A 72,089-nucleotide genomic window follows, 5' to 3' on the forward strand; every position below is an offset into this window, starting at 1 on the left:
CTTTTGGAGAGACTACAATCGACAAGCGATCTATCACCAGATCATGAATCTTCCAACTCTGGGAAGAAACCTGAAGCTTCTCCTACCAAAACTTATCATGTTGCTGCACAACTTGATGAAGGATTTAATTGGAACAACTACGTGCAATAAGAAAACATAGCTGAGTTGATTAAAGAGGAGGTTGCTGCTGAGGTTGATGCTGATAAAGAGGTAATTGATGAGGAAATTGTTGTTGAGGAGGTAGTTGCTGATTAGGTAGCAAAAAGTGTAGAAGTGAATGTCATCATCAAGGACATTACTGATGGAACTGATGATGATGAGGATTCCTAGACAAGATCTAATGACATGATTCATTCTATTCCCTCTGGTTTCCTTCAATCTATTTTACCACCTGATATTCTTGAAAGTTTTGCAAGTTGGTTTAATGGTGAAGAGATGCCTCATGGAAAGATTGACTTCGTGGAGGAAGATGTAGATGTAGAAGCTGTCAAGGGACAAGATCAAGAACCATCTATGGAAGAAACTGAGGTGGATGCTGATTCAACTGATCATCATACATTAATGGCAAGCCATGTAAATTCTCAATCTAATGTGGTTAAGTGTGACAATTGTGAAACAGAGTGTGAAAAATGTGAGTTTAAAGATTTTGAAATTAAAACTCTTAAAACAAACTATGATAACCTATTTCATGATCTCAACAAAGTAAAAGATGCTTATGACAAACTTCAAAAGTGTGAAAAAACCTTATGATCAAGAATTTAACAAGATGAGAAAACTGTTCTCATGCTTAAAAACAAAGTTGAAGATAAACAGATTGCCATCAATCGCCATACTGATGAGAATTCCTCTCTTATAAAAGAGTTACAATCTATTACGATTGAAATTGAACGTGTTGACTTAAAGCTTATGATATACAAGGCATCATCATATGTGCTTGATCATATTATTCCCAAATAAGCTAGTGTTGATGTTGGGAATAAGCAATGTGGATTGGGGTATCATTCTGTTCCACCGCCCATTTGGAATACCTACGTTCCAAAACAACCCGATTGATTTGAAAGGCAATGAATGTGAAATAAACACTCCACATAATGTTCCCGAGATATTTTTGCCCAAGACAACTGATGTGAGTTTTGAAAAATCTGTTGATAGTTCTGAATGTGAAAGTGAGGTATGTGTGAATGTTGCTGAAAATGTTTTGTTGAAAATGTGTCTGTTCAAGCTGTTAAACCTAGTGAGCCTAAATTTGAGTCAAAGAGATTTGCCAAAAACAAGTTTTTATCACTAAAGGACAGGTTTCGGTTTTAATGGGGTTAAACAAACAGATGTATCTAAAAAGACAGTGTTTGTAAAAGGGGTAACATATGAAACTAAAAAGGAAGAAATTTTTAGAAAATAGAGTATCAAAGAGTTTTTCAAGCAAAAAGAACGTGATCAAGTCGTGAATCATGCTTCACCGGTTGACAAATTTGTTGATCAGAGAAGATGCTTTAATTGTAACGAGTTAGGGCATATGTTCTATGCATGTCATAAGTGATTCCAACATGATCATGTTCATAGGAAAATGATCAAGAAACCATTGGAGAAATATGCAAATGTGAAACTCACAACTCCACCAAGATTTGTACTTATACAAATTCTTAAAACAAATATCGATGTTGCACCAATTAAAAGAATGTTTGAAATTTGTGAGAGTACATAATTGTAAGGCCCTGGTTCCGGTGCCCTACTTGAACGTTGAATTTACTAAAAACACAGTTTTAAATATCAGAGTTAATTAAAAATTTTCACGAAAATATTTAATTCAACCATTTTCTTACAAACCATTAAATACTTGTCTCAAAACATCACAAATTATCTCAACATAAAACTTATAAATAAAACATCATGTCTTCCTTTCTTAGATGCCAACCATTCAATCCATGCCATGTGCCATACTCATGCTAGCTCTTTTAACCTATTTACTTGCGTGCATACTAAAACTCAGCAACACTGAGTGAGTTTTTGTTAATCAGGCAACATACGTTTCATTCACATACTTACTTATACATATCCAAAGATACATATTACTTACTTAACCTGTTCATCTTTCTTTCGTTCATACAAAAGTATATACCTTCATTCTTACTTTCATTCTTTCTTTCTTTCTTTCATACTTTCATGTTTTAATATTACTTTACATACATACTTATACATTTTAAAGAGCATTACGCCCTACTTCCTCGAGTACTATTAGGGCCCAGTTCTCTTTCTGCCTCATATATTATTAGGGTCTGGTTCCCTTTTTCCTCGATTATTATTAGGGCCCGGTTCCCTTCTGCCTCAGATATTATTAGGGTCCGGTTCTCTTCTTCCCCGAGTATTATTAGGGCCCGGTTCCCTTCTTTCCATACAACCACGCATACTTTTCTAAATATATATATATTCATATATTTTCATACATACTCTTAACCTTTTCTGTAGCATTCATAAAACAATCACACATATTACACTTACTACTTAAGGTAAGTGTATTAACTAATCACATCGAGTTTACACACAGCTCCGAAAACATAACAAGGAAATGGGGCTAGAAACTCACCTATGTCCTATGTTTCTCGAAGTTAACTCTAATACCCCTCTTAAGCTGTGCACGGCTAACTGTGTAATAATTATAAGTATTAATTTACTACCTCTGACTATATCAAAATTCTTGTTAAAACACCGGATCCAATTTATACATATTCATAGTATATTGATTAGATGATATATCGAGTTATATGATGTACTTTAGGTTAGGTAACAAACGATTAATATTAAGTGAAGTTATTGAGAGAGATCAATTCGACGGAGTTTCGGTATAACCTTAATCAATACTTAAATTATCAAAGGCTGAACAAGCCTTATATAGACGATGGGATGCCATTCATTACACATCCCGTAGTAAATGGCCTCCATTCGTTATCATTTACATACGTTAACATATGGTATAGCGAATGACTCATTCTCTATACCCCATTCGTCAACATTCCATGAAGAATGCATTAAATACATAACAACTGAGGTCCATTTGTTAAACATCCTTAACGAATGGACAATTACAAATGACGATTATGGTTCATTCGTTAAACTTCTTTAACGAATGAACTGTACATAATAGCGAATGGGCTCATTCGTTAAACATCCTTAACGAATAAGCCTTACATAACGAATGGGTTCATATTTTCATAAATACCCCTTTAACATTAAAATAATAGCAAATTACAAACGATAATTACAAAGACTCGAGACGATAAAAACCGTGAACTAACAAACACCCCCTTGCCTTGAGCTCTTTGTCTTTAATTACTTGAACCTCTTTGTCATCCAATCTCGACAACTATGAATCCCAAATGCATGACACACACACACGACAAGTTGGAATTGCATAGCTCGATCGTAATCTTCTCGACGTTCAATCAATATCTTGTTCTCAAAAAGCAAGTGATTGTCGGTTTCCGATAAGTTAACGAGCCACATCGGATCGATAACTCATATAAAGTTGGTCTTCAATCCTTCCCCAGCACAATGACCGCCTCGCCTGTCCGATTGTCGTAGTACCATAGATTAAATGACAGGTGAAGACTGTGGAAAAGTATTCACCGGTACACGTTTCATCGTCTTCGACGACTTAACTTTAAGTACAAGTTACCTCCAACCCGTGCGAGGATCAATTTCATCAATGTACTTATGGGTTGGGACTTGTGGCTTAAAGAATTTAAATCCATGGTTTACCTCGAAGAGCATATGTTGGTGAAACCATTCTGCTAATCGATCTCCACCATGATTTATGAACGACCGGTTTGCGAGTGTACGGACATCCCACCTTGGCAGTAAGAGAACGTCAGTGATGTATTGGAAATACTGAACACCGTTCTCCCACTTGATAATACAAACTTTCAACTCAGACTCGTACAAACAAGAAAAAATATCACCTTTCACTGTTGGCATGACTTTAAATGTAGTCTTCTGATTTTCTTTAGCTCGTGCAACCGCGTCCAGTTGTTGTTCTTGATCGACGTACTCGTAAGCTTCAATAATATTACAAGCTCGCTTGTTGCGATTCTTGAACCAACCTCGGATATCAGTTTCACAAAGGATCAGAGTCTCGTTCAGGCATCTTCTCTTTCTTCTTAGAAGTCTTTTCCAGATGATCTTCAGTAGCTTTAACGTGATCTTCAGTAAATGTAGGAACACCCTGATCGACATTTGAATGATGGTATAGATCAGGGTATTCCTCTGCTGTCACATCCTCCATCTCAATCTCCTCATATTCATAGATAAATGACGTATTCCCATGTGGAATACTCGTATCAAATAACACCTCATCATCATTAATTACTTCCACATCCTCCTCAGCCTCCAACGCGTCTAACTCTTCATCGTTCAGCCCTAATAATAGTGAAATTTGTTCACGAGTTAGGGCATGATCGAAAAATTGTTCTTCTTCAATCTCGTCCGCGTTGGCAGTGCTCATCACCACCCGTTATTATCCATATATAGTACGGTGTTGGCCTTTATTGACTCGATAGGTTGAGCATCGGTCGAGTCATGATAAACAACCAATTGTTTATCATTGCCTTCATCACCGCTAGTACCAGCACCAGAAGATGAGCCAATAGCTTGTTTCGGCTCACTTCCTCAAGTACCCAGAGCATCAGGATCATCATCATCATTCTTCAGTTTCTTCAACGCATCATACTTACAAGTTAACTGAAGAATGAGATCTTCCTGCACTTTAATCTTCTCCCCCGTGAGCCGTTACAATCTAACGAAGCTCTTTTTTTTCCTTCTTCCAGTATGAAACATACCCCATCAGACGACGTTGGTTCAACATCATTTTCTCTAGAGCCTAACGATCAGCCACCATTTGATTATCGTATAAGTGAATCAGACACAAGAGCATGTCCATCTGATGGTAGGGATGAGCTTGAGACAGTACCCGTACTTGTACCCGTATCAAAAATCAAAAAAATAGTGTTCCAATACCTGTACCAAATTTTTCGGTATGGTAAGGGTACGAGTACATGTATTGGTTCGGGTATTTCGGGTATGGTACCCGCTTATGTACCACTTTTATTTTTTATTTCCAAATCTCTAATGATCTTGAAACCGACACCGGTACGAGTAATAAACAACATGAATTAGTCCGGGTAATGATATGTTTACAAGTACATGACATGTAGAAAATTAGTATAAGTACCAAATTGCTACGGGTTCCGATATTACTAATACCACAACCAAAATATAAAGCCAAAACCAAATATAAAACAAACAATTATACCAAATAAACCAAAATATGAAAGTTATACAAAATGTAACATATTATCAAAACATAACAAATGTCCAAAAAACTGTATCATAACCAACCAAACCAAACCAAAGAAACTTAAAACACGTTTAATCTTCTTTAGCCATTTTTTTATTTTCCATTTTCCTTTTCTTTGTTTATTGCGTCCTCAATTTCTATAAAAAAACAAGAAAGAAAGTTAACACATATTATTTATTAAGAACCAAACAAATTTAATAAAAAATAAGAATTAGTATTACCTATTGCAATATCGTCATCTCTCAAGATATCTTCTATATAATCAATAATGGGGGTTTTCTCCATTTTCTGACCCAATCTTGAGTGCAAATTAAAGCTTCGACGATGTCAGTTGATAACCTTGTTCTATATGAGTCTAGTACACGACCACTTGTACTATTTAAACCTCAACTTCGGATTTTAAGTTAAATTTTTTGCAGAACGAGTTTTTTGGTGATCTTGTGCATCACGTGTTGGCAATAGAAGTATATCAAGTTTTCAAGTATTATCTCGTGTGTTTACATACTCATTTAACGTATTGCTTATCTTGCACTCGTATCGTATTACGTGGGGATTCCGGCAGCCTCGTGTTACGAGATACTCCTGTGTAGATCTGGCTGGGAACCTACAATTGGTATCAGAAGTCTTAAAGCCAGTCTAGCTGAAAAAATACAAGTAATTGATCTTAGTTATGAAGTGTTAGAAGAAAAGACCAAACTAATTGCTGAAAAAGATAAACAGATAGCTGATTACCAGTGATGGAACTAAACAGGAAAATTGAACAATTTAGAAATTCTTCAGCAATGCTAGATCACATCATAAGTGTTCAACGTTCCCCGGTTAACAAAGGAGGAATTGGATTTTCTGAAGTTCCACCGCCGTATAACAATAACTATACTTATGATCCTAGTGATCAGCAATCTGCGAATGTTGAGATTAGTCAGACAGTTCCAATCAAAGTTTCTACTAAAGAAACTGAAGTTGATAAGAGCGAAACGAGTAAGTCAAGTTCTAAAGTTGCGATTTCTGTCCCTAGCTCTATCTCATCAAATTCGGACAAGTCTTCCGATTTTGGTGAGATAAAAGAAGAGGTTGTGTTACTAAAACGTGGGGAGGAATATAAGCCCGATGAAAAGAAATCTTCCCTAAATCCGTTCGTCCCACCATATGTTTGACAAACGGGTAATAACGCAACCTCGACATCTGCAACCACTGTTGAGATGAAAGTTCAAAACAGAAGTTGTTTCAGATGCAATAAAGTAGGACACCTTATAGCTGATTGTCCTCTAAAACAGAGAAAATTTAGAGGTATGAGGCCTCCGAAAACTGAGAATAGAACGAATACTAATTATGGTGCTGTTAAGAATGAGAACACACCAAATTTCAGTCATTGGACTAATCCAAGATTTCAAAGAAATCAGTCTCGTTTTTTCCCAGTAAACTACCAAAACAACAATTATAATACAGTTAATTCACGAAGGTTTGGATGGCCTCATAGCCAGTCCTCTAGAAGGTTTCTGTTCAGAACTTACAGAAACTATCCTCAAACTGACTTTGGGCCATCAAGGTAGTGGATACCTGATAACAGGTTTACTCAACCCAAGACCAGTAGGTCTTGGGTCCTCAGATTTTAATCTATTTCTTTAATTGTGCAGGAACAGTTAAACAGGGCTGTAAACAATATGTGGGTTGTTGACAGTGGCTGTTCCCGGCACATGACTGGTAACAAGAATTTGTTACGTGACTTTGAAATCTGTTCAAGGAGGAAGGGTTAGTTTCGCTGGAGAGAGTGGAGGTAGAATCAGTGGTATTGGAACTATGACGAATGGAAGAATAAAGTTAGAGAAGGTGAATTTTGTGGAAGAGTTGAAGCATAACTTGTTGAGTGTATCTCAGATTTGTGACATAGAATACACGGTGCATTTTACTAAAAATGAGGCAATCGTTCTTTATCCTGGTTTCAAGATACCAGAGGCCTGGGTTGTGATGAAAGCTCCAAGAGAAAAGAACACGTATGTAATGGATATGAGGTCAACTAAGATGTGAACAGAAGAGTCATGTCTTCTGTCAAAGGCAACTGAGTCTGAGTCAGAGTTGCGGCATCGAAGAATGGGACATATACATCTTCGCAAAATGAATTACATTGTCAAGAATGGGCTGGTACTTGGGGTTCCCTTGAAGAATTTTAACTTTGAAGATCAATGCTTGTCGTGCAAGAAAGGAAGCCACACAAAAAGCCTCATCACTCCAAGAAGGTTAACTCAATTGTCAGCACCCTAGACCTACTACACATGGATCTCTTTGGTCCTGTGAATGTAAAGAGTCTAGGTGGAACGTCATACTGCTTGGTTGTAACCGATGATTACTCTCGATACTCTTGGGTATACTTTCTGAAGGAAAAAGATGAGACAGTTCAGTTGGTAAATAACTTGATTAACAAGGTTGAAAATATTGTTGGGAGAAAGGTTAAGTACATCAAGAGTGATAATGGTACAGAGTTCAAGAACTATCAGATGGAGATTTTCTGCTTACAGAAAGGGATAGAACATCAGTACAGCACCCCGTATACTCCACAACAAAATGGAGTAGCTGAGAGGAAGAATAGAACGCTAATCGAAGGAGCCAGAACCATGCTGGCATATGCTAAACTTCCCGTGGTGTTCCGGGGTGAGGCTGTTGCTACAGCCTGCTATATCCTTAATCGTGTTTTAACTGTTAAAAGATTAAATAAAACATGTTATGAACTTATGCATGGTAGAAAGCCAAACTTGAAGGGTCTTGAACCTTTCGGATCCCCATGTTCGATATTAAAGACTAACTCTAAATTTGTTAAGAAAGCCGACGAAGGCATCTTAGTTGGTTATGTTGTTAGGACACCCAACAGAAGAGTCTTTAATTTATCAAACAGCAAGGTTGAGGTGGTCTGTAACACTGACATTACTAGTTACAAATCACCAAGGCCTAGCATGGGACCGGCGGAGGTTTTCGACTATGATAAGCTTTTAAAATCTTTTAATGTGCCCTACTTGGACTTTAAACACATTGATGAGAAAATTGCTTCACAGATTCTGTATGACGACGAGGAGAACATTGTGCAACGTCCGCAATATGATGAAAATCAACCAACCTCTCTCAAGTGAAGTTGATACTCCTGCTGTATCGAATGAAGATGAATTCTACAATCCATTTCACTCTCAGCCTCAATCTCACACTAATGAACTCTCTTCAATTCTTGAGAATGATCTGGAAGTCGGTCCGGTTCAGACTACTAAAATTCACAAGAATCATCCTTTGGAGAATGTGATAGGTAATCCTTCTGACGGTGTTCGTACAAGAAGAAGTTTGGATGAACACACATGTGTTTACGCAATCATTAAAGACACCGGTATTATAAATGAATGCTTGTACACCTGCTTCGTCAGCCAGATTGAACCAAAGAATTATCAAATGGCTCTAAAGGATAGCTCGTGGGTTGAAGCCATGCAAGAAGACCTAGCACAGTTTGAGAAGATGGAAGTATGGTAATTAGTTGAAAAACCACAGGACATAAACGTTATCGGTACAAAGTGGGTTTTTAAATGTAAGAGAGATGAGAAAGGGATAATCATACGCAACAAGGCAAGATTGGTTGTGAAAGGGTTTAATCAGCAGGAAGGAGTCGATTACAACGAAGTGTTTGCTCCTATGGCAAGATTGGAGGCAATTCGATTATTTCTGGCATTTGCTGCACACAAAGAGATGAAAGTGTTCCAGTTAGATGTGAAAAGTGCCTTTCTTAATGGCTGCTCGTGCCTGGTGCGCAACATTGTCAGGCCACTTGCTAGAAACTGGGTTTGAAAGAGGAAAGATTGATAGTACGCTGTTTGTCAGGAGAAAAGGGGGAGAGTTTCTTCTCGTTCAGTTTTATATGGACGACATCATTTTTGCTGCATCAAAAGTCACTATGTGTCAGGAATTTGAAGCGGTCATGAAGAAGAGGTTTGAGATGAGCGCCATGGGTGAATTAACTTTCTTTTCGGGATTGCAGGTAGATCAGAAAAAGGATGGCATGTTTATTCATTAAACGAAATATGTCCATGATGTGCTCAAACGCTTCAAGATGGATGATAGTACCCCATTTGACACTCCAATCTGCGTCAACCACAAACTGGGTGCTGATTTCGACAGTGATGAAGATGTGGATCCCACTCAATATCGAGCAATCATAGGTTACTTAATGTATCTAACCGCATCTATACCTGACATTATGTTTGCAGTTTGTCTTTGTGTTCGTTTTCAGGCAAGCCCGAAGGAATCTCACATGAAGGGAGTGAAGAGAATCTTGCGGTATCTCAAAGGCAAGCCTAAGTTGGGATTGTGGTATATGAAAGGGGGAGAACTGGATTTGGTAGCTTACACAGATTCTGACTATGGAGGTTGCAATCAGAACAGGAAGTCAACAACCGGTGGATGTCAGTTTCTCGGAGGAAGACTGGTGTCGTGGCAGTGCAAGAAGCAGACCTCAGTAGCCATTTCCACCTGCGAAGCAGAGTACATGGCAGCATCAAACTGCTGCTCCCAGGTTTTATGGATACAACAGCAATTGCGCGATTATGGTCTGAATTTCACTCAAACTCCTATTTGCATTGATAACACTGCTGCAATCTCAGTAACTAACAATCCCGTTAAACACAACAAAACTAAACATATTGATATTCGTCATCATTTTATACGGGATTGTGCTGAGAAGAAATTAATTGTGCTTGAAAAGGTTGATTCATTGGATAATTTTGCCGATCTTTTACTAAAGCGTTTGACCGATCCCGTTTTCAAAATCTTGTTGAGCTTAATGGGATGATCAATCCCGAGTAACCTTGTTTTCTATAAAAAATAAAAAAAAAACCATCACTATCGCTTAAAATTATGTCGGTTGCTTAAGTTTGAAGGACATATCTTCGGATACGTTTGGTCCTTACTTCTACTTGTAGATTATAAGGATAACCATTAACCAGATGATTGAAAGTGACCGGGGCGGTTTATGATGGGTTTTTATTCTTTCGCTGAAAAATAGTTGTTCATACTTAGTTAGACGGACACATACTCGTATGTGGTCGGTCCAGCGGATCCATTGGATCTTCAGGATAGCCGTTTACCTGAAGACTTTGACTTGATCGGGGCGATAGGATTTTAATTTTTTTAGGGAGATGATATAATTTTTCAAGTCTATAACTTCGTAAGAAGTTTCAATACGATGTTTAAAAGAAAATTGATCCAACCTAGGAAAGTGATAGAAAAACTGATTCTGTGTGCTTAACTGGTGAAGTTATTAGACCTAAAAGACTCTAGAACAGTCATTGTATGTTATGGTAGCTTTCTATGGTGCGTAAAAGTAGAAGTGATACAAACTAAATCTCCTCGATTTAATGTGGAGAATCATTCTGAGTTGTGCATGTCTCCATATACATCTTTCCGAATGATAGGCAGAAAAGTGATTACCCAGTCATACGAGCCCGTGAGTGTTCTGATTCCCGCGAAGAGAGTGTCAAGTACATGCAGTGATCCAGATTCGGGACTTGCAGTTGACTACAATTTCAAGTTGTATTAATGTCTTTATTTGAAAAAAAAAAAAAAAAAAAAAACAAACGTGTATATTGGTAAGCCTTCTGAAGCTTATGTTGTTTCAAATATCATGAAAGAGGCAAGAAAGAATATTTCAAGCATAAGAAAGAACGGGAAGAAGACTCTAAAGATAGATGTGTGCACATTGTTTAATCAGACACTACGGGTCGAAGTCAGAAGGCTTACCAATATACACGTTTTTATACCTGCCTACAACTTGTTTCTTTATGTCATAATACCGCTGAACACGAATATGAGTGACAGCTGCTTAATCAGTATGATTCCTGTTCAGATCTTTTCTTCAACATGCAGGTTATCATCAAGACTGAAATTTGATCCCATTTATTCTATTACTCAAATTTTTGTGATGCGTTTCGTTTTATGGTTTACATTTGTAGAACTTGGTTACTTGGTTCTTTGATCGTCAAGTTTAAATCCTTTTGAAAATGTTTAAAAATAAAAAATAAAAAAGTAAAAAAAAAATCAGTTGCCCTTTGGTAAGATTTATATGTTTCCGTTTGAAAAATAATAAGGGCGAAGTTAACAACAAGTCGAAGTTAACTGGTAAGCTGATTAGGCGAAGTTGACCACTTGGTTGACTATAGGCGATGTTAACTATGTGCGAAGTTATCACAACTTCGCCCCTGGGGTTTCTTTAACCTATATAAGGGGTTCGGTGGTCAAACGAGTCAAAGTATCTTCAAACTCTAACCCTCGGCGATCTTATACACTTGAATCGAACCCTTTCTTATCTGTTTTCTGTCCGAGATTAAGGTTTGTAGGATCCAAATGACCCGTAATTTTTAATATATGGTGATAATCGGTGTCACGATGACTCGTTTTGTGGTCTCTCTTGCTGCAACCCTTTAAACACTGATAAACAATCTGTTTTTACGGTGCTTGTAACACATTTGGTTATCTGGATCTCAATCGAACAACCTCTTTCATGTTTTCATCCTCAAATCGGCCAAACCTAACCACACATGGATCATCATGATGCGCCGATTAAGAGGCGATGTTAGGGTTTAGGCGAAGTTGTTCATAACTTCGCCATTTGACTAACTTCGCCTGCACAGAAACTTAATACCTAAGTTTTCTGGTTTATTGATATATACTCTCTGGTGAAGTTGGTTATGTATACTGATCTATTTACTCTGGCGAAGTTGGGCTTCTGCGAAGTTAAACATAAAAGATATCATAACTTCGCTCTTGGTAATAGGCGAAGTTATGATCTGCTACGTCAATGTTCTAACTTAGACCGTTTGTTGTGCAGATATGGCTGCTGTGGCAGGTGCTGGTGGTGCTGGTGATGACGAAGGTGGTGACAACAACCGACAGTTCTTTCCGGGTCACAACATGTATATCACTTTGGATCCGGATGCTAGTGGTGTAGACGACTATCGTAAGATCATTTCATTCCTCGTTCGCTCACGTATTTTTCACGCCATCGCGACTACTCTCACCATTTCGCTACCAAGTATCGAAGACTTTTGGCGAACGGTTGAATATGACTGTAGAGTTGATCCTCCGGTTATGCGCGCTACAGTGAACAATCAGGTGGTACAGGTCTCAGCAGATCAAATAAGGGTTGCTTTACGGTTCGGGGTTGAAACTACAAATGATCCAACAGACTTTCCGGCTACATTCAGAGATGGTGCGTTTCTGCGTATGGGTTATTCGGGTCCGTTAGGTGACACTCAACGGAGAAAGGGATTTTTATTAGATCAGTGGCGGTTTCTGATGCACGTGATGATAGTGTGCATGTCTGGTCGTAAAGCTGGTACAGACGGTATGGGGGCAACGATGCAATCTGCAATGACTGCCCTGACTTACAACAAGCCCTACAGCTTTAGTCAGATGGTGTTTTATGAGATTGATCGTCAGAGACGCGCGGTTGCTAGGGAAAGATTTTTGATGTATCCGAGATTCCTACAGATGATTCTGAATCACGTAGCTCCTACGCTGCCTCAACGGCGCCTTATCCGTTATGTTGAGAGTGTGAGTAAGAGGATTTTTGCGCAATGCAGGTCATCAAGTGCTCATAGCAAACAAGAACTTCGTCCGCGGCACACTGCATTGTTTGGTTATTTGGTGAATCCTGCTTATGTTGCTCCTCCAGGAGATGAATTTCTTGATCCGGCACCGCAACAGGCTGATGTTCCTCAACCACCACCTGTGGTACAGCAAGCACCGCCTGCTGATCCTGTTTCGATCCGGAGCAACAGGTTGATCTTGAAGTTGTCTTTGGAGGGCAAGGTTTCTTTGACATGGACCGGGTTGATCCAGCTATTGAAATTCAAGCCTCTGTAGCTGAGATGTCTGGGGTAAATGTGTCCATGGTCACTACATCGGTGGCGGATTCTGAGAGAACCGATTCTGACTCCTCCACTGACGATATCATAGAACCACAACAGATTCTTGCAAGACAAGAAAGAATACATGGCAAGAGAAATAAAGATTCGGATGACAGCGAATCCGATTATGAGGAGGATTTGTATCGTTTGGTACGAAGGTCAAAGAAGGCACGGGCTGGTGAAAGTTCAAGAGTTGGTGAAAGTTCGAGGGTTGTTCGTTTTTCTCCACCCTCGTTATCCGGTATGACTATTGTTCCTGCTTCTATGACTGTAACAGTACCGATTACCTCAAGTGTTCCCGTGGTGACCACATCGTCATCCTTTGGTGTTCCTCCGACCACGTTTCAATTTACAGCACCGGAGATAGTCTCCTTGCCACCTCCTACTGTCACTTCACCGGAGGTTGTTGCAAGATTTGTTGAGTCAACGTTGGTTGCTACTGCGGGGTTTCTTGTTTCAATACTACTCGCGGTTACTTTTCAGACTACTTCTGATATTCCAGTTAGTTTGGGAATTCCTCCACCTTATGCTCAAGACATCTCACACATGCGTTTTGATTTTGATGCTTCTTTGTCCGATTCTGAGAGGATAGCGGCTCTTGAACTGGTAGTTGCTGAATAGTCGAGAATCAATCTAATCCAGACTCAAGCTATCCAGCGACTTGTAGCAGAAAATCAGATTCAATCGTCCCTCCTTGTTGAACACGGTAAACTATTTGATGCTCTAAAACAGTTCTTAGCATCTCAGGGGGGGACGAGCTGCAAGGGTGACGAGTTGAGAACCAAGAAGAGGCAAGATAGAGAAAATGATCCCAATGCATCGGAAGGTGCAGGTGGTGCGTTGCCAAGAACTGAACAAGCTCTTGTGACTTCCACATCTCAGGGGGAGTTAGCTGGTACATCAGGTGGTTCAGGTGGTGAGAATGTGGTGGTTGTGGTTGATGAGGAAGTGTTGGGTAATGATGATGAGTTAGCAGATGATGTGTTAACTATTGATGAGATTGAAAAGATAGGGGAACAAATTGAGATTGATAGTGAGTTAGAAGAAGAGGAGATTGTGGATGATGGTGTAGAACATGATATTCCTGATGTTGACAAGGTGAACGTGAGCCAAGATGCAAATGTGTCAGATGAGTCCAAGTGGGAAGAACTGCCGAGATGGAAAGAAGGCTGTGCTTAGTGGTTCTTCAAGAAAAAGAAGCCTGCAGTTCCAACAATGTTTAAGAAGAGTTACAACATCAAGGGGTACGCTGAGTCCAAGAAAGGTATCATCTGCTGGTTGTATGATGAACAGTTGAAGTTGTTTGTGATTAAGCGTTATGATGGAATTCAATATTTTTAGAAGGCATTGAGATCGCTAAACACCTTGCCTGAGTGTGAGGTGAAAGATTTGGCTCGTTTGAGATTGATTAATAGGAGTGATGATGATATTGCAAGAATAATTGGAAAGATAGTATGGAAGGAAGCTATTAAGGAGAAAACGTTTGAACTTCTAAAGCCTCAGAAAGGAAGGTTGGTTGAAGATCAGGAACGGGGAATGAGGGCTGATGGTAAGCCTTGGTTGGTGATGAAGTATAAGCCGATTCGGTGTTTAAAAGAGGTGCCGATGAAGATGATACCCAAAGACGGGTTAAAGAATCTCAAGTGGTGGTATGTTGATTTTCAGACAGCTAAAGCTATTATAGAAGATGAGGACGAACAGGAGATTCTCAGAGTGTATGATCCCATGCACTTGGTTAATTTGTCTCAAGCTGATTTGCAGGTACTGAACGATAAGAAGATATTCTACATTCCTGCGTGGAAGGATGAAGCCAAGAAGTACCAGAGGGTGGTCTCTGTCTGTGTAAGGCAGGGCGTCCATCTTTGAAGACGAGTGGTATGAATGTTTTGGGATTACATGATACGTTAATGAAGATAGAGATATGAAGCTACTGCCAAGGGGGAGTCTGTTGGTGCATGATGTCAGTAGTTCAGTATCTTGTGTTTTGTATGTGTCTGTAATTGTTTAGTTTGTTTGTTACGTGTCGAATACTGTTGATTATGTAAGTTCGTTGGTATGTATAAGCGAACTTGGGGACCAAGCGAAGTTATGACAACTTCGCCTAGCGTGTAGGTGAAGTTGTCGAGGTCTATTTAAACCTAAACTTTGGATTTTAGGTTATGTTTTTTGCAGAACGAGTTTTTTGGTGATCTTGTGCATCACGTGTTGGCAATAGAAGTATATCAAGTTTTCAAGTATTATCTCGTGTGTTTACATACTCATTTAACGTATTGCTTATCTTGCACTCGTATCGTATTACGTGGGGATTCCGCACCCTCGTGTTACGAGATACTCCTGTGTAGATCCGGCTGGGAACCTACAATTGGTATCAGAGCATTTGCTCGTGATTGTGTGGTTCGGGATTATCACACGGGTGTTAAGATCGTTCCGTTTGACCATTCCAGAACGAGTTTATGTTGAAATACCTTGTTTTTATCTTTTACCCATCTTACCCCATCAAATATACTTCTAATTGACCCTCGCGTCCCTCGCAATCAATCTAACCAAACCTGAAAAATTCAATTGTTCGTCAAGCGAAGTTGCCGTCACAAACAGTAGGGTTTAGGCGAACATATAAGTGTTTGGCGAAGTTGATTAGCTGCGAATTTAAGATACTAGAAAAAGTTAGTAATCAAGCGAAGTTAAGTGATTGGCAAAGTTAAGAAGCAGGCGAAGTTGTAGGCAAGCGAAGTTGTTCAGCGAACTTAAGTTTCAAGCGAAGTTATATCAACTTCGCTATTTGCTCACTGTTCACAGAAGGTTAATTTAAAAAAAAAAATTTGAGTCTTGTTTCTTTTAACTATGACTTCAATAAACATCACAGAACTAGTAAAGATGGAGGTTGAAGCCGGTTCAGCAACTAAAGCTCCAAAACTGCTTAAGGGTACCGATTTCGTTGAATGGAAATATCGGTTTGAACAGTATGTGAAGTATCAAGATGCTAAGATGTGGGTTTGCATTCAAGATGGGTACATTCCACCAACATCCATGTTTGAAGGTCGTGAACAGATTAAGAAGTACAGTAAGATGGAAGAGGACGAAAAGAAAATGTATGAGGCAGAGAGTAAAGCTCATGCAGCTATAACAATGGCTCTTCCATAAGAGATTCTTCATACCTTCAAAAAATACAAAACTGCTAGAGAGCTATGGGAAGCACTAGAAAATAGATATGAAGGTAATGTGGGGATACGTACTTCCAATACAAAGCTGCTAAAAACCCAATTCTTTGTATTTAAGTATTTGAAAAATGAATCACTTGATTATATCATCATCGATATTATCATTTGATGACCGAACTAAATAATTACTCCATTGAGTACAAGGAAGAAGAGGTAGTAGAGAAACTTCTTGATGCTCTTCCACCGAAATGGGAAATGTACACTGTCTGATGAGAGAAGATAAAGATTTAGACAAGATTTATTTGGAAACAGTGGTCAATAATTTACGAAATTTTGAACTTAACATGGTTCGAAAGGAGACACCAACTGATCAGGTTCAAGATTCGGGAATGTGTGGTGCTAAAGTCACTCCGAGCTCAAGTTCAAAATTAGAATCCACTGCCTACTACTCTAAGGGGGAATCAAACTCGACTCCAGATGGTCATGTGATTCTCAATATGGATGGTGACGTATGTTTAGTAGCAGGAGGGAGTAATTCCTCAAAGGCTCAAACTACAACTGGAAATTTCTCATCCAATGCTCCAAACAATAACTACTCACAGATGCCTATGAGTGTGAAATCTGCTGAACAACAGTTTGCCCTCTATGCATATTTCATTGCATCTTATGAGAACTATATCAAAGGTAAAATAGTAGACCCTGCAAATTTGGATGAAGACTATGATCAGATCGATGCTAATGATTTGGAAGAGATGGATCTGCAGTGTGTGACATTTGTGACAAAACGAGGTATACCTTATTTAATACGTAGCGAGTAAACGATAAATCGGTTAATTCGTAGTGCTTAAACGAGTAACCGACTGATACTGATAATGGCCCGTATATATACTGAGGGGTCATATACGAGTTATATATATATTATAGAGGCTAACATATTGATATTTAGGCCCCAGAACGTTTAAAACCATTTAAACGAAAAAGGTTTCGTTTATTGATACGCTATGAGTTTAAACGCAATCGTTAACATCAAAACGAGCATTTTAGCATCCGTTAAACTGAAAAAGATTTATAAAACACTTATATGACATGTTCTAAGCAATCCGTGAAAATATTTGGAATTTTTACAACGAGTCAGTACGTTTTTCTTATTTTACAAAAATATGCTGAAAAACACTCGTTTTCACGCTGTTTTCGCACTCGAACTATTTTTCTTGCGAAAAACCGAATCCGAATTAAATTTTGGACCGATATTTACACATGGCATGGAAACCGAGGCATTAAAGGGCCAAAAGGAGGCCCAATGTGCCCCTTTATGGGCGACCACAAAAAATGGGGTGGGACCCCTTGTATAAGGCTTGTTATACAATCTTGTTACTTGATATTTTCACACAAACTTCAACCTAGATAAGAAATCACAGCTGAGTTCTTCATTATCCAGCCAAAACCCTAAAGGTAATCTTCAAATTTTCATCCATTTCCTGCTTGATTAACAAAGTTTAAGCATGAAAAATTAAGTCTTGTTTAGTTTTAAACATGTTTAACCATTAAAAATCCTAAAATTCAAGTAAAATTATGTTTTGATGTTAAACATCTTTACAAACCAGGAACATATACTTTTTTGGTCAAAAACGAGGATTAGAACATGAATACAACGTTTTTCCGGTTTGAAAGTTCGGTTTGAACCCAAAACCGAAACCCTAATTATCAAGGCTGTTACATGGATTATTTATGCTTGGTTTGATGTTATATGATATGTAGATACACTGAGTTTGCAACTCGAGACCCGGAATGTCGTTTAAGCTAGCAAACCTCATCGAAAACCGACAAGGTAAACCCGTAACACTCGTTTAGAGGCTGTTTAGTATTAGGTTGTGACGTTCTTGTTGTTAGCTTGTGATAATTTGCAGGGACATTAGGGATCATTTAAATGAGTCCCTGTTTGAATTTGGTAATTTTTCGATAAACGGAGAATATTTGGCGAATTTATCACCGTTTATTGGCGTTTATTCGGGAAAAATAGGTAAACTTCATGAAACATTATGAAATTTGGTTTGGAACCCGAAATGATATATTAAGATCACTGGTAACGTTTGAGAACATTTGGAGATGTCTAAGTATTATTTGTGCAATTGTGTTTTAACCGAGTTTTTATAGCCGAAAAACGCGCAAAAAGGCATTTTGACCAAAGAGTTAGATTCTGGAGATTTTGCAGAGGATATGTACTGATATTGAGACCACTTGGAAAAAATTATCGGATTTTTCGGATGTCATTTGGTATAAACGGGCTATTTATTACTCAATTATAGCACATTAAATGAATTTTTATTAATAGATAATTAATCATAAAATTTCTGAAAATATTTTTATAAAATTCTCCATATTTTAATTTATTTTTATAAAAATTTCCATAATTTATATTTGAGTACATAATTAGTTATGATTAATCAAAGATTTAAACTATATTTGTTTTAACGAAACCGGCAGTTTCGTGTTTAACAGACTGGCTGGTATGTCAAAATGTCAAAAGTAGTCAAATATCATAGTTTCGAATGAATTTGATAAAAACAAACCTTTTACGAGAATTCCGGACAAATTAGGTGGATTGTACGTGTTTTGTATAATCAAACCCGTGTGAAAACGGAAACGGACCCTGCGATCAATTCAGATACTGAAACCTTAAAATTCTTTTATAAATTAAATCATTTTATCAATAAATATGTTTACTTAAGTTTTTATGATCTTACCTATTCCCGAAACGCGTAAACGATCAACTTGGCTAGGCTCGGAAAATGATGAAACTGAGCCAAATCTGATTTTAAGTATTTCACAGTATACAACGTCACAATCTAAGACTATGGTCATGTTTTGGGCCTAACAGCTATAACCAGACAAGTTATACAACCCAATTTGGTTTAAACACTGTACTAGTATTAACAGTACGATACCGATTATAAGATACGAGTTATAATCGAGGCATAACACTTATTGACGTATATTACCTGCTCGAACTATAATAAGGTGAGTTTCACGACCCCACTTTCTAAACTGTTTGATGAACTTTTGGGGTGGAAAGCATGTTTACATATACTTATATACTTGAAAACGAGTGATGATGTGAATTATCTAAGTACTAACACTTGAAAGTCCCCACAAACACAAGTGATTAACTTCGTGTCGGTGACGTGTGGATAGTACTATCGGTTTGACAAACCCAACTGACAGAGCCGGTGGGGTATGCCGGAACGTGTTAAACCAGTTGAACATTGTCATTTAAACTTATTACATACTGCTATGTGGTGTTAGACATAGTACATACTTGGGGCAAAGCGGCTGTTAAATGCCAACGGGAGTGCATGGGCAGGGGTGGCCATGTGTTTTAGCTCGTTTCGGTTTCACTTATGGCTTAGTATAATACATCAGACACATACATGTATACATACACACTGTAAACTTTACGAACTCGTATACTGATTTCGTTGATACTCGTGAAACTTGAAACTCACCAACTAGACATAGTTGACACGTTTTAACATGCTTTTCAGGTAAAGCAAAGGTGGAATGATTTGCTTATGTTCTTGGTGTTAGGAATGAAGTTGAATAGCAGTGAATAGATGCAGATATATAATATTGAATAAGAAGCTCGTAAACCGGTTATGTGATTCTCATCTAGTTTGTAAACATAGTACCAACCCATGTAATATGATGTAAATTAGTTTGTAAATTTCTTTATAAACAATGTTGTTGATACAAGTATTATCTGTTACATTCTCGTTTTAGGCTTCCGCAACTACCTAGTCGGGGTCTGGCAGAAGTTGGTATCAGAGCCATTGGTTATAAAGAATTAGGATGTCCCTTAGGATACCCTAATATAACCGTAGGCTCGATTAGCTCTGGGAATAAAATAATATTAAATAATATATAGTGATGATTCTCGGGATGAACTCGAATGGACAAGTGGGTTATTATGGGCCGGAACGTAATAACAGACTTGTTTGTACGAGGGAATTCGAGAAGAAATCGATAAACAATCCGATAGGTAAAAACAACAACATATGTGTGTAAAATATATTAATATATAGATATATATAAAGGATTATCTGTGCTAATGTGTACGAATACATGTATGTACTAAATCGTAATTAATATTATACAATATTAGAATTAATACTATTAAGAATCGTTATTATTATTACTAACCCTTGTGCAGAAATATGTTAAGAACTACAATATCGTCTGTCCAACAAAATACCAGTACTGCGTGATGACTAAGAGGACCCCGAAGAGGAATCAGAGGAGGAAACGAGTGAAAGCTTAGGGGATGTTGTGGTCCTGCTCGAGGTACCTACTGACCAGCCTGATTTATCGGGCTATCGTTGTGACACCAATTCCCCGAGGGAATCCTCTAGAAATGACTTAGGAGCAAGAGCCACCAATACTTACCACTCTCTTTCAAGAGCTCCTAGATCTACCACACCATTATCACACCATACCCTGGTGACTACACCCACTCATAGAACTAGTCAGACTGACCGTACGTGTGTACAATCACCTGATAATATGCCTTCCCACCCATATTGACTTATCATAGGGGAAAAACCTTCGGTATATATGTTACCAAGATACCTTTCCTTACATGGAGTATACTTGTACTTAATCCAGAATCTCCCCATTTAGCCGACCCAGCCTTATTAGTTGTATTGACTAATCAGATACTAAAGTACTTAATAGCTATAATCACCAACATATAGAGAAGACGTGAGCTAAATGATTACATGTTGGATATACAACAGGTAGTGATGAACTTACATTGATTCGATATTCATTATTGATGGCTTTTGGACATAGTGACAACCAATTTATGCGGTTGTCAAGCAATTATTGCAGCCTAAATGGTTGTTTGTGTGTGGTTATTGTATTTATATAAATATGGATAAATATAAATAAAAGTAGTATGGTTTGTTATACGTAGTCATTTGATACCCCATGCAACACTAGTAGTAGCATATTGCGCTAACATGGAGGATGTTTTTAATCTACTATTGTTACAAGCACTTACCCTTACCGGGTTAAGCCTCTATATAGTGACAAATTTTAGTATATCTATTTAAGCGCTGGCCTATATCAGGTTAAGTCCATGCGCTGGGTTTGGATTACATACGTACAGTAACAATTATGTGTAATATAAATATGTTCTTTGGCATAATTGTGTGTTTATGATTATTGTTATAGAATGGCCCCAGAGAAAACTAATACTATATTCGAGGCGGAGGTAGGCGAAATGATTGCTCGCCACCTATAAGCAGTGATACTGACTATTGTAGCGCAAGTCACTGCTGGCATATGTGCAATTACAACAGTTAACCAATTGTCGAGCACCTATATGGCTACTAATACTACTTCCCCTTTGAATACTGATAATGTCACGAATATAACTCCGCTTTCAAATACTAATACTTCTGGTAACACTTATCCCCCGCGTCGAGAATGCTCGTATGAACACTTTATGTCGTGTAGAGCTATAAATTTCAGTGGTATTGAGGGACCTAACAGATTGGTCAAATGGATTGAAAAGTCCGAGTCCATAATTAATATTAGTGAATGTCCACCAGACCGTATAGTCAAATTCACTACGAGTATGTTTCTGGATCATGCTTTGATGTGGTGGAACACAGTGGTCCAAATAAGGGGATAGGATGCTATAAACCGTATGTCATGGACCAAACTTAAAACCCTTATGCTAGAGCATTTTTGCCTGAAAAGTGAGATTCAAAGGCTGGAACATGAATTATGGAATTTGGAAATGAAAGGTGCTGACCACGTGGGTTACACAAACCATTTTAATGAACTCTCTCGCTTAGTACCATGGTTAGTTACTCCGGAAGCTAAACGTATTGAACGCTACATCTGGGGATTGACTCCTGCCGTGAGGAGTATAGTTAATTCAGTAGCCCAACCAACATTAGAAAGTGCTGTATCTCAAACGGGTGTCGTTACTTTTGATCTGATGAGAAGTGGAGTGATAAGGATGCCAGGTGAAACAACAAGTTTAAAACGAACTGATTATGGGACAAGGATGCAAGGAAACCCTCAAAACAAACGGGCCCGTCCAAATACCCGAAGTTATGCCATGACCAGTTCTAATGTAAAACAAGAGACCTATAAAGGGACGTTACTGAAGTGCAGAAGATGTAACTTTCATCATGTGGGTGATTGTAAACCGATCATTTGTCATAAGTGTGGAAGAACGGGACATTATGCCCCCAATTACAAAACCCCCACCAACAATGCAAACCCACCACAACAACCAACCCAACTACCTCGACCTCAACCAATTCGACCACAACTCAATCAACAAACCCCACCCACCATGAACCTCCGTACTTGCTACGAATGTGGTAGTACGGAACATTTTCGGAAATAGTGCCCCAAGCTGAACCAGGGTGCGGTGAGAAGGCAGAACCAACCACAATCATCAACCTCCAATGCAGCTAGGGGACGCGCGTTTGTAATAGGATCGGGTGAAACGCGTCATGATCCGAAAGTGGTAACAGGTACATTCCTAGTTTCCAGTCAGTATGTTTCAGTTTTGTTTGATATGGGCGCCGATAGAAGCTTTGTATCTGTTAACTTTTGACCTTTTGAAAATATGATTGTTAGTGAGCTACCAAAACCGTAAACCATAGAACTCGCTGACGGCAAGTCTATACTTGTTAACCGAATAGTCCAAAACTGTTCCCTTATCCTAAACGACCACCCGTTCCTTATTGATTTACTTCCAGTGGAATTAGGAAGTTTCGATGTTATAGTCGGTATGAACTGGCTGTCTAAGTTTGAAGCTGAAATTGTTTATAAGGATAAGACTGTTAGGATACCTCATTCGAATGATGAGGCGATGATTGTTCAAGGTGAGAAATCTGGTACGGTACTGCCTCTCGTATCCCAACTTAAGGCTTTAAAGTATTTGTGCCAAGGTTGTACATTATACTTGGCGAGCGTAACAGTCAAAGACCCCGATGAAAAGCGAATAGAAGACATCCCAGTGGTACACGAGTATTCAGAAGTATTTCCCGACGAGTTTCTTGGTTTACCACCGACCCGACAAGTTGAATTCCGTATTAACTTGATACCGGGAGCAGCACCCATTGCTAAGGCACCTTATCGACTTGCACCATCTGAAATGCAAGAACTGTCCAACCAGTAACAAGAATTACTGGACAGGGGTTTTATCCAACCTAGTAACTCGCCGTGGGGAGCACCAGTGTTATTTGTAAAGAAGAAAGATGGGAGTTTTCGAATGTGTATTGATTACCGGGAATTGAATAAAGTGACTATAAAGAATAGATACCCCTTACCTCGAATTGATGACTTGTTTGTTCAGCTCCAGGGTGCGAAGTATTTTTCAAAAATTGATCTTAGATCTGGTTATCATCAATTAAGAATTCAAGAAGAAGACGTACCAAAAATAGCTTTCCGAACTCGGTATGGTCACTATGAATTTTTGGTTATGCCGTTTGGGTTGACAAATGCACCTGCAGTGTTTATGGACCTCATGAACCTAGTTTGCAAACCCTACCTTGACAAGTTCGTGATAGTGTTTATCGATGACATTTTGATATATTCGAGAAGTAAGGAGGAACACGAACAACATTTGCGAGAAATCTTAGAATTATTGAGGCAAGAGAAGTTATACGCAAAGTTGTCCAAATGTGAATTTTGGCTACAAGAAGTACAGTTTTTGGGGCACATTGTGAACCATCAAGGGATACAAGTAGACCCAAGTAAAATTGAGGCCATTAAAAATTGGCAAGTGCCTAAGTCACCAAGAGAAATTCGCCAATTCTTAGGACTAGCCGGGTATTATAGAAGATTCATTGAAAACCTTTCAAGTATTGCCCAACCTCTAACCCTCCTAACTCAAAAAGATCGAGCGTATGAATGGGGAGAAGAACAAGAAATGGTCTTTCAAAAGTTAAAACAGAAGTTATGTGAGGCTCCAATATTAAGCCTTCCAGATGGAACTGATGAATTGGTGGTATATTGTGACGTGTCTCGTAAAGGTTTAGGATGCGTACTGATGCAAGGAAAGAAAGTAATAGCATATGCCTCCCGACAATTAATGATACACGAGAAGAACTATACAACCCACGATTTGGAATTGGGAGCGGTTATTCTTGCATTGAAGATCTGGAGACACTACTTGTACGGCACAAAATGTACTATCTATACTGATCACAAAAGCCTACAACACATATTTGATCAGAAAGAGCTAAACATGAGACAAAGGAGATGGGTAGAACTGTTAAATGATTATGATTGTGAGATTAAATACCATCCGGGTAAGGCCAACGAAGTAGCTGATGCTTTAAGCCGAAAAGACAGAGTCAAACCATTAAGGGTACGAGCACTCGGAATGATTGTTCAAAGTATCCTAACCGAAAAAGTTCGTGTTGCACAAGATGAGGCTTTGAAGGCAGATCAGCTAGAAAAAGAAGAACTACATGGGAATGAAAGTAATTTTGAGAAGAAAATTGATGAAGTATATTATTACAAAAACCGGGTCTGGATTCCAACACTTCATAAACTCCGAAAGTTGATTCTTGATGAAGCATATAAGTCCAAATATTCTATTCATCTAGGTACTGATAAGATGTATAAGGATGTTAAAGAATTTTACTGGTGGCCTGGCATGAAAAAGGATAGAGCCGTGTATGTAAGTAATGTTCAACGTGTGCAAGAGTTAAAGCCGAATATCAAAAACCTTCGGGAATGTTACAACAACCCGAAATCCCACAATGGAAATGGGAACAAATTACAATGGATTTTGTAACACATCTACCCAAAACCTCCCGAGGACATAATGCAATTTTGGTAATTGTGGATCGATTAACCAAATCTGCACACTTTATCCCAATCCGTAACAATTACTCTACCGAAAAACTCGCCCAAATTTACATCGATGAAATTGTATCTCGACACGGAGTACCTCTTTCGATTATTTCCGATTGAGATAGTCACTTTACTTCACATTTCTGGCAAGCAGTACAAGAATCTTTGGGAGTACCGCCTACCATCCCCAAACCGACGGCCAGTCTGATCGAACCATTCAAACCTTAGAAGATCTACTTCGTGCTTGATTTCAAAGGAAACTGGGATCAACATCTCTCGTTTATTGAGTTTTTCTATAATAATAGCTACCACAGTAGTATAAAAGCTGCACCTTATGAAGCTCTATACGGGCGAAAATGTAGATTACCAATATGTTGGACGGAAGTGGGTGATACCCAAATTTCAAGGTCAGATTTAATTCAGGAAACCACCGATAAAATTCACCAGATTAAGCAAAAATTGAAAGCTGCCCGCGACCGACAAAAGAGTTATGCCGATGTTCGCAGAAAACCGTTATCTTTTGAAATAGGTGATAAGGTGTTTTTAAAAGTATCGCCGTGGAAAGGTGTTATAAGATTTGGAAAGACTGGTAAACTAGCCCCGAGATACATCGCACCTTTCGAGATTATTGCAAAAATTGGTTCCGTAGCTTACCGATTAAAACTACCCTTAGAACTGAGCACTATTCACGACGTGTTTCATGTATCGAATCTGAAAAAGTGTTTGAATGATGAAACGACAATAGTACCACTGGAAGATGTTCAGATCAACGAAAAGCTCAACTTCGTAGAGGAACCGGTAAAAATTGTGGACGGGAAAACCAAACAGTTACGACACAACAAAATTTCATTGATAAAAGTTCGGTGGAATTCAAAACAAGGACCCGAATATACTTGGAAACGAAAGGACGAATTTCGAAAGAAATACCCACACCTGTTCCCTAAAAAGAAAACCGATGACACATTAAATTTTGAGGACGAAATTTCTTAACGGGGGGGGGGGGGGGGAATGTGACATTCGTGACAAAACGAGGTATACCTTATTTAATACGTAGCGAGTAAACGATAAATTGGTTAATTCGTAGTGCTTAAACGAGTAACCGACTGATACTGATTATGGCCCGTATATATACTGAGGGGTCATATACGAGTTATATATATATTATAGAGGCTAACATATTGATATTTAGGCCCCAGTACGTTTAAAACCATTTAAACGAAAAAGGTTTCGTTTATTGATACGCTATGAGTTTAAACGCGATCGTTAACATCAAAACGAGCATTTTAGCATCCGTTAAACTGAAAAAGATTTATAAAACACTTAATATGAAATGTTCTAAGCAATCCGTGAAAATATTTTGGATTTTTACAACGAGTCAGTACGTTTTTCTTATTTTACAAAAATATGCTTAAAAACACTCGTTTTCGCGCTATTTTTCGCACTCGAACTAGTTTTCTTGCGAAAAACTGAATCCGAATTAAATTTTGGACCGATATTTACACATGGCATGGAACCCGAGGCATTAATGGGCCAAAAGGAGGCCCAATGGGCCCCTTTATGGGCCGAGCACAAAAAATGGGGTGGGACCCCTTGTATAAGGCTTGTTATACAAGCTTGTTACTTGATATTTTCACACAAACTTCAACCTAGATAAGAAATCACAGCTGAGTTCTTCATTATCCAGCCAAAACCCTAAAGGTAATCTTCAAATTTTCATCCATTTCATGCTTGATTAACAAAGTTTAAGCATGAAAAATTAAGTCTTGTTTTGTTTTAAACATGTTTAACCATTAAAAAATCATAAAAATCAAGTAAAATTATGTTTTGATGTTAAACATCTTTACAAACCAGGAACATATACTTTTTTTGTCAAAAACGCGGATTAGAACATGAATACAACGTTTTTCCGGTTTGAAAGTTCGGTTTGAACCCAAAACCGAAACCCTAATTATCAAGGCTGTTACATGGATTATTTATGCTTGGTTTGATGTTATATGACATGTAGATACACTGAGTTTGCAACCCGAGACCCGGAAAGTCGTTTAAGCTAGCAAAACCCATCGAAAACCGACAAGGTGAGTTTAATGACCCCACTTTCTAAACTGTTTGATGAACTTTTGGGGTGGAAAGCATGTTTACATATACTTATATACTTGAAAATGTGTGATGATGTGAATTATCTAAGTACTAACACTTGAAACTTCCCACAAACACAAGTGATTAACTTTGTGCCGGTGACGTGTGGATAGTACTATCGGTTTGACAAATCCAACTAACAGAGCCGGTGGGGTATGCCGGAACATGTTAACCCTGTTGCACATTGTCATTTAAACTTATTACATACTGCTATATGGTGTTAGACATAGTACATACTTGGGGCAAAGTGGCTGTTAAATGCCAACGAGAGTGCATGGGCAGGGGTGGACATGTGTTTTAGCTCGTTTCGGTTTCACTTGTTGCTTAGTATAATACATCATACACATACATGTATACATACACACTGTTAACTTTACGAACTCGTATACAGATTTCGTTGATACTCATGAAACTTAAAACTCACCAACTAGACGTAGTTGACCTGTTTTAACATGCTTTTCAGGTAAAGCAAAGGTGGAATGATTTGCTTGCGTTCTTGGTGTTAGGAATGAAGTTGAATAGCTGTGAATAGACGTAGATATATAATATTGAATAAGAAGCTCCTAAACCGGTTATGTGATTCTCACCTAGTTTGTAAACATAGTACCAACCCATGTAATATGATGTAAATTAGTTTGTGAATTTCTTTATAAACAATTTTGTTGATACCGGTATTATCTGTTACATTCCCGTTTTACGCTTCCGCAACTACCTAGTCGGGGTGTGACACGGTGGCAGATGGCTATGATAGTAAGAAGGGTAAAGAGATTCAAGAAGAAAACGGGTAGAAAGTTCGTTGGAGAAAGACCAGGGTTTGATAAATCAAAGGTTCGATGTTACAACTGTCAACAAAATGGACACTTTGCTAAGGAATGTACAAATGAGAGAGTCGAACAAAGTCAGAACAGGCCTGCACAATAGAATGGGGGTGGTAGTGAAAATAGGGCTTTGGTATCTCGACAGAATGGTGGATACAACTGGAATATACAAGTTGAGGAAGTGTTCGAACATGCTAATTTGGTAAACATCGAAACTGGAGGAAGTGAGAGAGAGACGGGAGAAGATCAGGCATACATAGCAGAGGTGAACGATCAGCTCTCTGAGGTAAGTTCTGAACTTCATTATGAACAATGTGAAAATCTGTCTGAACAATTAAAAACATTAACTGATCAGTTTGTTAGTTGGATACTAAATTTAAAAACCTGAAAGAAGAACATCACTACTCTAAAACTAAAGAAAATAGTTACTCGGTAAAAATAAAAGCTAGTGAAAAGGATATCAGAAGTCTTAAAGTCAGTCTAGCTGAAAAAATACAAGTAATTAATCTTAGTTATGAAGTGTTAGAAGAAAAGACCAAACTAATTGCTGAAAAAGATAAACAGATAGCTGATTACCAGGTAAAAGTGGTGGAACTAAATAGGAAAATTGAACAATTTAGAAATTCTTCAGCAATGCTAGATCACATCATAAGTGTTCAACGTTCCCCGGTTAACAAAGGAGGAATTGGATTTTCTGAAGTTCCACCACCGTATAACAATAACTATACTTATGATCCTAGTGATCAGCAATCTGCGAATGTTGAGATTAGTCAGACAGTTCCAATCAAAGTTTCTACTAAAGAAACTAAAGTTAATAAGAGCAAAACGAGTAAGTCAAGTTCTAATGTTGCGATTTCTGTCCCTAGCTCTGTCTCATCAAATTCGGACAAGTCTTCCGAATTGGGTGAGATAAAAGAAGAGGTTGTGTTACTAAAACGTGGGGAGGAATATAAGCCAGATGAAAAGAAATCTTCCCTAAATCCGTTCGTCCCACCATATGTTAGACAAACGGGTAATAACGCAACCTCGACATCTGCAACCACTGTTGAGACGAAAGTTCAAAACAGAAGTTGTTTCAGATGCAATAAAGTAGGACACCTTGTAGCTGATTGTCCTCTAAAACAGAGAAAATTTAGAGGTATGAGGCCTCCGAAAACTGAGAATAAAACGAATACTAATTATGATGTCGTTAAGAATGAGAACACACCAAATTTCAGTCATTGGACTAATCCAAGATTTCAAAGAAATCAGTCTCGTTTTTTCCCAGTAAACTACCAAACCAACAATTATAATTCAGTTAATTCACGAAGGTTTGGATGGCCTCATAGCTAGTCCTCTGGAAGGTTTCCGTTCAGAACTTACGAAAACTATCCTCAAACTGACTTTGGGCAATCAAGGTACTGGATACCTGATAACAGGTTTACTCAACCCAAGACCAGTAGGTCTTGGGTCCCCAGATTTTAATCTATTTCTTTAATTGTGCAGGAACAGTCAAACAGGGCTGTAAACAATATGTGGGTTGTTGACAGTGGCTGTTCCCAGCACATGACTAGTAACAAGAAATTGTTACATGACTGGAAATCTGTTCAAGGAGGAAGGGTTAGTTTCGCTGGAGAGAGTGGAGGTAGAATCAGTGGTATTGGAACTGTGACGAATGGAAGAATAAAGTTAGAGAAGGTGAATTTTGTGGAAGAGTAGAAGCATAACTTGTTGAGTGTATCTCAGATTTGTGACAAAGAATACACGGTGCATTTTACTAAAAATGAGGCAATCGTTCTTTATCCTGGTTTCAAGATACCAGAGGCCTGGGTTGTGATGAAAGCTCCAAGAGAAAAGAACACGTATGTAATGGATATGAGGTCAATTGAGATGACAACAGAAGAGTCATGTCTTCTGTCAAAGGCAACTGAGTCTGAGTCAGAGTTGTGGCATCGTAGAATGGGACATATACATCTTCGCAAAGTGAATTACATTGTCAAGAATGGGCTGGTACTTGGGGTTCCCTTGAAGAATTTAACTTTGAAGATCAATGCTTTTCGTGCAAGAAAGGAAAGCAACACAAAAAGCCTCATCACTCTAAGAAGGTTAACTCAATTGTCAGCACCCTAGACCTACTACACATGGATCTCTTTGGTCCTGTGAATGTAAAGAGTCTAGGTGGAACGTCATACTGCTTGGTTGTAACCGATGATTACTCTCGATACGCTTGGGTATACTTTCTGAAGGCAAAAGATGAGACAGTTCAGTTGGTAATTAACTTGATTACCAAGGTTGAAAATATTGTTGGGAGAAAGGTTAAGTACATCAGGAGTGATAATGGTACAGAGTTCAAGAACTATCAAATGGAGATGTTCTGCTTACCGAAAGGGATAGAACATCAGTACAGCGCCCCGTATACTCCGCATCAAATGGAGTAGCTGAGAGGAAGAATAGAACGCTAATCGAAGGAGCCAGAACCATGCTGGCAGATGCTAAACTTCCCGTGGTGTTCTGGGGTAAGGCTGTTGCTACAGCCTGCTATATCCTTAATCGTGTTTTAACTGTTAAAAGATTAAATAAAACATGTTATGAACTTATGCATGGTAGAAAGTTAAACTTGAAGGGTCTTGAACCTTTCGGATCCGCATGTTCGATATTAAAGACTAACTCTAAATTTGATGAGAAAGCCGACGAAGGCATCTTAGTTGGCTATGTTGTTGGGACACCCAACAGAAGAGTCTTTAATTTATCGAACAACAAGGTTGAGGTGGTCTGTAACACTGACATTACTAGTTACAAATCACCAAGGCCTAGCATGGGACCGGCGGAGGCTTTCGACTATGATAAGCTTTTCAAATATTTTAATGTGCCCTACTTGGACTTTGCAGACATTGATGAGAAAATTGCTTCCAAGATTCTGTATGACGATGAGGAGAACATTGTGCAACGTCCGCAATATGATGAAAATCAACCAACCTCGTCAAGTGCAGTTGTTATTCCTGCTGTATCGAATGAAGATGAATTCTACAATCCATTTCACTCTCAGCCTCAATCTCACACTGATGAACTCTCTTCAAATCTTGAGAATGATCTGGAAGTCGGTCCGGTACAGACTCCTAAAATTCACAAGAATCATCATTTGGAGAATGTGATAGGTAATCCTTCTGACGGTGTTCGTACAAGAAGAAGTTTGGATGAACACACATGTGTTTATTCATCAAACGAAATATGACCATGATGTGCTCAAACGCTTCAAGATGGATGATAGTACCCCATTTGACACTCCAATCTGCGTCAACCACAAACTGGGTGCTGATTCCGACAGGGATGAAGATGTGGATCCCACTCAATATTGAGCAATCATAGGTTCCTTAATGTATCTAACCGCATCTAGACATGACATTATGTTTGCTGTTTGTCTTTGTGCTCATTTTCAGGCAAGCCCGAAGGAACCTCACATGAAGGGAGTGAAGAGAATCTTGCGGTATCTCAAAGGCAAGCCTAAGTTGGGATTGTGGTACACGAAAGGGGGAGAACTGGATTTGGTAGCTTACACAGATTCTGACTATGGAGGTTGCAATCAGAACAGGAAGTTAACAACCGGTGGATGTCAGTTTCTCGGAGGAAGACTGGTGTCGTGGCAGTGCAAGAAGCAGACCTCAGTAGCCATTTCCACCTGCGAAGCAGAGTACATGGCAGCATCAAACTGCTGCTCCCAGGTTTTATGGATACAACAGCAATTGCGCGATTATGGTCTGAATTTCACTCAAACTTCTATTTGCATTGATAACACTGCTGCAATCTCAGCAATTAACAATCCCGTTAAACACATCAAAACTAAACATATTGACATTCGTCATCATTTTATATGGGATTGTGCTGAGAAGAAATTAATTGTGCTTGAAAATGTTGATTCATTGGATAATTTTGCCGATCTTTTTACTAAAGCGTTTGACCGATCCCGTTTTCAAAATTGATGTGTAGTGAAACACACTTACTTTCCGTATCATTTTTTTCATGTTTTAATTGCGTTTTAGTTTAATTATTAAGTTTTATGGTTTATTTATGCTTGATTTTACAAAGTTGATTGTTTACTTGTAGGTTATGAGGTTTGGTGGAAAAAAGAGTAAATTTGAAGAGTTTAGGGGCTTAATTGGTCAACTTTCAAACTTATAAGTCAAGGCCCGACCCAAGCCCACATGTTAAAAGCCTTTTATAATATTATTTTAAGTTAATAACAAGAGTTACCAGCCATTATCCACAAGGAGAGAGCCAAGAAACCCGAGTTGTAGAGTTTGTATTATGATTCTCTTTACTATCTGTTTTTATTTGTTTTATTTTTATTTATATTTATAAAAACATAAAAATACAAAAAAAATAAATATTTAATAAAAAAATCAAAAAAATCAAAAAAATTAAAAAAATTCAAAAACTCAAAAATATGTTTATTTCTTATGTTTTTGTTTTCTGTTTCGTACGCCGCTACATGCGAGCGAGTTTGAGTTGTTACAGGTATTATTATGCGCATGGTAGCTCTGATGGCGTTTTGGAACTGGTTCACCCGAGGTTGCGGCCGCGAATGAAATGCTATACGGTCGTTCGTTCGAATCATACACAGCTGATGAAGAATCTGCATCTAAACCAGGGGGGTAACCCGTTCTCTATTTTAATTTCTATTCTTTCAAGTTTTAGTTTTATGCTTTACGTTTTATTTTTATTTTATTTCTTTTCCTTGTTCTCATCGAGGACGATTTCATTCTAAGTGTGGGGATGGGAATTTATTTTACTTAGTTGTAGAAAAAAAATAATAATAATAAAAAAATTAAAAAATTTTAAAAAAATAAAAAGTTTTCACTTGTTTTTCGTTTTCGTACGTTGTTTAAGTTGAAAAAAAATGTCCCTTATTTTTAGTTTCTTTTGGATTAAAGTGGGAGATGATGATATTTATCGGAAATTGGTTTTTCAAACTACTAATAATACGAGATAAATAAAAGAAAACGCACTTAACTTGGGATGTGTCGGTAGGCTCAGCCTTGAAAATGAAAGGGCAAATTCGATAAAACGGTTAAACGGAAATCTTTTGTGGGTAAAGCGTTTTGTCCGTGGAAAATAAGCAATGAAAGGTCGGGCCATACTCAAGCCTCAAATTTTGGTATGAAAAAGTGGAAATATCATGAGTTTTTAAAAAATTTGAATACGTTATCATATGATGCTTGGGTAGGTTTAACGTTAGAGTATGCCGTGAAGCCTGTGATATAAATCTTAAAATGCTAGTTTAGTGTTTTACACCTAATCGGCGTATGGTTTTATAACCTTAAATCCTGTATTGATGGGATGCTTCGGGTCCGGAGACCATGGGTCTGTATGCAATCTATTTAGCTGGGTATTCACAATTCATAAGTGGGTTGTGGATATTTAAAATAAAGCCAAAGAGCAAACCCTTATAAGTCTATAAACATGATCACAAAAAGTACGAAAGTACAAATACACTACAGACTTGATCATCCACGCTGTTAGTCATGTGGGGTCCCCTTGCTCGCGTCTCATTACCATTAAGAAACGGACCACAAGGGACACGCTACATGTAAGCCCTACAGATAAAATTTTGCATACTCACCTATGGTTATGGATTTGGGGTATTGCTTGATAACGGGGGTATGTCATGTTGTGGGGAGCACTAGCTATAAATAACTAAACCTTAATCATATCTAATGGCTGCTTGGTAGACTTTGATGCTTAAGCTTAGGTAGATAAACAATACCCTTGATCGTCTTAACTATTCATAAATATTGAGCAACAAAGTTTTAAATCCGCTAACTTTGAGGTTTAAGTCAAGTTGGGGTGGTCTGGTCCGGTAAAAGCAGAAAATAAGCGGGTCTTAATTGTGTAAACCACTAAGTAATATTATTGTCGGATCTTATTTGTCTCGGTAAAGATTAAGGCATGGGTTTAGGTGGACAACAATATCGATGATCGCGGTTTTTGCGTTTTTCTGAGCTTTAAAATATAACCTATATGTTTGATTTAACTTTGATTTTCCGATTCTAATCCAACTGCATTAGACTTTTTCACGGACGAAAAAGACTTAAGTGTGGGGATGTTTGATGTGTAGTGAACACACTTACTTTCCGTATCATTTTTATTATGTTTTAATTGCTTTTTAGTTTAATTATTAAGTTATGGTTTATTTATGCTTGATTTTACAAAGTTGATTGTTTACTTGTAGGTTATGAGGTTTGGTGGAAAAAGAGTAAATTTGAAGAGTTTAGGGGCTTAATTGGTCAACTTTCAAACTTATAAGTCAAGGCCCGACCCAAGCCCACATCTTCAAAGCCTTTTATAATATTATTTTAAGTTAATAACAAGAGTTACCAGCCATTATCCACAAGGAGAGAGCCAAGAAACCCGAAATCAAAAATAAAACCTAAAACCCTACTGGCCGATCGCGGCCACTGTAGCAGCGGCAGAAAAAGAAAAAAAAGAGGCGGCTTGGCGGCTGTGGAGGCTAGAGGAAGAAGAAGGCGGCTTGTTCAAGAACCCTAACTTTGTTGATTTGGTCTTTTTTTTTTAATTGTTTTGCAATTGATTGATAGTTTGTCTTGTGATTGATATTGTTTGGATCTTGAATGAATTTAATCATGTTTAAGTTGATGTTTGTGATGTTTTTCTTGAGTATACATGGCTGTCCAAAATCTATGAGTAGCTAAACTTGCTTGTTCTACCTAGGATAGATGATTGTTGAATAGTTTACACTTGTATAATGGATTGTTAATGTTCAAGACTTAAATTATTGATGTAAAGTTTAACTAAACCATAAATTAGATTGTGTGTGATGGCTGTGTTTTATGTTTTATTACTTATAATCCTCTTGCATTAGTTAATTGAATTGGTTTTGATAAATTAATTGCTTGTTAGACTCTTGACTTGGTGTTTCGGGTTTATTTGCGGGGTGTACAACCGTAGGGATAAGTGGGTAATATAATAATCTAAAATCAGTTAAAATAGATCTTCTTTGAGACCGAGAGGTGATAAGAAGTAATATTGTCTCGTTGCTTTTACTTGTTAGAATTAAGATCGCGCGAGAGCGGGTTTTTGTCTTGTCAAGTTTGAGTGTTTATGTGCAATTAGTTGGTTTAATTTGGGTTAAGATAAATTGTTCCTCTATCCTTGGTGACATAGTATTTGTCTCCATTAGGATAGTGTGTCAATGAGACCGAGAGGAGAGTCGTCATTTGAACACGTTAATAATTGTTTTTCCGGTTTATTCTTTAAAATCAACTAAAATAAGTTAGAGTTTGTTAGAGAGACTGAGAGTTAATTTGACTTTCTTAAACAAGTTTTAGTTGTGTCATCTTTTATAACCGGTGTCGTGAATATTTTCAATCCATTGTCTTGTTATTTCGGTCAACATGATTCATTCCTAGGTAGACATCTTTATTTATTGAATTTAAATCAAAGTTTTCAAAGTTTTGTTAAAAGTTTTCATTCAGTTAAGTTAAGTAGTTAAATTAAATTCTAAAACAAATTAATTAAATATTTTGGTGAGTCTTGGTTAGAGTTTCGTAATTATAAACGTTTTCACGTGTCTTCGAGTTCGATATCCGGACTTTCCTTATCTGTGCTATACGCGATCGGTACACTTGCCGTTTGTGTGAACTAGGATAGATTGTTTGGTTTTTAAAGCTTAGTTGCGACTTGTGTTTTATATTTATATATATTTTCGCACATCAAAAATCTTGTTGAGCTTAATGGGACGATCAATCCCGAGTAACCTTGTTTTCTATAAAAAAAAAAAACCATCACTGTCACACCCCGTTAAGCGAATTGCGGAAGTGTAAAACGGAGATGCAACAGATACAACTGGTATCAAATACATTGTTCATAAAGAAACATTACTAACTAATTACAATTTATTACATCTTTCTAACATCTTTTACAAACCAGGTGATACAATTTAACCTGTTCTTCAATCACTTTACTTCTAACTCAAATGCCCACGACATCAATCACCAATCAGACACGTAACGCACAGGAAATTACTTCTCATATCTGATTACCTGAAGAGCATGTCAAAACAGGTCAACTACGAATAGTTGGTGAGTTTCATAAGTTTTAACGAAATCAGTTCTGCGCACCATACAGTCATAGTTTGTATGTACACGGGTATGTAAAAATATGTATTTACGGTTGTATAAATATGTACAGCCATATCCTTGTGTGTGCATATGCACACATGTAAGTTTATAATATAAATTCGAAATTTCGGTAAAATCGTGATTGTTTGTTCGTACTACCTGTTTCCAATTTCCGTGTTTAACCAACCACTGTGGACCCCCTTTCTCCCACAACGGTTCCACATAAACTCAACCACTGTGGCCCCCCTTCCGCCCACAACGGTTCCGCGTTAACATCAACCACTGTGGTCCCCCTTCCACCCATAATGATTCCATGTAAACTCAAACATTATATAGTGTACACGCAAATAATTAGTATATTCTACACATAGTATTTCCTACGGCTAATCACATAGCATGTATATAGACACATATACATATAGTGTTTATCACGTATCACCAAATACTGTGGCTCCCCATCCGCCCACAATACGCATAATCACATTATTTTCTTAACATTCATGTCATAATCAAGTTAGTTCGTTTAATAAGTTGCAGCAGAACTTGGCTCATAGGCCATACTCAACTTTAGTTTATACGTTGCAGCAGAACTTGGCTCATAGGCCATACTCAACTTTAGTTTAGTAAGTTGCAGCAGAACTTGGCTCATAGGCCATACTCAACTTTAGTTTATTACTATTGTGCCCCCCCTTCTGCCCACAATAGCCCCATAATCATCACAGACCACGTTATCCCCATGGCCATTACAGACCACGTTGTCTCCCAAATTAGTTATGTTTAACATTACATAACGTGTTTGTATAAACATGCTGTCACGTGTAATTTCATTATGTTTTGCAATTCGTATTATCTCCACTCAATATATCAATCAACGATAATAATCGTCTTTCATAAGCAAGTAGTCAATCATTATGTTTGTAGGGACTTTTCATATATAAATGTTCAGATATTTTATATCATGATCCGTGTTTAGATAAATAACGTGTATAAACATGCTTTCCACCCCAAAAGTTCGTAAAATAGTTTAAAGAGTGGGGTCATGAAACTCACGGTTTTGTAGGCACTCAGTGCGAGATCAGCATGGGGTTCGTTTCCCTTGCTATCACTTAGTCCCTATAGTCCATATTATAATAATATTAATATTTTAATATTATTATAATCTTAGTATTAAACTGAGCTGTATAACTAATCTGGGTATAGCTGGTACGCCCAGAAAGTGGTAATAGGCTTAGGCTGTGATGTTGTTTAATGTCTAATACTTAAAACTGAACTTGGCTCAGATTCCCGTTTTCCCAGCTGGGCCAAGTTGTTCGTTTACGCGTTCAGAAAACAGTTATGGGAAAATAAGCTTGGGTAAATGTATTGGTTAATAAAATGATTAAGTTATAAAGAAGGATCACATACTGGGGTACCGGATTAGCCTCGGTGTCCGTTTCCGTTTATTCAGTTTGATTTCACAAGAAACGCGCACAATCTATCCGGATTGTCCAGATTTTTCATAGAAAAGTTCGTTTTTACTTAAGTAGTCCAAAAATATGATTTTTGATCACTCTTGGTGTTTTGATATTCCCGCAGGTTCGTTAGTCGCGAACTTGCCGGTTTTTATAAAAACTGAATTTGTTTAATCTTTAAATTAGCATAATGAATTAACCGTTAATCATTAAATTATGAAAATTTAGCCACTTATCAATTAAAATATGTAGATTTTTATAAAAATATTTCTGGAATTATTTACTGATTTAATAATTTATAAAAATTCATTTTATCAGCTATATTTCGCCTGAAAATCGTCTGTTTATCCCAAACAATTTCCAAAAATTCCACAAAATTTCCTGAATACTCAAATCATGTCCCAAAACAACTTGTATCAATTTCAGAATGTAAAAAGCATGTTCAATATTCTTTTCGGCACAAATTCGGCTATAAAAATTCGCATGAACGCATATGTAGAAAACACCCTTAGACTTCTCCAAATGATCTAAAAATTCATATGTGATCAAAATACATTAAATCTGAGTTCCCAGAAAAATTTCATAATTTTTGAAATATTTTAGCTATTTTTTCCCAAATAAACGTTCCAATTTGGTAATAAATTCGCCAAATATTCTCGGATGGTCAAAAAATTACCAAATTTTAACAGGGACTCAATTACATGGTCCCTGATGTCCCTGAAAAATTTCAAGGTCTAATAATATGCACATCACAACCTTAGCCTAAACAGCCCTTAAACGAGTGTTACGGGTTTACCTTGTCGGTTTTCGATGAGTTTTGGTAGCTTAAACGACTTTCCGGGTCTCGGGTTGCAATCTCAGTGTATCTACAAATCATATAACATCAAACCAAGCATAAATCATCCATGTGACAGCCTTGATAATTAGGGTTTCGGTTTTGGGTTCAAACCGAACTTTCAAACCGTAAAAACGTTATTCATGTTCTAATCCGCGTTTTTGACCAAAAAAGTATATGTTCCTGGTTTTTATACATGTTTAACATCAAAACATGATTTTACTTGATTTTTATGATTTTTGGATGGTTAAACATGTTTAAAACTAATCAAGGATTAATTTTTCATGTTTAAACTATGTTAATTAAGTATGAAATCAATGAAAATTAGAGGGTTTGGTTGAACTTGAAGAACACAGCTGAAGAAGGTCTGGTCTTTATGTTTAATGTATAAAATAGGTGGCTTATTCAAGAAGCTTTCAAGGTAATATATTTGGTAGAATAGTGTAAGGGTGCGACCGCAAGTATATAAGGCCCATTGGGCCTCTTTTTGGCCCAATGGTGCCTCGGTTTTCGTGCCACACGTAAACGTCGGTCCAAAATTTAATTCGGGTTCGGTTTTTCGCAAGAAAACTAGTTCGAGTGCGAAAACCAGCACGAAAACGAGTGTTTTTCAGCTTCTTTTTGTAAAATAAGAAAAACGTACTGACTCGTTGTAAAATTCCAAAATATTTTCACGGATTGCTTAAACATGTCATATAAGTGTTTTATAAATCTTTTTCGGCTTAACGGATGCTACAATGCTCGTTTTGATATTAACGATTGCGTTTAAGCTTATAGCGTATCGATAAACGAAACCTTTTTCGTTCAAAGAGTTTTAAACGTACTGGGGCCTAAATATCAATATGTTAGCCTCTTTAATATATCTATATATAACTCGTATATGACCCCTCAGTATATATACGGGTCATATTTAGTATCGGTCGGTTACTCGTTAAGCACTACGAATTAACCGATTTATCGTTTACTTGTTACGTAATGAATATAGTATACCTCGTTTTATCACGAATGTCTCATATATCGCTTATAGATAGCACCCTGGGATATCCGGACCATAACCAGACCCATTTGGTTATTCGTTTGTTCGTTACGCAATAAGCGGTTAAACGCTTATTCGAGTTTGTAAGTACTAAGGTGTACTCGGTTTTGCCACGGATGTCACATTCTCCCCCAGTTAAGAAATTTCGTCCCCGAAATTCAATATGCAAAATATGATCTTTTTGGGGAAAATTTTATAATCATTTGTTTCGGAATTCGTTTTTCTGTTTCCGAACACGTTTGATTCCCCGTTGTGGATTCCACTGAATTTTATTCAATGAGATTTTATTGTGTCGCAACTGTTTGATTTTCCCCGCTCAGAATTTTCACGAGTCTCTTTATAGAGTTTAGTTGTATAAAAGTTTTCAAATAATACTAATTCTGCCCTGTTAGTAAGGCACTCGTTTTGATTCGATATATGAAATATCGGGAGTGAAATAATTTTGTTTAATACGTTATGGGGTTAACTTTCAAGGCAATTTTGTACAGTGCTATATATTTTAGAATCAACTCACCGTTCCTCAACTCAACTAACAACTTTCAAAGTTTGATACCTTCTCGTATTTCTCAGTATTGCCCTCTTGTTAGCCTGGATGAAATGAGGAAGACATTAGAACTTAGGGTATTTTAAATAAATGGACAAGTTGTTAAATTGTTATTGTATTTTCCTTGTATTTCTTGCTACAAACTTGTGTACTAGATGTTTAAATTAATTAATGATAAGATTGTCACTTAATTGTGTCACATGTGTTTTGAGCAATCTGTACGTCACACTCAGGCGTTTCCGCTTAAGCCGTGGTGTTACAATCCACGACGATTTTTAACATCTCATAAGTGGAATTCCATATAGTAGGACATCACCACATAAAAACTTGCTTGTGTCAACATTCTTATCCTTCATGCACTTTTTGAACTTTTTAATTCTTTGTGTGTAGTTTCTTATATACCTAATTGCTTTCCGCAAACAATCAACATGACAATTATTATAAAATAATCCATCTTTTCACAATTAAGTTTAAAATATGCGCCATGTACCTAATATGAAAATGTTTCCCACCATCATACAAATCTGGCAACTTTTTCACCAAAAAATCGACCGCCTTATTATTAAAAGATGCATTATCAAGGGTCATGGTCATCACATTCTTAGTCCCCCAACCATGAATGCAATCTAACATATCACGAGCTATGTCATCCCCCTTGTGACTATCAATGGGCCTAAAGTTAATTATGCATTTCCCAATCATCATCTATAAAATGACATGTTACAACCATATAGTTAACCCTTTGACATGAGGATGTCCAAGTGTCGGTAATTAAATGAATGGTGTTGGTTGGTTTACTTAAATAAGACATCAGCCTATTTCTTTCGTCAACGTAAGATTTTCCAATATCACGTGAAAATTTATGTCTAGAGGGCAAATTATACTTTCCATTTAACGCGTTTGTCTACTTAATAAAAGCTGGATGTTCTACAAGTTTGAAAGGTAGTTCGACAATGATAAACAAGTGTAGCAAAGCTTTATCAATTCTAGCATCATCATGTTTCCATACACTAACACTGCCCTCCCCGTTAGCTTTCTTTTTAAACACTAGATTGTTTTGTTTCTTCTTAGCAACATATTCAGGAATAAAAGAACACCTTTCTGAGTGTTTTTTTAGATCGGTCGCACCGTTTCTAACAATATCGGCTTTAATATTAGATTTACAAGACTTACACTTTCCGTACCTCCGTTTAACTCCGTCTTCTTATTCTAAGAAAACTTTGTCAAAGAAACGCCAACACTTTGCCCTCTCTTTGTCAACTTTTTGATCTTTCTTTTGGGATGTTTCTTCCACATGTGTTTCTTGTTTTCTGTTTGAACTTGTTTTCAAATCAGCGGAGTTCGAACCATTATCATGTTGGACATCCGGGGTCTCTTCAACATATGTATCATCCCTCTGCACAAACAAATAGAACATTATTTATAAATATGGTCGGCTTCGAGAATTTAAATACCTCGGCCAAGCCGAAAGAAAAAGACCCTTAAGATCTAATGACATAAAGAGATGTAAACTAAATTAAAAAAAAGAGCAAATTTTATTTTTAAAAAATCCAATAATAATACATATTAGAAAAGGCAAAACAAACAGAAGTTGAAATTTGAGCATGTAACCTAGGTTTAAAAATTATGCTTTGAATTGAATTATGTTATATATGGGCTTCTTTTAGAATTATGTTAAGTCATCCCCCTTGTTTTCTATCTATTTATTTCTTCTTAACTACTTATCTACGGCAAGATCAAACGTCAGTTTTATATTTCGAAAACTATATATAATATGTGTATATATAAAAAAATGGATGGACCTAGTTGAATGAATTACTATTTAAGCATAATGACACTATGTGAATCCAATATATAAACAAAAACTTATAATCTATTATAAGAAAATCTAACTTACTTGACTTGAGTCCATGTTTTTTATGACATATAATCTAAATGATGTTGATGCTTGATGGCTAATGATGTTCGATGCTCCAACAGTAGGTTGATTGATGATAGTTGAAGTGAGAAGGATAATTCAATATGGAGAATTAACCCTAATCATTATGTGAAATATTAGTATTAATTATAATGATAATGGTAAGTTTGATTATTATATGGAGAATTGAATATAGAGAATTTATTTATAGATAGTAAATATTGAGAATCACATAAAAATCTCAACACATTTCAAATGGGTACAATATACCAAATGTACCCATACCGTACCCTTACCAAAATTCAACAAAAATGAGTACCAATACTCATACCGAATATGCTAAATCGGTACGAGTACGGGTACGAGTATGTGTATTTGGGACAAAATGCTCATCCCTATTTGATGGGTAGGGGACAAAGTATGAAATGTAGGAGGTACAGGCTGCACAGGACCCTGAGGACGAATGATTCTCATAAAAGATTCGTCCAAAGGTTGTGTAGGCATCACAGTTGGTGTCGGAGGAACCACCAATGTAGCAGCAACAAGCCTTGGCATAGAAGATAAAATATATTGTGGAATTAAGACAAGCCTCGGATCGGAAGTGAGTGTGGTCATCAAAGTGAGTGTCGGGCTGCTAGTAGGTAACACCACCGGACTTTGAAAAACAGACGACCTCGGCACACGTGGACCAATCTCCACACCAGATCCAGTGTAATACGACGTTTGGGCGGTTGATCTTGCGCTAACGCCTTGCCCATATGCTTTCGTTGAGCAGACTGTGAACTTGTTTCCTCAACGTCAGCACGTCATTGATCACCTCCATGGCCACCATCACCGCCATCATCTCCACCTGGTCCTTCTTATTATTCGGAATTCGAGTCGTTGTGGATCCAACGATCATTATAAGGACAAAAGTATGTCAAATTCACCAAGTGACCAATTAAACGTTTGTTCTTTGGGATATCTTGCGGTTCCTTACCCCTATACGACTTCATTCTCTTCAACGTGTCTGCATTCATGTGTTCCAGCTTCAACATATCGTTCTCTAATGTCCAATCAATCTCCAAATCAAGAATTAAATCCTGAATGATTAGCTGGACAAAACATGGATACATCAGGAATGTACTTCGTCGATTCTTGACCAAGCAGTTCTCATTGAGATGATAGAAAATAAGCCCAGAAATGTTGAACGGCTTGTTCAAAACAAGAGCTACGAATGCCTATTGTAGCTTGATCTGGCATTCATCATATCCACCCCTGCGTCCAACAAGGCAATGTATAAGAACATGTTGTATTGGGAACATTCAAGGTCATCGGAAAAAAATAATCATCGAAATAACCCACGAAGTAACGTCTTGTCAAACTCACATGGATTATCCATGTTATCCACAAATCTCAGTACACGTCGAATAACATCTGGAGATATGACAATCGGATTCTTGTTAACCTCTGCGAAAATGTGATTATCGGACTCAATGTTATTGGCGGAATTCCATAACGGACGTATAATGCTGAAGTGAACTGATACGTCAGAAGTAATGGCATAGTGGATCCTCGATTGTTGTAAAAATGCTATAATGTCTCCAAATAGATCTTGATCCGCAAAGTTATCTTGAACAAAAGCACAGATGTTGTGCTTTTTGTCAAACGGCAAAAGCGGTATCTTTCATGTGTTTTGTGCTATTTCATCTACCACATCTGAAAATACATGAATCCGAGAATGAGTAAAAACGAACACTAATGAATAAATTATTTACTAATTAAAATTTTATTATTTGAAAATAAGTGTCATTCATTATCTTTCAAGTGTTTGAGTCTAGTCAGTTATCTTGAATTTTTCAGTCAGCTCGAACATTGCCAGATTTGCTTGATTATCATTACACAACAGTCTTTGAGTCCATTCAGTTCCTTCAATAGAGAGAAGAGCTTGGGATCCTGAAGAAGAATTACTACCAGATGATTTTTCATGAGAATCATTAACCTTCTTTCCAGAATTTCTGTCTTGGTTTCGAGATCCATTATACTCCTTCTTCAGCTTATCACATTCTTTGCAAAGTAACCAAACTCTTTACAATTGTAACATTTGACCTTTAACTTGTCAAAATCAACTCGTTTGTTCAGAGATGGTAAATCTTTACCAGCTCGTTTCATAAACTTCTTCACCTTTCGAATAATCATAGCCATATTCCATTTGAGATCCATTAGTTCCAAATCACCTGGATCAATTTGGTCATAGTCTTCATCAGTCAACTCACTTGTAGCAATCTTACTACCCACCAAGTTTCATATGACGTTATGAAAGCACAAAGAAATGAAAAATTCTGTTCAGCTTCCTTCATATTAACATTTGGTGGTGCAGTGAAGCTATTGGTAGTAGAAGATCCTCCAGAATTATCATTAAACAGATGATCCCTCTTGTGCACTTTGAGTAATGAATGCAATAATTGGAGTTGCAGTGCTACTTAAAGGCGTACAACCTCCATAAAGAGTTGGATCTTGTGTTTCTTTTGAAGATTTCTGACATATCTGATCATATTCTCGATCTTCCACTTGAAATAGTTATTTTCTTTCAACACCATTAGAAATGTTGAATATGAACCAGGTAAAGCATTCTTTACTATATCAATTTTATCAGATTCTGTTGGTTCCATCTTCAATTTGTTTTTTTTCAGCTATGAAATGGTTAAACCAAGTGAGCATCTCTTCAACAGTTTCACCCTTTAATAGATTAAAGTTTCGAAATTGAAACTTCAACATCACTTTCTTGCTTTCTTCAGTGTATCCAAAACTTCTCATCTTGATGTGTTGAAACAATGACACACAACTCTTAATGCTCCCTAGTTGATGAAATATATCAGGTAATGCCATAGTCAAAGCAGAGTATGCCTTAGTCTCAATCTCTAAAGCTCTCTTTTCCTCTTGGGAGTATTGAGAAAAAGCTTTTGGAGTAAAACCCGTAGTTTCACTTACAATCATCGGAACAGTGTAGACATCATCAAGACATCGAGAACAGTCAGGATGCACAGAACCAAGATGAGCTCAAAAACGTGGTTCCCATTTAGCAAAATCACTGAATTTCATCAGACGTGGACATTTCGAATGAGATCTAATTTTAGCATCAAGAGTAACATTTGCTGCATTAGTACATTTTGAGAAGCCAGTGAATAAAAACCAGCCATTTTTTGTAAATAAAAGTTCAAATCTTTAACCAAAATTCAAACTTAAAGGTTTAAATTGAAACTTTAATAACAAATGAGTGAAGATGAGTAATAATGACCAGTAACTATCTAAACGAAAGTGATGTATGGATGACGAATGAGTGAATAAATAAGTAACGAATAACTTAGACGAATGAGTGACGAATCAGTGGACGAATGGTTAACGAATGAGTGACGAATCAGTGAACGAATGGTTAACGAATCAGTGATGAATGAGTAGCGAATGAGTGATCATGGATGATAAATTCTCAATAACGAATTAGCTATAGTGGCAAATGTGCAACACGAATAAGTAACGAATGGATGACGAATGAGTTTGTTATTATGTTATAACAAACTTCAAACATGTCATGAATCAGTTAGAAACTAATAACGAATAACAAACACACGCGTAACGAATGAATAAAAATAATCATAACGAATGATTGTGCATATTCAAATCTTCAAACCTTCAAACGTTAATTTTCAGATTTATGGAAAATTTCCAGATCCAAATTTGCAAAACAACAAATTAAACTAATGGATTACTACGTCAATATTGCACCAAATCAACCAATCAAAAGATCAAAATGCTCGTAATCATATCGCGAACACCTTTATCCTATTCGATAAACCACAAGTCGATCAACCGATCACAAAAAACCAATAAACCATAAACCAAAATCCCCTGTTCCGTACACAATTCAAATCCAAACCAAAACCATCACAAACATGCTCAATAACTCAATTCAATCCTCACAATCATTACACAATCCAATCCAAACACAATTGACCCAAATCAAACTCCAATTAACATATCAGCATGTTAATTCAAGTGAATTCAATAAAATTAACTTTAAACAAAAATTAACAATTAATAACCGAATTCTCTGTCAATTCATACCAAATTACCTTAAACGACAATCAATCTAACCATGGAGCTTTGATACCACTTGTTGAAACACCGGATCCAATTAATACATATTCAAAGTATATTGGTTAGATGATAGATCTAGTTATATGATATAATTTAGGTTAGGAAACAAACGATTAATATTAAGTGAAGTGATTGAGAGAGATCAATTTGACGGAGTTTAGGTTAACCATAATCAATACTTAAATTATCAACGGCTGAACAAGCCTTATATAGATGATGGGATGCCATTCGTTACACATCCCGTAACGAATGGCCTCCATTCGTTATCATTTCCATACGTTAACATATGGTATAGCAAATGACTCATTCGCTAAACCCCATTCGTCAACATTCCATGACAAAAAGATTAAATACATAACGACAGAGGTCCATTCGTTAAACATTCTTAACGAATGGACAATTACAAATAACAATTATGGTTCATTCGTTAAACATCCTTAACGAATGAACTGTACATACTAGCGAATGGGCTCATTCATAACAAATGAGCCTTACATAACATATGGGTTCATATTTTCATAAATACCCCTTTAACATTAAAATATTAACAAATTACAAACGATAAAAACTGTTAGTGCATGGTTTTTGTCGTCTCAAGTCTTTGTAAATTATCGTTTGTAATTTATTATATTTTATTGTTAAGGGTATTTATGGAATTTATGTTAGTTCGTTAATGCAAAGGCTAATTCGTTAAAAATGTTTAACGAATTAGCCAGTTCATTATTTGTAAAGCCCTCGTTAAGGATGTTTAACGAATGAACTATAGTTCGTTATGTAAGTTCCCATTTGTCATGGAATGTTGAAGAATGGGGCCATAACGAATCACTGATTCGTTATGCTTTCCTTTCATGTCTTGTAAGTTAACAAACTGGAGCCAATTCGTTATGGGTTGTGTAACGAACTGGTCTCCATCGTCTATTTATAGGGTGTTCATACCCTCAAAATTTAAGTTTTGAGTTTATCTGTTAACGAACCTCAGCAAAAATTCTCTCTCGCTCAATCCTTCATTAATCTATTACTAATATACATACTACAATTACTAATATATATATGTATATATATATATACACATAATTATAAGCATATCATAAACTAGATCCGATAGGTATTAGATCTAATCCGATATTCAATATTGATTAGATCTAACGTAATTACAAGTGGTATCAGAGCTTTCTGATCGCTAGTTGCTCTTAGTTAATATATATTGATCAGTAATTGAAGGTTTGTTGATTAAATTTCAGTTTAATTAAGATTTAATGAATTTTGATTGAATTAACAATTGAATTCGTTAATTATAGATTGAATTGGTAGTGGATTGTGTTCGGTGTGAGTTAAGGATAGTTTGAGTGGACTGGATTGTTAATTTGTGGTTGATTGAGATTGATTTGGTTTGGATCTGGAAATGTACGGAACAGAGTATGTATTGATGGGAATTTGGTAACTATTAATTTGATTAAGGTATACGGGATAGTGTTGACGGTATTCGCGGATTTATTACGAGTATTTTGGTTGTTGAATGGGACGATTTGGTACAATATTGAGGTTGTATTATAGGATTCTGGTTTGGGTATTGACACTTTTAAATCTTGAAAATTTCCAGATTTCGGGAAATTTTTGTTTGAAGGTTTGAAGTTTTGAAGATTGTCTTAACTCATTATGGATAATTCGTTAAACACGTGCTTTAATTCGTTATCAGTCCCTAACTGACTCGTGCCACGTGGCAAGTTTGTTACAACTGTCTAACAACCTTGTTCGTTGTCAACTGTAGTTGATTCGTTATCAACTGTAGCTGATTCGTTCCCAATTCGTGCTTCCTGATTCGCTATATTTTCATCACTGATTTGTTATCAATTCGCATATTGATTCGTTCAGTGATTGGTTACTTATTTATCTTTGATTCGTCTTCTTACTACGTCAATGATTCGTCATTGATTCGTTATACTAATTCATCAGTGATTCGTTGGTGACGTGTCTTTGATTCGTTACTAATTTGTTATAACCTAATTCGTTACTAGTTCATCAAAACACTCTTTCTGGTTCATTACTCAGACCTCATCTGCATCGTTAAATTACTGTTTACAATTCGTTATCCATACTTCACTCAGTTCGTCAAGGATACTGTTACTAATTCGTTACAGATTTTTCACTTTTAACCCTCAAGTTTAGATTTTTGCTAAATCTAAACTTTTTAATTACCATGGCTGGTTTTTACTCATTAGCATCTCAAAACGTACTTATGCAACAAGTGTTACACCTCGATGCGGAAATTGGATCTCATTCGAAATGTCCAAAACTGATGAAATTAAGTGATTTTAACAAATGGGAATCACGTTTTCATGCACATCTTGGTTCTGTTCATCCTGATTGTTCTCGTTGTCTTGATGAAGTTTATACGGTTCCGATTATTGGTAGTGAAACAACGGGCTTTACTCCAATATCTTTTTCTCAATACTCACAAGAGGAAAAGAAAGCATTAGAGATTGAGACCAAAGCATACTCAACTTTGACAATGGCTTTACCTGATAACATATTTCATCAAGTTGGAAGTGTCAAGATATGTGCTTGATTGTTCCAACATATTAAGATAAGAAGCATGGGAAACACAGAAGAAAGCAAGAAAGTGATGTTGAAGTTTCAATTTCGAAACTTTAACTTATTAAAAGGTGAAACTGTTGAAGAGATGTTTACTCATTTTAACCATTTGATAGCAGAAAAGTTCAAATTGAAGATGGAACCCACTGAATCTGACAAAATTGATACAGTGAGGAATGCTTTAGTTCCTATTCAACATTTTTCATGGTCTTGAAAGAAAACAAGTATATCAAGAATGAAGACTTAACTGCTTTAGAATTTATGCAAAAAGTGGAAGCTAGAGAGTATAATTTAAAGTGTCAAAAATCATCAAAAGAAATTCAATATCCATCTTTTTATGGGGGAAGTATGCCTTTAAGCAGCATTACAGTTCCGATTACTGCATTTCTAACCCAAAATGCAAATGTGGGATCTTCAACTTATAATGATCCAAATGTATGTTTTACGGAATCTGGATACACTGGATACATTGAGAAATCTGGTGGATCTTCTTCTACAAACAATTTCACTCCACCACCAAACGTGAACATGAAAGAAGCTGAGCAGAACTTCTCGTTTCTGTGTGCTCTTATGACATCATATGAGAATCTGGTGGGTAGCAAGATTTCCATGAGTGAGTTAACCGATGAAGATTATGATCAAATAGATCCCGAAGATTTGGAACTTATGGATCTTAAGCGGAACATGACAATGATTGTGAGAAAAGTTAAGAAATTCATGCAATGAACTAGTAAAGATCTACCAGCTTTGAACAAGAAAATTGGGTTTGATAAGCTGAAAGTCAAGTGCTTTAATTTTACAGAATTTGGTCATCTTGCAAAAGAGTATGATAAGCCAAAGAAAGAGTATAATGGACCGCGAAATTATGAAAAAAGTATTGTGAAAAAGGGTAATGATGCTGACAAACCTTCTGCTTCGGGATCACAAGCTTTGCTTTCTGCTACTGATGTAACTGATTGGCCTCAAAGATTGTTGTGTAATGATAATCAAGCTAACTTGGCAATGTTTGAGATGAATGATGGATTTCAAGATGCAAGTGGGAATGAGCTGTCATCTGACAATGAAATGGAATCAGATTCTGAAGATTCGTGTCATATCCAACCAACTTGTTTTGCTTGCATGGCAAAGATTAATGAGGTTAGTTCTTCTTCCTTTTCTTCTCTTAAATTATCTACCTTGTGTTGAGTGTGACAGTATTAAGCCTAGGTTTGAATCGTTAAAAGAGCATAATGACATATTGGGAAAAGAAATTGCTTCAATTAAGGATACATACAGATAATAACTAGAATCACAAATGAGATCTAGGGAGAAAATCGAGGCATTGTCTGTTAGTAACCATGACTTGAAAGCTGAATTGTCGGTCAAAATGACAATTAACGATCAACAATTTCAAGAGGTTTTGAAACATCAAACTAAGATTACCAAACTTAAAAATGAGGTTCTTGATTTGAAAAGCAAATTGAGCAAATTTAGAAATTCATCATTTTTGTTAAATGAAATTATCGAAGTGACTGGTAAGCAAAAAGATCCAAAGAAAGGTGTATGTTTTGTCGAAGTACCACCGCCGTTTAATAATGATTATACTGCAAATCCTTTTGCGGGAAAAGAGGAAACTGTTGTTAATGAACCTGTTGTTGAGACAAAACCTAAAGTGGTTGAAAATGATAATTTTAATGCTAAACTTCTCGGTTTATGTATTCTCAATTATGGCTGACGAAGTTATCCAGGATGTTCCTGCTGCTGAGCAACAACCAGTGCAACAACAACTACAAAAGCCTACACTTTCTTTATTACCATTTGACAAAAAGAATAACATATGTTGTTTTGTAGGGACAAATTTCGCTGAAGAGGATATTTTTGGAGATGTGATAGCCTTTATAAGACGGTCTCGTATAGGTTATGCTATGACTGCTAATCCAACTGTCCACTTCAGTATAGTGCGATAGTTCTGGAAATCTTCTCGATATGTTGAGGATGAAAATCACATCGTTGCTGAAGTCAACAGGCAGTCCATTATTATTACTCCCGGGGTGATCAGAAGGGTGCTGAAGTTTGTTGACAATATGGACAACCCAAGTGAGTTTGGTAAGGGGTTAATCCATGGCCTGGTTCAACGAGTGTTTTATGACGCCGAACTGGATCGATCCATGTATAACAAGGCAAACTTGTGGCCCACGTACAAGTATTTATTGCATGTCCTCATTCATTGCCTTGGTGTACGAAAAGGTGGATACGACGAGTGTAGAATCATGCTACAATCGGCATTCGTCACTCTAATTCTGAACGTTCAACTTTTCAAACATGATTTTCTTCCATCTTATGGAAAATTGCCTATTCAAGAATCGAAGAGGCAAGTTCCTTATGTATCCACGGTTTATCCAGCTGATTATCCAGGATCCTGTTCATGATCTGGTGATTGATGAAGCTCTGGTTAATGATGTGTTAAAGATGGAACACATGACTGCCGATACTGTGAAGAGAATGAAATCTTATAGGCAAGATCCTCACCCAAGGACCAAAATCTTATTTGGTCATTTCTCTAATCCGAATTATGAATATCCCTGTAATGATCGTTGGATTCATGATGACTCGGATTCCGAACGTGAAGAGGGTCCAGGTGGGAACGAAGGTGGTGCTGATGGGGATAATGGTGATAATGATGGCCAGGGAGGTGACCAACGCCGTGTTGACGTTGAGGCTGTGAGTTCTCAAGCTGCTCCACGGAAACGTAAAGGGAAAGAGGTGGCTAGTGGTGAACCATCCAAACGTCGTATATCACAAGGTGCAGGTGTGTCATTTGGAGCTCAAGCTCCAAGATCGTCTACTCCTCAAAGACCGGCGGTGCCGCTTACTGATCGTCAAGCTCATGAGCAACTCATGCAGAACCAACGTCGTCTGATGGGTTACGTCTCTTACTGTCAGAAAGAGACAAAGGAGCTTCGTGAGATTGTCACGGCTTAGGGGGTGAAAATTAAAGAACAAGAGGATCTTATTCTTCAGCTCACATGCAAAGATGATGAACTGAAAAAGCTGAAGAATGATGATAAAGATCCTGATGCTTCGGGTGCTGGAGATAGTGAGCCGAAACAAGCTCACGGTTCATCCTCTGGTGCTGGAACGAGCGGTGTTGGTGAGGTGGATAAACAATTGGTCGTTTATCATGACTTGACAAATGAACAACCAATCGAGTCGATAAAGGCTAACACTATGATATTTATGGATAAAGAGGGGGTGGTACGAAGTATGGTGAATGCGGGTGAGATTGAATACGCCATTTATTTATGAAGATGAGGAGTTCGAGGTTGAAGATGTGACAACAGAGGAATACCCCGATCTATATCAACGATCAAATGTTGATCAGGGTGTTCCTACATTTACTGAGGATCAAGTTAAAGCTGCTGAAGATCATTTGGAATCAAAGAACAAAGAAAATGTGAAAGACAAATATCCAACCGATGCTGATAATTCTAGATGGTTCAAGTATAAAGAAAAACGTGCTCGTAAAATTATTAAGGCGTACGAATATGTTGAGGAAGAACAGAAAGTGGATGTTATCGCACGTGCCAAAGCCAATCAGAAGACTACATTCAAAGCCGTGTCCACAGTTAAAGGTGACATAGTATCATGGTTATATAATTCTGATTTAAAGATTTGTATAATCAAGTGGGAGAACGACGTTCAGTACTATGAAAATATCATTGACGTTCTCTCACTACCGCATTGGGATGTTCGTACCCTCGTGAGTCGACCTTTGATTAATCACGGTGGAAATCGTTGAGTAGAATGGTTCCATCAACATTTGCTCTTCGAAGTAAACCGTGGATTTATATTCTTTAAGCCACAGATTCCTATCCGTAATGTTATTGACGAGATTGATCCATGAACGGGTTGGAGGAAGCTCGTGCTTAAAGTAAAACCACCGAAGACGATGAAGTACGTACCGGTGAAGACATTTTCGCAGGGTCTTCATCTAACGTTTAATCGTTGGTACTACGATAATCATACTGGTGAGGCCCTCATTGTTTTGGGAAAAGTCTTAAAGACTTATTTTATTAGAGTTATCGACCCAATGTGGCTCGTTAACTTATTTGAAATAGACAATGATTTGTTGTTCGTGAACAAGATTTTAATAGAGCGCCGTGAAGACTGTGACCGAGCTATGCAGTTCCAGCTTGTTATACGTGTATGCCACGATTACGGGATTCATAGTTTTCGGGATTGGCAGTCAAAGCGCTTCAAATAATTAAAGACAAAGAGCTCAAGACGAGAGGGTGTTTGTTACTGCACGGTTTTTGTCGTCTCAAGTCTTTGTAAATTATCGTTTATAATTTATTATATTTTAATGTTAACGATATTTATGGAATTTATGTTAGTTCGTTAATGTAAAGGCTATTTCCTTAAGGATGTTTAACGAATTAGCCAGTTCATTATTTATAAAGCCCATTCGTTTAGGATGTTTAATGAATGGACTGTAGTTCGTTATGTAAGTTCCCATTCATCATGGAATGTTGACGAATGGGGGCATAATGAATCACTGATTCGTTATGCTTTCCTTTCATGTCTTGGAAGTTAACGAACTGGAGCCAATTCCTTACGCTTTGTGTAACGAATTGGTCTCCACATGTATTTATAGGTGTTCATACCCTCATAATTTAAGTTTTGAGTTTATCTATTAACGAACCTCTGCAGAAATTCAATCTCTCTCAGTCCTTCATTAATCTATTACTAATATACATACTACAATTACTAATACATATATATATATACATAATTATAAGCATATCATAAACTGGATCCGATAGGTATTAGATCTAATCCGATAATCAATATTGATTAGATCTAACATGATTACAATTACAAAGACTCGAGACGACAAAAACCGTGCACTAACATATACTATTGAAACCCCTAGCTACAGGGGTCCGGGAGCAGCAACCCTGGCAGGGGGGTCTAGGAGCAGCAGCTCCTAGCAGGGTCCAAGGGGTAGAGCCTCTGGTCGAGCTGCCATGTCACCTTGGAAAAATTTTATTTTCCATTATTAGTCTTTGCTAAAACCAAATAAGAAAACTGAAGTTCGGTCTTTCATTCTAGGTCATTTCCTATTTTAAACATTACCTTTAGTTACTAATTGAAGTTCGGGCATCATTTCCCGTATAAGTCCATATTCTTTGCTTACATATGTATACGTCATTCATACATATTTGGCATACGTACATACACTTTATTCATACATATATGTCCTACATGCATATACAACATACATACATACACGCTATACATAAATACACGTCCTATATATATACATCATACATACATACACGGCATACAAACATACATGTCCTATACACGTATAAGGCATACATTCATACATGTCATACATACATACACGTTGTACATACATATACGGTATACATGCATACACGACATGCAAACATACACGTTGTAGATACATACACATCATACATATATACACGGCATACATAGATACACGACATACATATATACACATTGTATATATACGTCCTATACATATACGACCATATATACATATACGCCTATATATGCTCAAACCCGCCTTCTTCTTCGCGTATTTAGGGTTTTTCTTCGATTCCAGAGCCGTCAGCCGCCGTTAACCACCATGGTTCGCCGGATTCTAATCATTTATAACCCAAGTAGCTTCGGGGTTTCCAGATCCAAGATAAGTGGCCCTTAAGCTCGTTTTTGGTTGATTAAACACCTCAATAAAGCTGGATCTAGATTCAAACTGCTCATTCGGCATCCCGGGGCTACGGTGTCGGGTTCTAAATTGTTGGGTCAACTAAGATAAATGATTTCTTACTTTCGGTTGGCCTTGAATCGCCGAATAGAATAGTGTAGAGAGTGTTTAGCTTAAGTGTGTGTTTTGATGGTGTAGGCTAAGGTGTAGAATAATGGAGACGGAAAGTATTTAGGGTTTAAGGGGTACTCATATTCCCTAAGCCCATGGACGGCCCATCTTCATTCTAAGTCCATGATCTATTTCCATCTGTATTAGCATACCATCCTTATATCTTTATTATTCATTATTGTTTTTCTATTAAATCAAATTAATTATTCCGGCGTAGTTAATATTTTAAAAGAGGTTTCGTCCCCAGAACCTAACATTTACTTAAACAAATTTGGTTAAAACTTACGCATCTCTTCTTCAACTTACCAAGTAGCATCTGATCCTCTACAATGTTTCCACATCAGTTTCACTAAAGGAATAACTTTATGCAAAGTTGCTTTTCCTTACAGTCAACTATCCATATCGGCTGCTCGATGTAGTTTAACTGTTCATCAACATCGACGTCCACTAACGGTACGTGCGACGTGTCATCAACTAGAGATTTTCTTAGCTGAGAAACATGAAAACTAGAGTGAATCCCTTCTAAATCTTCAGGCAATTCCAGTTTGTAAGCTACTTCGCCCACACGATCAACGATCTTAAACGATCCAATGTACCTTGGAATTAACTTTCCTCTATTTCTGAAACGAATAATCACTTTCCAAATCGAGACCTTGAGCATTACATTTTCACCAACGCTAAAATCAATCGGTCATCGCCACTTATCAGCATACGACTTCAGGCGATCTTGAGCAGCTTTCATTCTTGGCTTGATCTGATCAAACCTTGAAGAGGTTTCCTGCACCACTTCTAGAAATCTTTTTCTGACCAATCTCTCCCCAACATACAGGAGTTCTACAACCTCTACCATACAACATCTCAAACGACATCATACCAATACTCGAGTGGTAGCTGTTGTTATAAGAGAATTCTACAAGATGCAAATGATCATCCCAACTTCCTCCAAAATCAAAGACACAATCACGTAGCACATCCTCAAGGGTTTGGATAGTCCTTTCAGACTGCCCATCTGTTTGAGGATGATACGCCGTACTGATGTTCAGTCTTGTTGCCATAGCTTCATATAACTTCTTTCAAAATCTCGAAGTAAAGCGATTATCTCTATCAGGCACAATTGTTAACGAAAATCCATGTTTAGCCACAACCTCCTTTATGAACACATTTTCTAACGATTCTAATGAGATGGCCTCTCGTGTAGGTATAAAGTGAGCACATTTCGTTAAACGGTCCACAATCACCCAAAGGGTATCGTGATGTTTAGATGTACGAGGTAGCTTAGTTATGAAATTCATGGTGATGTGTTCCCTTTTCCATTATGGTATCTCTAATATCTGCTTCTTCCCATAAGGTTTCTTGTGCTCTGCTTTGACTTGCAAGCAGGTAAAGCACCTACTGACGTAATCTACTACATCATTCTTCATAACCGGCCACCAGTAGTCTCACTTCAGATCCTGATACATCTTGGTGGATCCCGGATGAATCGAGTATCTCGACTTGAGAGATTAATCTAAGATTCAACCTCTAATACTTCCATGGCGTGGAATCCACATACAGTCAAACCTAGTATTCACAACATGAGTTTTATCCATCAGCTCGTCTTGATGTCCAAAAATTCTTTCCTTTTTCATTAACCCTTCATCTGTAAGCACCTCTGACTGCACCTTGATGATTTCTCCGAAGAGATCTGAGTTAATGATCAACTTATAAGACTTCACAGTTTCAATAACTTTTTCACTCTTAAAGTTTAGCGCGTCAGTAACCACATTAGCCATACCAAGATAGTATTTGATATCACAGTCGTAGTCTTTATCAACTCTAACCATCTACTCTGTCTCATGTTCAATTCCTTCTGCTCGAACAAGTACTTTAAACTCATATGATCTGTATAAATAATACACTTAGTACCATACATATAATGTCTTCATATCTAGAGAGTATGCACTACAGCTGCTAGCTCTAAATCATGTGCCGGGTAACTACTTTCATGAAATTTCAACTGTCTGGACGCATAAGCTATAACTTTTCCTCGTTGCATTAACACATAACCTAACCCACGATGTGAATCATCAGTACAAACAACCAAATCCTTGTCACCATCGGGTAGAGCAAGGATTGGAGCTTGTGTGAGTCTTTTCTTCAATTCCTCAAAATCCTCATCCTAAAACTTACCCCAACTGAATACTATAGACTTTAGGGTAATCTCGATCAATGGTGCGGCTATCTTGGAGAAGCCTTCGATAAACCTCCTATTATAGCTAGGCAACTCTAAGAAGCTTCGTACATCAGTCGGGTTTTGCGGAGTCTTCCAATTCACTATCGCCTCAATCTTAGATGGGTCCAGAGTAATCCCTTCAGGATTGATTATGTGACCTAGAAATTGTACCTCACGCAACCAGAATGCGTACTTCGAGAACTTAGCATACAATTTAGCTTCCCATAAAATCTTTAATACTTCTCTTAGGTGCTCAGCGTGGTCAGACTCGCTCTTTGAATACATCAATATATCATTAATGAAAATGATAACTGACTTGTCTAACATCGGCTGGCATACCCGATTCATCATGTCCATAAATGACACGGGAGCATTCGTTTGACCGAATGACATCACGAGGAACTTGTAGTGTCCATACCGCGTCCATAAAGCTGCCATAGGGATGTCTGTCTTTTTCACCTTCAGATGATGATATCATGATCTAAGGTCTATTCGTGAGAACCAACTCGAACCGTGTAGTTGATCAAACAAATCATCAATCCGTGGTAACGGATATCTGTTCTTCATCGTAAGCTTGTTCAACTCACGATAGTCTACACACATTCTCATACTTCCATCATTCTTCTTGACAAAAAACACCGGTGCACCCTACGAGGAAACACGCGACCTAATGAAACCTTTGTTGAGTAATTCTTGTAGTTGGGTCACCAATTCTTTCATCTCAGATGGCTCCAGGCAGTAAGGTGCTTTCGCGATGGGCTGTTGATGTGTGCGTGCATGTGCTTTAAAAATAAGAGATTGAAGATTTAGATTTTACACAAGATCGTGTTTTAAATTTATAAAGGTGATTTCTACTAAGACTAAACACACACAAAATAGGCAAGTGTACCTATCGTATATGCAGAATAGTATTGGTAAGAACCAAGTATCGATCTGTGGACACAAATGTTTCTAATAATGAATCTTCATTTTACTTCAATCGGAGAGTTTTAATCATTTTGGGGTTGATTTTTAACCTTTTTTTATACAATAAAAATACTTATATCTATATAATATAGGTGACGAGAAGAGAATTATAAATGAGCAATTAAATTATATGAATGTTACCATCTAAGATCAAGAATCCACTCATTCTTTCTTGATGATTATTAAGTAAACATGTTGTAACGCCCTGAAATTCGATTGGTAAACTAGGATCGTGAAATCATCGGAAACTATAGACTTTGGGATTCTGGACGATAAGTTCGGAACCCATATCATTGGAAAAATCTGCTTTTATCATTTAAAATGTTTATTTTATAAAACGACATTTACGCCTGAAAAATATTAATTTTTATGCTTTCGAAAAATTAAATGTTCTTATTTAAAAAGATTTCAAATAATTATTCGGAAAATGGTTTTATAAAAGTTTTGCTGAAAAAGTTTTAGTTTGTTTAAAAACTTATGAACTCGACTAGTCTTGACCCGTCGGTAGCCTAAACCCGAACCCGAGTCACCCGAGTATTTAAGCGGAAAATCAAGTATTCTTACACCATCTCTTTCATTTCCACCAACACTTCCCACCCAAACACTCTCATTCTAGAGAGAGAAACTAGAGAGAGAAAGTCTTCAAACTTCAAATCCGAGTCCACAAATCTGTTTGTTGTTATTCTTGGTAAGATCTTCTTGAAAATCATCCATTTTCATAACCATTTTCGGCCTCAAATCGAGCAAAAACACCCACTTTCGTTTCTAGAGTTTTCGGGTCAAAAACCGTCTTGTTTTGGTGTCAAAATGCAGGCTTTTGTGTTTAAAATCACTAGGAATCGATAGCCCTTTCAATCCCGAGCATTTCCATGTCAAAAACTTCGATTTTGGGTCAAAAATCTGGAAAATCTGAAAAACCCGTAGGTTTCTCCGTCGCCCAGCTTGAAGGAGTCGAATCAGACTCATTCGATCGAACCAGTCGATCGAATCAGTCCAGTCGATCGAATCAGTCCAGTCGATCGAATCAGTCCAGTCGATTGAATCAGTCCAGTCGATCGAATCAGTCCAGTCGATCGAATCAGTCCAGTCGATCGAATCAGTCCAGTCGATCGAATAGGAAAGCAACCGAATGGTCTCCAACTCATTCGACCGAATGAGTTTCGTATTCGATCGAACGAGTGTCTATTCGATCGAACAAGTTCCATGTTCGACCGAACGAGTTTTTCCAACTGGTTCGACCAAATGTGTTTCTAGTTCGATCGAGTGTGCCTCAGATTCGATCGAATGTGTGTCTATTCGATCGAACGTGTTCCTATTCGATCGAATCAAGCCAGAACCAAGCTGTTTCGTCTTTAAAACCCAGTTTTTGCTCGAGGCCGCGTAAGCTCGTTTTCTTAGACTTATAGCACGTTGTTAACCTTATATTATGTTCAACTCTAGGCTAAGGAGATCTATTGTAGCACCATCCTAACCCGAGATCAAGGTGAGTTCATAGCCCCTATTTAAGCTTTTCAAAACTATGGGGTGGAAACATGGTAACTTTACACGTTTGGATAAAATCATTTATGCAAACCCTCTTTAAACTATAAACTTTTGGATTTCTACACACGTGCGGAAATCCACAAGCTTTTTAAGAATCTATAAACTTTGGAAATCTATGAACATGGGGAAAACCCATCAACTTATGGAGATCTAAGAACATTGGAAATCAATGAGTATGGGAAATTCTATGAACATTGACATCATGGGAATGGGAATCATATTCATATCATCATAGTCATTGTGTCAGCATGGAAATCTAGAGATCAAAGCATCATGAGTTGAATTGGACGCGAGAGTCTATTCTACTCTCGGTAGAACTCGCGACCATGAGTGGCATTCTATTCTCGGTGGCACTCGTAACTCATGGGATTTCATACTAGTCTCGGTGAAATCCATAACTCTTGAGGACCTATACTAGTCTCGGTAGGGACCAAGGGAACCCAGGATTCTTTGGGGAGCCTATCCTACTCTCGGTAGAACCTAGCTGAGTCCTGGATGACAAGAACGAGGTAGTCTTGGTTTAAGCCTTGCGTAGGATCAATCAAGTCTTGTGTGATCATTGAGTTTCATCATCATTCATCATCATCATCATTTATTCACCATCATCTTGGATACTAGTAAACAGTGGGATCTTGGTGTTGGTTTATCTAGTAAACTTAGCATGCTCAAATCTATATGTCCTTATTTATGCTTAACTGCTATGTGCTACATGTACCGTTGGGAGACCACAAATCTTTGAGTAATCTTATCACAAACGACTCTAATGGGAGAATAATAAGCCCGCCGAGAGTCCAGGAGAACATTTCATGTTTTACTTACTACAAAAACCTCTTTGGGAAAACCAAGAGACCTTTTCTTACAAACCATCTTAAAACCGGGTATTATATCCAAACATAGTAGTATAAGTTGTAGGAGTGGTGGGTTAGCCGCAGGTACACCCTATATATAAACCCCTACAACCTATACTAGTATGTTTGTGTATAAACTCTTTTTCTTTAAACCTATGAATTCACTCATCTACTTTATGTAGTTGACAGTTTGTTACATGTTTTCAGGAAATAATGCAGCAAGAAATCCCTAGCAAGTTTAGAGGCCTTAGAGTGATGAAGGCTAGTCTAGGAGTTGTTTGGAAACTTGATATTTTGTATTAAAACAGTTTGTTTCATGTTACCTGGATGGTGTAATATTTGACATTTTGGTTATGTTTATGCATTTAGACTTTTATACTATTGTGCTCAACAATCACGACTTAGTCGCCGCGCCTCGATTATTCCGCCATCACGATCGGGGTGTGACAGATTGGTATCAGAGCCAGTGGTTATAGGGAATTAGGAAACCGACCTAGACTATAACCTAGGATCCTTGACTCTAGATAGCTCATGCATCACAATCACATGTCTACACTTATATACGTGCTGCGTGCTTATGTGTTGCATATTAACTGTTAATCTCTTGAGCCATGTCATTCTGTGTTCTTGGTATAATCTATGTCCTCTATTCTTAATCTTTGGCGTGTCATTGATTCTATTTAACGCTCGTTTCTTTTTTTCGTTTTGTCAAGAATGCCTCCCAGACGTGCACCCGCCCCCTTGGACTCCGCTGATCTAGCCAACCTTATAGCCCAGCAGATCGCGGCTGTGTTACCAGGCATGGTAACAGCCATCAGCCAGGGGCTGAGGCAAGAAGGAACCTCTGGGGCCAACCAAATTCCAGCTCAGAACGCAAATGAACCAGCAAATAAGCCATACAAGGACTTCATGGCTACCAAACCCACCAGCTTCAGCGGTTCAGAAGGCGCCGTTGGTCTCCTCCAGTGGATCGAAAAGATGGAGGCTGCCTTTGTTATTAGCTCGTGCCCTGAGACACTGAAAGTCACGCACGCGGCAAGCATGTTGTCTAAACGCGCGCTGACCTGGTGGAACAACGAGATAAGAACCCGCGGGCGTGAGGCTGCCTTGGCCATGACCTGGTCGGAATTTGTAGCTTTGGTTACCCGCGAGTTCGTACCTCGCAGTGAGGTGCAGAAACTTGAAGCTGAGTTTTGGGTGCACAGAATGAAGGGCGCTGATCACCAAGGGTACACGGAGCGTTTTCACGAGCTCTCCCTTCTCGTACCACACTTGGTCACCCCTCCCTCCCGGGCTATTGAGCTTTACATCAATGGCCTACCTGACACTGTCCGTGGAATCGTTATCGGGGCTGACCCATCAACCCTACAAGCGGCCATTGAACTAGCTGCCCGACTGACCCAGGACCAGGTTAAGACTGGGGTCCTAGCCAAAGGTACGGGCAAGGCCGCTGAGGGCTCATCCAAAAAGATCAACCGCATCAAAAAGCGTAAGGCTAGCAGTTACGCGATGGTTACTCCCGCAACCCCAATCAGCTCTGTCGCTCCTGCTCCCACCCCTTCCGGAAGGCCAAAGAGGGAGTACACTGGGGTTCACCCCAAGTGCGGCACTTGCCAATTTCATCACCCTGCCGGAACCCCGTGCTGGAAATGCACGAACTGTGGACGTTTGGGGCACCTAGCGGAACGCTGCAGATTTCAAGGTAATCAACTGGCAATACAGAGCAGCAGTTCCCAACCCAGCAACACTCGAGGCTGTTTCGAGTGTGGAGCCACGGACCACTTCAAGAGCAGGTGTCCTCGTCTTGCAAATCTTCCTCCGGCCCGAGGCCGAGCCTTTACTATTGGCGCTGCTGAAGCTCGCCAAAATCCTGACGTCATTACTGGTACGTTCATCCTTAACAATCTCTGGGTTTCTATTCTATTTGACACGGGTGCAGATAGGAGTTTTATTTCTAGCGAGTTGGTCCCATTGCTTAATCTAGGAACCTCTGTCTTAGACCCCGCTTTCTCTGTCGAAATGGCAAACGGAGAGTCTACCCAAGTGAACAAAATCGTTCGCAATTGCACGCTTACGTTTGATCAGACGTCTCTTAACATTGACCTCATCCCTATGCAATTGGGAAGTTTCGATGTAATTGTTGGGATGGATTGGTTGTCCATCAACCACGCGGAAGTGGTGTGTGCTGAGAAGCTCATTCGCGTTCCTTGTTCTTCTGGCGAGTCCATAATTATTCAAGGAGAAAGATCAGGTAGATGTCTGAAATTAATCTCCTGCTTTAAAGCTCGGCGATGCATTCGAAAGAAGTGTCTCGCCTTCCTAGCTCATGTCTCCATCAAGAAATCTTTGGGGAAGAAGCTCTCTGATGTCCCCGTTGTGCGTGAATTTCCAGACGTTTTTCCTAAAGACTTACCCGGACTACCTCCTAGCCGACAAGTCGAATTCCACATCGAATTAGTTCCCGGTGCAACCCCCGTGGCAAAATCTCCGTATCGTTTGGCTCCGTCAGAAATGCAGGAATTGTCGAGCCAGCTACAGGAACTACTAGACAAGGGTTTTATTCGCCCTAGTTCATCTCCATGGGGAGCTCCAGTCCTCTTCGTCAAGAAGAAGGACGGATCTTTCCGGATGTGCATAGACTATCGTGAGCTTAACAAACTCACGGTCAAGAATCGGTATCCATTACCAAGGATTGACGATCTTTTCGACCAGCTGCAAGGAGCCACTTACTTTTCCAAGATCGACCTACGCTCAGGTTATCACCAAGTACGCGTCATGGAGGACGACATCGCGAAAACCGCTTTCAGAACTCGTTATGGACACTACGAGTTCCTAGTCATGCCTTTTGGTTTGACGAATGCCCCTGCGGTGTTCATGGATCTCATGAATCGCGTTTGTCGTCCATACCTGGACCAGTTTGTTATCGTCTTCATTGACGATATTCTCGTTTATTCCCGCTCTAAAGCCGACCATGAGCTTCATCTCAGGCTTACCTTGGATCTGCTGAGGAAAGAGCAACTCTACGCCAAATTCTCCAAATGCGAATTCTGGCTAAGGGAAGTTCAATTCTTAGGTCACATCATTAACAAGGAAGGCATTCATGTCGACCCTGCCAAGGTTGAAGCCATCAAAAATTGGGGAGCGCCTACAACGCCAACCGAAATTCGTTCATTTCTTGGTTTAGCTGGGTACTACCGTCGATTCATCTCGAACTTTTCAAAGATCGTATTGCCTCTCGCAATGTTAACTCAAAAAGGGGAACCGTTCATTTGGAGCCAAGAGCAGGATGAGGCTTTCCAAACATTGAAACATAAACTCTGTCATGCACCAATCCTGTCACTTCCTGAGGGTAACGATGATTTTGTTGTTTATTGCGACGCCTCGAGCCAAGGTCTAGGCTGCGTCTTAATGCAACGCGGTAAGGTCATCGCTTACGCCTCGCGTCAACTCAAGAGTTATGAGAGGAATTATGTCACTCATGACTTGGAATTGGGTGCTGTGGTCTTTGCCTTAAAAATATGGAGACACTACCTATACGGTACGAAATGTGTCATCTTCACCGATCACAAGAGCCTACAACACATCCTCAACCAGAGGGAGCTAAACATGCGACAACGTCGATGGGTTGAACTCCTAAGTGACTACGACTGCGAAATCCGCTACCACCCTGGAAAGGCTAACGTAGTGGCTGACGCGTTAAGTCGCAAGGAAAGGACCCAGTTGCATGCGATCCGTATTCAGTCCAATCTTCCCTCCTTGGTTCTTGAAGCTCAAAAGCAAGCGATTGCTGGTGGTGATCTCAAAAATATGCTATCTTGCGGTGCCGAACGGAAGTTTGAAACCAAGTCTGATGGTATACTTTACTACTTAAATCGCATGTGGATTCCAAACTCTGAACCACTTCGAGAACTCATCCTGAACGAAGCGCACAAATCCAGATACTCTATTCACCCAGGCAGTGATAAAATGTATCAGAATCTCAAGACTCATTTCTGGTGGCCGGGTATGAAGAAAGTCATAGCTTTGTACGTCGGTAGATGTCTAACATGCTCGCGGATCAAGACTGAACATCAGAGACCATCTGGCCTGCTACAGCAACCGATCATACCGCAGTGGAAGTGGGACGAAGTCGCTATGGACTTCATTACCAAACTCCCGCGGACACCCAGCGGTTATGACACGATTTGGGTTATCGTGGATTACTTGACCAAGTCTGCCCATTTTCTCCCTGTCCGCGAGGACTACACTACGGAGAAGCTGGCGCGGATTTACATTCGTGAGATCGTAACCCGTCACGGTGTGCCTAAGGGCATCACGTCAGACCGTGACCCCTCTTTTGCGTCAAGGTTCTGGAAGTCATTTCAGAAAGCCTTTGGGACAAGTGTGAAACTTAGCTCTGCCTATCATCCTGAAACGGACGGACAGAGCGAAAGGACCATACAAACCCTGGAGGATATGCTCAGAGCCTGTATCCTTGAATTCGGTAGTAGCTGGGAGACTCACCTTCCTCTTGCAGAGTTCTCATACAATAACAGCTATCATGCTACCATCAAATGCGCACCATTCGAGGCACTCTATGGCAGGAAATGTCGTTCTCCACTGTGTTGGTCCGAGACCGGAGATTCTCAAATCCTCGGCCCGGAACTGATACAGGAAACCACTGACAGTATCGCCATCATCCAGCAAAGACTTAAGGACGCCCGCTGTCGACACAAGTATTACGCTGACAAACGCCGCAAACCTCTGGAGTTCCTAATAGGCGATCACGTAATGCTCAAAGTTTCCCCCTGGAAGGGCATTGTTCGCTTCGGGAAAAAGGGAAAGTTTGCTCCAAGGTACGTAGGACCTTTCAAGATCATCGAAAAGGTCGGACCCGTAGCCTATCGCTTGGAATTGACTCCAGAACTCAGCCGTGTTCACAACGTTTTTCATGTGTCGCAACTCAAAAAGTGCCTCGTTGACGAGACCGCTCAAATCCCGATCGACACGGTTCGCATCGACGACAAACTACACTTTGTTGAGGAACCTGTCGAGATCCTAGATCGAGAAGTCAAAAGGACTAAGCGAAGCCGGATACCCATAGTCAAGGTACGTTGGAACAACCATCGTGGACCCGAGTTCACATGGGAGCGAGAGGATAAGATGAAGGAGGAATACCCTCATCTGTTCGCATAGTCATCATCTTTGTAATTCTAGAAATCTTGGAGTCTATGTAATCGTAATCATGTAATCAGGGACCAATATCAATCAATGAAGTATCATGTTGTTCCTATTTGCTTATAAATATTCTCTTATTTGCATAACACCAAGTTTGGCTACCCATGACTCGTGCTGGAAAACACAAGTTGTGCATACTTAATCATGTAAACATTGGGGTAAACTATGTATCATTGAGCCAAAATTTGTCATCATTCTAGCATTCATGAAGCATGGTTGTGTGTGTGTGTGTGGTGTCGTGTCGATTTTTTTTCTAGCCGCACACAATGGAGTTTATACATTGATACAAGGTGAACTCGTAATTATAGTCCGGAATATAATTACATCAAGTTCACAGGTGTATACGTGTATAAACAATATGCTATTGTGTAACTATGAGTCGTGAACTCAAGCTTCGTGTAGGGAATTTAATCAATGAATGTTGAAGGAGTGGTGGGTTAGCCGCTGGTACACCCTATACATAAACCCCTTCGGCACAAGTTGATTATGTCTGAAGCGAGACTTGGAATTAGGGACTCATAGTTAGCGTGGCAGCTGTGAGGCGTTAAATTCAAGAATTATTGAGGGAATTATTCATTGGAGATTGAAGGAGTGGTGGGTTAGCCGCTGGTACACCCTATACATAAACCCCTTCAATCCGAAATGAATATGTCTGATGTAAAGCTTGAAGGTGATGCCTTGTAGTGGAAAATAGTGTGTCGTCCTGTGTGTCATTGAACTAATAAGAGTCGAAAGAAACACCCAAGTGGAGTTGAGGGAGTGGTGGGTTAGCCGCTGGTACACCCTATATATAAACCCCTTCAACTTGATTTGGGTGGTATCCAAGACGAAAATTAGGGGTAGTGGCGCATAGTGGTCATCATGGGATCATTTGATCTAAAACATCATTGCATCAACTATACTAAGTTCTAAATTTCGGGACGAAATTCCTCTAAATTGGGGAGGATGTAACGCCCTGAAATTCGATTGGTAAACTAGGATCGTGAAATCATCGGAAACTATAGACTTTGGGATTCTGGACGATAAGTTCGGAACCCATATCATTGGAAAAATCTGCTTTTATCATTTAAAATGTTTATTTTATAAAACGACATTTACGCCTGAAAAATATTAATTTTTATGCTTTCGAAAAATTAAATGTTCTTATTTAAAAAGATTTCAAATAATTATTCGGAAAATGGTTTTATAAAAGTTTTGCTGAAAAAGTTTTAGTTTGTTTAAAAACTTATGAACTCGACTAGTCTTGACCCGTCGGTAGCCTAAACCCGAACCCGAGTCACCCGAGTATTTAAGCGGAAAATCAAGTATTCTTACACCATCTCTTTCATTTCCACCAACACTTCCCACCCAAACACTCTCATTCTAGAGAGAGAAACTAGAGAGAGAAAGTCTTCAAACTTCAAATCCGAGTCCACAAATCTGTTTGTTGTTATTCTTGGTAAGATCTTCTTGAAAATCATCCATTTTCATAACCATTTTCGGCCTCAAATCGAGCAAAAACACCCACTTTCGTTTCTAGAGTTTTCGGGTCAAAAACCGTCTTGTTTTGGTGTCAAAATGCAGGCTTTTGTGTTTAAAATCACTAGGAATCGATAGCCCTTTCAATCCCGAGCATTTCCATGTCAAAAACTTCGATTTTGGGTCAAAAATCTGGAAAATCTGAAAAACCCGTAGGTTTCTCCGTCGCCCGGCTTGAAGGAGTCGAATCAGACTCATTCGATCGAACCAGTCGATCGAATCAGTCCAGTCGATCGAATCAGTCCAGTCGATCGAATCAGTCCAGTCGATCGAATCAGTCCAGTCGATCGAATCAGTCCAGTCGATCGAATCAGTCCAGTCGATCGAATCAGTCCAGTCGATCGAATAGGAAAGCAACCGAATGGTCTCCAACTCATTCGACCGAATGAGTTTCGTATTCGATCGAACGAGTGTCTATTCGATCGAACAAGTTCCATGTTCGACCGAACGAGTTTTTCCAACTGGTTCGACCAAATGTGTTTCTAGTTCGATCGAGTGTGCCACAGATTCGATCGAATGTGTGTCTATTCGATCGAACGTGTTCCTATTCGATCGAATCAAGCCAGAACCAAGCTGTTTCGTCTTTAAAACCCAGTTTTTGCTCGAGGCCGCGTAAGCTCGTTTTCTTAGACTTATAGCACGTTGTTAACCTTATATTATGTTCAACTCTAGGCTAAGGAGATCTATTGTAGCACCATCCTAACCCGAGATCAAGGTGAGTTCATAGCCCCTATTTAAGCTTTTCAAAACTATGGGGTGGAAACATGGTAACTTTACACGTTTGGATAAAATCATTTATGCAAACCCTCTTTAAACTATAAACTTTTGGATTTCTACACACGTGCGGAAATCCACAAGCTTTTTAAGAATCTATAAACTTTGGAAATCTATGAACATGGGGAAAACCCATCAACTTATGGAGATCTAAGAACATTGGAAATCAATGAGTATGGGAAATTCTATGAACATTGACATCATGGGAATGGGAATCATATTCATATCATCATAGTCATTGTGTCAGCATGGAAATCTAGAGATCAAAGCATCATGAGTTGAATTGGACGCGAGAGTCTATTCTACTCTCGGTAGAACTCGCGACCATGAGTGGCATTCTATTCTCGGTGGCACTCGTAACTCATGGGATTTCATACTAGTCTCGGTGAAATCCATAACTCTTGAGGACCTATACTAGTCTCGGTAGGGACCAAGGGAACCCAGGATTCTTTGGGGAGCCTATCCTACTCTCGGTAGAACCTAGCTGAGTCCTGGATGACAAGAACGAGGTAGTCTTGGTTTAAGCCTTGCGTAGGATCAATCAAGTCTTGTGTGATCATTGAGTTTCATCATCATTCATCATCATCATCATTTATTCACCATCATCTTGGATACTAGTAAACAGTGGGATCTTGGTGTTGGTTTATCTAGTAAACTTAGCATGCTCAAATCTATATGTCCTTATTTATGCTTAACTGCTATGTGCTACATGTACCGTTGGGAGACCACAAATCTTTGAGTAATCTTATCACAAACGACTCTAATGGGAGAATAATAAGCCCGCCGAGAGTCCAGGAGAACATTTCATGTTTTACTTACTACAAAAACCTCTTTGGGAAAACCAAGAGACCTTTTCTTACAAACCATCTTAAAACCGGGTATTATATCCAAACATAGTAGTATAAGTTGTAGGAGTGGTGGGTTAGCCGCAGGTACACCCTATATATAAACCCCTACAACCTATACTAGTATGTTTGTGTATAAACTCTTTTTCTTTAAACCTATGAATTCACTCATCTACTTTATGTAGTTGACAGTTTGTTACATGTTTTCAGGAAATAATGCAGCAAGAAATCCCTAGCAAGTTTAGAGGCCTTAGAGTGATGAAGGCTAGTCTAGGAGTTGTTTGGAAACTTGATATTTTGTATTAAAACAGTTTGTTTCATGTTACCTGGATGGTGTAATATTTGACATTTTGGTTATGTTTATGCATTTAGACTTTTATACTATTGTGCTCAACAATCACGACTTAGTCGCCGCGCCTCGATTATTCCGCCATCACGATCGGGGTGTGACACATGTAATGAACTTGTCCTAATAATATATAATAGAATAGCCCCTCATTTCTAAGTGAACATATTCTAAGACATAAAAGAAAGTAGCATGCGTATTTTCAAGTCCATCATTGCTTGATCACATACTATCACGAGAATGTCAATTTATGTAGGCAAGTAGTTTGGTAAAGTAGAACGATTAGGATTGAGTTCAATTTCTCAAATACCAATCCTAACAACTTCGGGTGATTGTAGTTAACTCACACAACCTCCCCTTGATTGATTTAATTAGGTTATAATTACACATTCCATTAACATATGATTTCTTGAACTAGCATGATAACCTAAGCAATCATGTTAACAATGTTATTTTAGAATTATCAAAACTAGAGAAATAGATCATAACCTATATCTCTTCATTTCTAAGATTATAAGGATCCATGTTTTATCTCGAATAAGTTATCAAGGTATTCTTTTTACCATTTCTAGTCTCCAAGAACATGAGTGAACATGAATGATTGTTAGTCATCAAGATTGATGTATTGAGTTAAAGTGATAAAACATTTCTTCATCAAAGGATAATTGCAAAATAACCATGTACTTTACCAAACTAAATCACATGTTCAACATAATCATCAAGTAAAACAAAGCTTCTTCATATATTTTAGATGGTAAATAGAGTTTAGCTCATAATGAGCATGGCTAAGAACACTAAAAGAGATGAAGTTAACGAACACATGATCAAACTTGAACAATCTAACCAAATGTTGGATGAGTCTTCCTCTTTAATGATGATGGATGATGATGATAACCTCCAAGCCTTCAAACTATCCACAAGATCTTCAATATGAGTGTAATGTGGGTGTTTTTATAAGAGAAAATCATATTGAACTTTTCTTCAATAACACTTAATAAATGCAACATGCTCATCTATTTATAGGCATTCTGAAGGAGCAGGCACGGCCCCGTGTTCCATGAGGCGCCCCCGTGTCCACGTGTCCGGTCGCATTTAATGTTATGTCAGACCGTACATGGCGCCTCACAGAAGGGGGGTGCTTCCTGAGGCACGACCCCGTTTTTCTTGTGATATGTTATATTTCTTGTCTTTTTTGAAAGGTGACCACGGCCCCATGCTTCCTGAGGCACGACCTCGTTCCCAAGTGTCTAGTACTTTGTCTTTTCTTACATAGAGAAGCATGGGGCGTATCTAGGGGGAGGGTATGGGGGCGTGTTCCGGTGTTTTCTTGGTTTTTTTTCATTGTTCTTCGGCTTTTCGCTTGTTTCTTTCTGTAAGGCTTGATTTTACCTTAAAATACGTTTTAATATGATATGTAGCTACTTGAGCTATATTATTTGATAGAAGTTGCAGTTTTTAGAGAGTATTTAATGCTAAAGAGATTTATATTTTTATATATATCAAACATGCCCACACTTGAACCTTGATTGTCCTCAAGCAAGCTACTTATAAATATTCTCTAAAAATAGCAAGTTAGGACCATAACTTATCATCTCTAAAAGAATTTCAAGAAAATGGGAACAAAATAACCAACCTTAAATATAGGAATATATGTGGTGATATATAAAAAGATGATTTGTTTTTATGAGCTCCCGTTTATGCAAAAAGTCACGTTCTCACAATGTTCACTCATACTCGGTTTTATATCTGATCATACCTGTGATGTATGTACGCGAACACTCTTAGCCAAAATGTGACCTGTGATAAATAAACTTGTAACAAGTTCAAATCTCCACCTTTTTAAAGGGTTGCATAGATCAGAAGGTAATATGGGTTGGTTTTGTAGGTATTTTGTGGTGGTTCAAGGGTTTAGGTTAATGAGAATGAGGATGGTAAATACAACTTCAGTTGATTGTCGGGAGTCTTAAGATGTCTTCAATGGTTAGCTCCTTTCTCCCAATTATTTTTACAAACCTAGTGACTTTTGTAAGGTCAGATCGTCAAGACCAGTTTTGTCGAGGATGTGGATCAGTTCTTCCTCAATTCTGCTATCAACATAATTCCCAACTCTATTGTACGGTTAGGCTTTTAGTCTAATAGCCCCCACCCTCATTATTTTGGTATATTCATGTTTAGATCGAGTTTGACTTTTTCTAGATCTTCCTTCGTGGGACCAGTTTCCGCATCCTAAGCATCATTCGTATCTTTTTGCTCTTCTTTTCATTGCGCTTTTGGAAATTACACAAAATGGTGGCATTTGTTCGTCTTGGCGCCAATTTTTCCTCACATCATTTGTAACATTCGTTACTTTTCAAACCCGAAAATCCGATCAGTTTTAAATTTTTGGTTTTATTTATAAATATACATTATAAATATATATATATATATATATATATATATATATATATATATATATTCTCTTTTTATCTTTTTATAATGTATTCGTTAAACCGACCCGTTTCGTCGTTTCAATGTATTTGTAAATATCGTTCGATAATTTATTAATAATTACAACGTTTATAGTCATTATTCATTTATTACCTATTTCGTTTTGTTCAATAGACTCCAACTTCAAAAATTCCTACTTGAAAGAGACCCGAACTATCCGGACATAATACGAAAAAATAGCTAAGTTTATAAACTTTTACGTCGTTTTTATAACATTCAAAAGTTCAAGGTTAATTGATAAATATAGATTAAATCCATATTTAATAGAGTAATAAACTTCAGGGGCAAAAACGTAAATAATTCAAATTAATATAATAAAATAATAATATTCAAACCCATCCCCAACCCCATCCCTTTCCCCTTCGGGTTTTCGATACACCGGCCGGTGACGGCGATGAATCTCCGATGACCCATAAAAACAACGTTTTAGTGCCCGTTTGATCCGTTATTTCACCCCAAACATCATCTCCATTAATAATAAACACTAATACACAATTTATTTCGTCATTACCAACCAAATTAACTCGTATTAATCGTCCACTAATTG

This window comes from Bidens hawaiensis, unplaced genomic scaffold (assembly GCF_021521415.1).
Source record: "Bidens hawaiensis isolate Kalapana, Puna unplaced genomic scaffold, B.hawaiensis_p1.1 tig00004759_1, whole genome shotgun sequence".
Classification (NCBI taxonomy): Eukaryota; Viridiplantae; Streptophyta; class Magnoliopsida; order Asterales; family Asteraceae; genus Bidens; species Bidens hawaiensis.